The 61,301-nt window shown below is 48.0% G+C and overlaps 1 protein-coding gene across 1 annotated transcript; it reads left to right on the forward strand.

The window, feature by feature from the left end:
* Nucleotides 1–25,187: 25,187 nt before the first annotated feature.
* Nucleotides 25,188–60,299, forward strand: dlgap3 (discs, large (Drosophila) homolog-associated protein 3). The gene is made up of 11 exons (XM_029248065.1): nt 25,188–25,271; nt 49,056–50,182; nt 53,625–53,851; nt 54,218–54,320; nt 54,936–55,152; nt 56,481–56,980; nt 57,080–57,174; nt 57,918–58,354; nt 58,760–58,851; nt 59,159–59,305; nt 59,842–60,299. The coding sequence occupies exons 2-11, from the start codon at nt 49,127–49,129 to the stop codon at nt 60,124–60,126; spliced, it is 3,159 nt and encodes a 1,052-aa protein (XP_029103898.1). The 5' UTR covers nt 25,188–25,271; nt 49,056–49,126; the 3' UTR covers nt 60,127–60,299.
* Nucleotides 60,300–61,301: the final 1,002 nt, after the last annotated feature.

Raw genomic sequence — 61,301 nt, forward strand, 5'->3', positions numbered from 1 at the left:
ATATTTATGGAAAAAAGGGCGAAAAATAGGAAAACGAGATTTGTGGTCGTTGTGTATGTGTGTGTGTGCGACTGCTGTGAGCTGAGGGCAGTACTGAACAGGCTGGGGCAGGGCTGAGTTGATGGACAGCACCCCACTGCCTGCCCTTGCCTCTCCTTGAGGGCTTAACTAGGACCAGTTGCTACCAGCTAAGGGGAATCAGGAGGGTTATGAAAGCAGCTGGTCTGAGGACTTTGGAGAAGACTGTTTGCAGAATGTGTCTTGGGTTTTTTTGTTCTTTTCGTTTGAAATGCAGCTTGTTTTGTGGAAAACCCGTTGTCCTGCACTTGAACCCTGCCCGAAAGGCCAGGTCCACCTCACGCCCGATGATACCACATTGGTGACCATTGGTCTTGCTACTTGGGGCTTCGGGGCTTTTTTTTTTTTTTTTTTTGCGAGGGTAGGTGTTTCTGTTTCCCAACGGTATGTATTTGTGTGACAATTAAGATGTTTATAGAAGAGGTCAGTAGCTGCAAGAGGTATGAGATGAATTAGTATCTCACTGCCCGTGCTCATTAGAAGTGGGGAGAGCTCACAGTAATACTCAGGTATAATCAGTGTTTTGACCCTACCCAGCTCTTCATAGTGCAGATTTGTTGATCATACACACAAACACACGCGTACAACACTCACAGCCCTGCCTGCAATCCACATACTGGCCACATAAAAACTCACTGCAGCTCACAGATTGATCCTATGTAACCCTCATCACAGACTGCTGAAATGAAGCTCAAGACTAGTCTCTGAGCCCACATGTGAGGCATAGACATTGATTTTGCGGAGAACTCTCATTCTGAGCTCACGCGGAGCACCGGCTCACATGCAAAGATCGAAAGGAAACGTAAGAAGCGCCACTGTCAGATATACACTTAGAGAGGCACACAAAGAGGTCTTTTCCACACAGCTCTTACCTAGAGCTCATAGAAAACTTCAGACTCGTTCAGCTGACGGAAAACAGGTGTCTCCAGGGCCTCTGGAGGGTCCATTCAGCAGGTAGCACGCTAGTCATAGCTTCTTCTATTGGATTTACATATTGTCATTCAGCTGATGCCACCTCTTGCTGAAGTATACTTGAACAAGGTCCTATCCTTGAATTGCTCCAGTAAAAATGACCCAGCTGTAGAAAGGGGTAAATAACTGTAGGTAGCTTAACGCTGTAAGTCGCTTTTTGGAAAAAAGTATCAGCTAAATTAATTAAAGTAAGTTTAATGTGAAGCCTGCGTCACAAGACTCCTGGATATGGAGAGTCAGCAGGGATACCCCATGCCTGTTGGCATTCTCACTAAGGTGACAGCACCCTTCCATTGTGTCCTCTTTGAGAAGGAGACACTTTGTTTAGGTCCAAACAGTTCTGTCCAGTTGTCCTCCATCTTGCCCCTCCATGGTGCCCCCATCATTTTGGAGATAAGCGAACAGGGTAAATGGCGTAGCACCAGTCCTGTCACCCTGGCAACAGAGAGAGATGGACTGAGGTGTGACTATCGCTCACTAAACACGCGCATTGATGTGGTACGTGCCAAAAAGATACAGGCCCACACACAAAAAGCAGTCACGTGTGTCCATGCGTATAAAATAACAAAAAAACAAAAACACATCACACAAACAGATAAGGTTTATGAGTCGAACGCAACCGTACTCATGACTGCGGCAGCAGGGCTGTTCTAGTAAATATGGCTGGAGTCGGGTTCGTCCCATGGCCGCAGCTGTTAGGTATGTACATGTCTTTGGATGTAGGAGCTGTATTTGTGGGAACAGTGCCCCTGTGGGAAATCTGAGAGGATGACAGCCGCCAGCATCCTTGCTCTGATCTGACCACGCCGGTGCGCTCTGCTGCTCTCCGAGCCGATGCCAAGCTAAGGCCTGCAGAAAGGCACTGCTGCAAATAGCCCCGGTCCACTGGCCATCACCACCGTCACAGATTTAAATCCCTTTACAGATCCTTCTATCCTGCAGTGCCTTGAAGCAGCAAGTGTCGGGGCGCTTATAAATCTCCAGTTGTCGTGCCTCTTTTTCTTGCTTGTCAAATATGGCAGGAAGTATATGTACCTGCCTCTCTTAGAGAGTTTGGGGAAAAGAGACATACAGATATAGCTGCTGTATTTATGTATGAATTTTAAATATTCAGCAAACAGAGGAGCATTGCTATTTTACACAAGATAAGAGTGGGAACCTTTCTCTTTCACAAACTTTGGTTGAATGATTGGCCCAAACTAACATTAATCTCCGTAAATCTGTATCCTGGTGCAGAAAGCTAACATCTCCAACGACGGCACTTGAAGATAATACAGAAAAAAAAATTGCTAAGTGCTTGGCATGGCCCAGCTATCAATCTTCCTGTCCTGTTATTTGTTCTGAGTTTCTTCTCTTTCATTCAGTAATTGAATTTATACAGCTCACAAGCTTCTCCGCTTGCATGCACGATGGAATTACACCCTAGTCACGTCTGTCTAAGACTTATTAAATGTACAGTGGGTTTATTGAATTACTGGGGCTCATTTTGGAGTGTATTGTCTTGGAGATATTTGGCTTTTGAATCAGAGCTTATGGTTCCTTTTTCCTTTTTCTTTTTTGAACAGGTGATTGTTGCAAGTCAGAGACTGACTGTATTTCTCAATGAAAGGCTCAACTTGGTGCTTTGGTTTCATACTGGAAGCTCAGGAGCTTTTGGGTGTCTGTGTTGCTGGCAGCTGGTTCAGTTATACACTATGTGCAGACTGTCTTCAACGCACTTCAAGACCTCCTTCTTTGGGGGTTCTTGAGGTGTGTTAGACCTGCATTTCAATTCAAACCAAAAACAGCATGAACCTGTGTCAGACATCGATTTACCTCATGAAGCAATCAGTCCAATTAGTTGCCTAAACACTAAGAAAGACATGTATTCTACTTGGGTGGTCAAAGAACCTGGATGAATGCATGAATCATAGCTATACTGTGAATCAGTTTTGGTAGAGCTACTTTGTGGAAGTTCACATTTATTTATTTCACAGATCTTTTCTCCAAAGCAACTTCCAATGAACACTATGTAGTGTTATCAGCCCACACACCTTATTCACCAAGGATGACTTACACTGCTAGATGCACTACTTACAATGGGTCACTCCTCCATACATCAGTGGAACACACTCTCTCGGTCACTCACACACACTATGGGTGAACCTGAACAGCATGTCTTCGGACTGTGGGAGGAAACCCACACAGATACAGGGAGAACATGCAGAATCCACACAGGCTGAGTGGGGATCAAACCCACATTCTCTCATACCACCCCAACACTATGAGACAGCAGCACTACTCACTGTGCCACCATGCCGCCCGCATGAGGATGAAGGCCATACATTGCTAATGGACATCTGAAAACCAAAGCAAAAGTCAAGTAAGACAAGACCTTCGGCCTTCGGTTTCCCAAAACTTGACTTATCTACAAAGTTATAATGTCATCCATTGTGATTTGCTGCGAAGCAGACATGGGTGCATACATCTTTGGTCTTTTCTTACTCTCTTGAGCAAATGTGCCCTCGAAGGCATGATGATGGCATTAGCAGAAATGGTTGCTATGCCAGCATTTGAGTTTTGGGACCATATCATGTCAAAGCCCTACAAGAGGTCCTGAGGCTGCCTGTAGGAGATACCAGAAACAAGAGCATCATCCCAGGACTTGGGCAATCTGGGCACGAGCCCTTCAGGTGTCGACATTTTCCACTGCATTTACTTAATATTCCAGAATGAAAGTGAAAGATTGTGGAAATGCACCCGTACTGGTGGAGAAGGGCAGAAGAACTTGGAAGATTATTGTAGTACTGTAATTAAAGCCACAAACTTCACAATTGTTCATTTCGCTGACACTTTTCACCAAAGTAACTTACAATCATTACAAGATTACAGTTATTTACACAGCTGGGTAATTTAGGGTAAGTATCTTGCTCAAGGGTACTATAGCCAGAGGTGGGGATCAAACCTGTAATCTTTGGATCCAGAGGCAGCACCTCTAACTACTACACTACCAACCACTCCCTTAACACTTTTCCTTGTCTATGGAATTTGCTGGATTATCACAGAACATAATTTTGTACTCTTTGTTGTTGTGTCCTTGTATGTTTGTCTTTGTGGTTCCCTTTTCCATGTAAAATCGTACATTTTGGTTATTGTGGCCTTGAGAACACCCACAGGGGATCTTTGCAGGGCATAAGGAGAGAACAAGGTCTACTTTGGCAGTGGGACAGGTGACCCTGCATGTCTTAATGGTCTTGCTGCACCTGACAAGCTGATCAGATTGAGTCCCTTCCAGTGTTAGCGCACTGCGCCAAAGAAGACAAACATAAATAACGAACATGACCCCCGGCCTCAATTTGGCATACGGGGCAGGAGCAGCTGACGTTCTGTCTGAGACAAAAGAATAAGAGCCGTGCACTAACTGGCAAGTTAACAGACTGTGCAAACCAGATGGTTTCACTCCTATTGCCCAAAGCACACTGTTCTCAGAAAAAAAGAACAAAAAAGTCGGGAGCAAAAAACAACACTTTCAATCACTTTGGAAAAGCTGATAGGCAACCGTGAATACAACTGTGGCAGCTTGTCCTGCTAAGAGGAAAAGACATGTCTAAGAAATTCGGGAAAAGCATGGTTTCAGCTGGCTACCAGGCCTCACCTGGACTGCAGTGCTCATTTTTCTACTGCTCAAAGAGCAGATTCGATCTTCACTCCAGTGGTGAAAGTGCATTGCCAGTAGTAAGGAATTTAATCAAAGCAAGGGATTTCCCATAGTTCCCATTTAGGCTCTATGTAGGCTTATTACAAAGCGTGCCTCTCATTTACCAAGCTGAGATGCTTTGTCTTTGGAATGACTCAGTACTGTGGTAGGAAGCATTGGCCAGGGTACCGTCAAACATGGAAGATAAGTGACTCTGGCAGAGTTCATTGTGCGGTGGGTGAACTTCTGAAGTTTTTTGCATACATCCTCTGGCAGCTTCATTAGCTTTGCTTGAATACCATGCATACGTTTGTCTGGAACTGTGCATCCTTAATTATTCATTTGGTTAGGAGACAAGTTTGTCCAAAGCATTTTATATAACCTATTAGCTGATGTAGCTGGATGTTTTTGCTGAATACGTTTATTTTAAGTTCCCTTTTGAATGGTGCAGCACTTGTCCTCTTGGGAGTGCAAAGCCATTTAGTCACAGTCCAGTTCCTTAATCGGTTTGTTGCCTGCTCTCCTTCCTGCCGCCACCACCAACACTAGGCTCCTCGAGACCACCATTCATGAAGCAAAGGTTCTTTAAGTGTCCGAGGGGTTCCTCAGAACACTGGAGAAAGTGGTTCAAGTACCACTTTGAGGAAACTTGGGAGGTCCTCCAGAGGATCCAGCTCTGCTTCAAGTCATTTGGGAAGATATAAGAATCTCTTTCTGCCAAAGGCCTTGCTCTGAGCAGCCACTCAGGATGCACTGTCTACCTTCCAGTTCCAGGGAACAGTCTAGTTTATCCTCCCCTTAGTCCATCCTTCAGAGTGTAAAGTCAAGCTTGTTTCCTCCTGTGCATCCAATTGGATTGCAGTGGCCATTCATCCCTCCTGGAAGTTTACAGCCCTCTCTTCACATAGCCTCAGTGCCACTCTGTAACCTCCAGTGTAATTACAGCTAGTTCCAAAATGTGTACGCAGGAAAAAGGGACCACAGAACTGGTTGATTGTGAAGCAGACGTATCAAAGGAGGCATAGACCCCCCCCCCCCCCGACACCCCCACCCCACCTTCACCCAAAAGCAAACCACAATGCATCTAGCTCATTTGTTCTGATGGACCTGGTGATGCAGAGCCAATGTTGCAGAACTCTTTGAAAGGCAGTTTCCATTTATTATTTCTCTGCATCCCCAGCCAACAAAAAATCAGCCCAGGGCAATGTCCAGAGATTGTGTGTTCAGGGCAGCAGCAACCATGGATGCAGGTTTGATCAATTAATGTGCTCAACTGAGCGATGTCCCTCTCAGGCACGGTCCTGGCTTTGTCCCTTTCGGTCAAATCAGGTGGAATACTGTAGTAGTTCAGAAGTGGCTGCAGAAGTATCGGTGAGGTGACGTCACTCGCCAGCAACTCTGCTTGTATAATATGTCATCAAAGATGTTGAGTGAAGTTTATCTTCTGAGCGGAATTGTGTTTTGCTGTTGGACGGATTCCACTGGTGTGCAGTGCCAAAACAATGAAGGATTTTCTTCTTTATTGCTTCCTGAGGACTCAGCGCTTCAGCCTGAAATCTGACCTATACAGAACTCCGGTTGCTATCTCTGTGCTCATGGGATAAGTACCAGGCTGTGGACTTGAGTCGATGCTGTTAGCCACTATTCAGATGTATTATTTGTATTTTGTTATCTCTTTGTGGGGTGTGGGGAAATGGCCATTAAGGGATCTTCTCTGTACACATTGGGCACTTTGGCACCACGATGGAGTGTGTTCTGGTGGGTTTTTACAGAACATCCCCTTTGCCACTGCATTGCAAGCATCCCGAATGAGGTCTGGTGCCCTGCATGACAATATTCGTTCACATTGTTGTTAATTCTGTTGTCCTCTTACTGAATTGCAGTGAGCAAATCAGTGTGTGACGAGAGTGAGGGTGTTTTTCGCAAATGAACAGAGCATAGGTGGCAGGGGAGGGGTAAAAAAGGATTTGAAGAGAGTGAGAGCTTTCCTGTAATGATCTTAGGGTTAGCACGGGGTCACGGCATCCTCCCAGCATCTGCCTGCTTTGTACTGCCGCGCTTTGTGCTACCGCATGAGGTGCAAGGTCCCCTGTGGTGGGAGAACACAGCAACGAAATCTCCACCCCCACCAGCTCACCGCCTGGCAATTAAAATGGATTCCTCAGCATTTGTAGCAGGACAGTAGAAGTGGTTTTAGCATAAACCTGTCAGAGTGAGTTGGATAGATGCCGAAGAAGACCACTGCTCCAAGGCCAACCCCTACCCTGACAAACCCTCAGTCATTTCAAAAAACCTTACTGGATCTGGCAGAGGAGCTCATGCTGACACTGGTGATCACAGAGACCCACCTGCAAGGTTTTCTGATTTGCTCTTCCAAGGTGTACCTACTTCAGCTGCACTTTGAGTTCGTCTGCAGTGTAACAGACACTTCTTTAGTTGTAGCTTTGCATCTGCATGAAATATTTCGACACAGTCAGTGTAGCAGTGAGAAAGGTAGAGGATGGGGTTGCAGAACACTTCTCATATCGGGATAGATATGATGATGTGGTAGAGGCTGATTCAGGGGTACTTTTGGGGTGCTTGTCTTGTACCTTGGAGGACTAAAATATCCCAGGATCCCGTGGATTTGACAGGCAAGTTGCCAGTTGCCCCTCATATTGTAGGATTCCCTGTGATTTTTTTTGGTCAATTGGTACAAGTGATGTGTGAAAAAAGACGAAAAAACCAAATCTGCATCTCGGTGCCGTGGGTCCTGTGGAAGTGCTGAGGCATGGCTGCTCTGTACATCTTGTTGTTATTATTATTATTTAAAATTTTGTTTTGTCTTGTTTTGCTTGGCTTGGCTTCGGCAAGTTTCTCAGACCTACACTGTTTTCATGATGAGTCACGTCTAAATAAGACACTGTTAAATGATTACCCGAAGCACAGAGCATCGAGCAATCAGCAATGTTTAGTCAACGAATTACTCCACAGAGAGCCTGCACAGAAAACCGTAGGCGTGTAAGATGTCCGTTCTTGAAGCACATTACATTAGTGACGTTTTGAGAGTGCTCGTTCTTCATGGACCGTGAAACGCTGCCGCAGAGAAGGGGTAAGTCTGGTCACTTAGACAGAACAGAAAACAGCTGGGCTCATGCCTCTTACTGTTAAATTCAGGGGTGTTTGCAGTTCAGTACATTTGTGTCTTATCTATATGTGTATAAGAGACACAGTGAGGCCAAGACGTCTAGTCTGCAGGAAAGAGGTTAAATAAAGGGCGGCTGTCATGCCCATCACAGGTGGCTTCGTTGTGAGCACCTGCACCAGATCACAATTGGCCCAAAACAGATTTACGGAACATCGGCACCAGCACCCCTTGCTGAAACCTCTAGAGGATTTACCCGCAAACCATTCTGTAAAGAGCCTTACATCAAATACCAATTACGTCGTATGTGAGTCCTACCCGTTCTTTATCGGGTGTTGGTCCAAGTTCCGTGTCTTTATGTTTCGTGTTTTCTCCATGACCTCACAGCTCACCGAATCACTGCATCTCCAGAGAACTTAACTCCACACCTGGGTTCACAGCAGCAATAATCTCGGAGTGGTCCATGGCAGTCACAGAATGAGGATGAGATAGTACCATCTCATGGTTTCTGCAATAATCTCCGTTTAGCTTCATGACAGCAAAGCGCCATAAAATAAAGTAAAACAATCCATCTACCTGCGAAATGTACCTCTCCACCTTGAGGCCTTTCGCAGCAGTCAGGGAAGAGAAATTGTATTGAAAACAATTTTCAGATCGTCCTGCCTGAAGGACGAGAAAAATAATAAGTGATCTTTCAAGTGGAGACGTCATACACATTTTTGTCCCCGGACAGTTTTGCAACACACTCTTGAGAAACGATATAAAGATAAAGTATCCGGGTGAATGGTGGCACACTGGGCAGCAGGCTTGTGTTTACTTCAGGTTCCTAGCTGCAGCATCTCTCAGGCAGCTAAGCGTGGTGGCACCTTGAATTGTTTGGACGAGAGCACGAGGAAGAGGAGAGTGGAGCTGGGGGCTCAACCATGACAGTTTGGCTCTGTTTCCTCAGCAATTCCTTCCTAATTACCAACACGAGAGAGAACCTCTGCTTCGGGGACCTTCTCTGATTCGCATTCTCTCCCTCCACGCTCACATACACAAGGACACAACTGCCACAACGCTTTGACTCAGTGCTCCTTCTGCTCTGCCAGCATCGATGTTTCACAATTTTATTCACACATCAGAAAGAGCAATTTTGATTTTTCACATTTATCTGACACTTTTCTCTAAAGCAATTTACAACATTAAGCTTCCTACAGTTATTCACCTGTTTATACAGCTGGGTGACTTCACTGGAGCAGTTTTTAGGGTCAGTACCTTGCTCTAAGGTACTACAGCTGGAGGTGGGATTCAGACCTGTAACCTTCTAGTCCAAAGGAAGCAGCACTAACCACTATCCCACCAGCTGTAGTCACAGCAGGTTTTTCCTATGTACATCTTTATTTTTCTTGATTTTTTGCACCCAAACTCTAAGACTAAGAAAATATCTTCTTGTGCAGGCAGGAATTAAAAAGGGAGAAAGGAAATGTTAAGATAAGTGTTTTCCAAGTTAATGGATTAGGATTTTCATGTTTTTTCTCCGCTGGCTCGCAAATATCTTTTTTTCATCATTGCAATAGGTAGTCGGAGTTGTAATGGTGATAGAAGACTCTATAGTAGAAGTTGTAGTAGTAGCAGCAGCACAAACTTGTCACTTTGTTGCATTTCTCTTGACTTGCAAACCCTTGTTTCCTCCTTTTGCCTAGAGAGGAGTCTTTAACAAAGCCGGTACCATAGAGTTACAAGAAGGCTTACGTGTGGAACTCTTAAGTCCACTAGTTGAGCATGTCTCGTTGAACACTCTTGTTGGTCGTTCCAGCTGGGGCGCATTAAGAGTCTGCTGATTCCTCTTCCTGAGAACACACGGACTAAGTCAGGCTAGGCATGTCTGCCCCAGTTAAAGCATTGGAGGGGTCATTCCGCCATTGTGGCCTGAGTGTGGCTTAACAGCATGAAGTGTGAACACAGAATGTCCTATGTGAGGCAAACCGTTGAGGAGTAAACTCCGGGAATCTCCCACAGCACTTGTGCAGAATGGCATGCAGCCATTCACTCCAAGTACATGGAGACAAGGTGTGGGAGAAGGGACCGGAGTGGTCCATTTGCACGTTTCGGATCTTGGGACCATGGTTCTGTCACCCTTCCTGCCTCCACCTGTCAAACTCCCTCTCAAACGGCCTACTGAAGTTTCTGTTCATTGCAAAGGGTGCTACGGTCTGAACATCCTCAGTGTGTGTGGCTTGTTGTCAGAGAAATACACGGGTTACAGTCATGTTTTCTTGCACTCTGTTCTGTCGATCAGTATCTCTCTGAACCTGGGAGGCTTTTTCCATTTCTGCAACATTCTTCTCCCAACAAGCAAAGGGTCTACTTTTTCTACTTATACATTCAGTTAAATACTTAATAAATTTGATGCACAATTATCTTCCTAAGATTTTCTCCAACACACTATCTCTCAGATTAAATAATATTTATACATTAAATACATACATAATGGATGGGTATTTGTTCATATTAAAAGTGGTTAAATCCCTTGCTCAAGGGGGCAATAGATAATTCTTCTAAATCTGAACCTGTGCCACGCTTCTTGTACATACTTTATGAATTATTGACTTTAATGGAAATCTTGTGCATATTTAAAAAGGCTTAATATGCAGAACATACATGTCAGCTGGCAACATACAGGCTTTTTTCCCCATCACTGATGATATGGCTGGAAGCTGCAAGCCCCTTGAGGACTGGTGATGTATCCCTTGATACCATCCCTGGAATCATGGTGTAAGTTGGGCCCTGGAGCAAATTGTGTAGAAACCCAACTTGAAGACCAAACATTTGGTTTGAAAGGTAATATATTCATTAGCAGGCCGCTCATGCCGAGCTGTTGTTCTGACCCAGTTCTGATCCAGTTGGTGTGGTGGTCACCAAAGACCTTGCAGGGGAGCTCCCTTGTTGATAGTGAGAGCACTTTGCTCACTTTCGCACCCACCCCAGGTCATCCAACCCTTAAAGAGCACCAAGAACACACATCTGAATCCCTCCAGTGAAATCCAGAGCAGAGAACAAGCAATAAAAACACTCCAGACAAGGGGGTTTGAGCCAGACAAGCTCTGACACAGCATCTGTGTGTGGCTAATGGACACACTCGAGTGTGAGACCTTGTTTGCAGGGCGGCTGTGCTCTAACGGGTCTAAAAAGCCGCGGTGAGAACATGCGCAGCCTGGTCAAATTACACTTAATTAAATAAGATGTTTCGAAGGGTAGCGCATTTTAGAACAGGTTCGATCAAAAACTATGAAACATCTGCCAAGGTGCTGTCCAGCCAGTGTCGCGGCTCATCTGGGAGTCAGCGAGAGCCGATTCTTGGCATGTTCTGCGACGTTATTCGGGCAAGTAAGGCGATTAAGTGTTAGCGTGGGTAAGATGCATTGTGGGTAGCAGGGTCCAAGGGGCTGCGCAGGTACCTGCGTCCAACAGTGAACACAAGCTGAATCTGGGTCGAGTTATGCTGGTAGCCTCCTCGTGCTGGAGGTCCACATGGGCAGAGGTTGCAGAGACCACTGCCAGGAGCTAAGAAGAAAGGGGGAAAGGGCTTAGTCACACTCTCGATTGACCCTGGAGAGTGCAGGGAGGAACACTCAGGTGGAGTGTGACAGACTGGGTCACTTGGTGTGTGTGATGACTGTGTGTGTGTTTGTAGTACAAAGATAGAAAAAGAAGGAAGAACGTTAACCTACGAGAACATTTTGCAACCCTTTCCCAGTTCAGAGCCCCACAGGTTGCAGTGCCAGATGAAACACGGTGCAGCATCTCCCTCGAAGCCAAGTGCCATCCCACCGACAATCTCTCCCCACCTCCCAATCTGTGTAATTCATCAGGTCGTCCATCGGAAATGCGCGACCGTGTACATAATCATTCAACAGCAGTCGGCGCGAGCAGCTTGTCGCTTTTTCCGAGGCTTGTCGTTGCGCCATCGAGGAGAAAATAAGACCAGAACAGCTCCCCCGCCCTCCCCGACAGCGCCACCCAGAACAATCAGTTATTCGCTTGTGTCACTGAAGAGTGCGAAAGTGTGAAGGCCGTGCCGAAGTGTTGATTGCGGTGCAGGAGGGCGTTGTCACACATCCAGGCAGCAGGTGGCGTGCTGATTAGGGGGCTGTGGGCAACGCATAGTCACTTGTAATGTCAGCAGCAAGCTGCTGTTCGACCTTCAGAGGAGCCGCATAGTCCCGTGGGTATTTGAACGTGAATAATCGATACTGTAGCCCATCCTGTCAGTCAGTTGTGTTCGTGCCTCTCCAGTCCCTCCTTAGTTACTTAGTTCTACAGACACACACACACACACACACACACACACACACACACACACACAGACACGTACGCATCCTTCCTCTTCTGCTTCGCCTCGCCCCATGTTTTGTCACCGTCGTCTTTCTCTCTTCTGCCAGCTGTTCCTCACACCCTCCCAGCTGACACATCACCCTTCTTGCATTCATCCTCATGTCTGTTGCACACCTCCTCGCTGAGAAACGTTACAGGCCCCTCCCTGCTGCCCCCGGGGACCCCGTCACACTGGCACGGCTCCTTCTCTTAAAAACCTGCCCACCTCTCGCTCACCATTCACGTGCGGATTAGCATATGATGTGTGCTGCTCTCAGACCCGTTTATTATGACTTCGCGCCTCTGCGGTTCGCTGTTTCTCAAGTCAATTCGGGCACAAAAAAAAAAAAAAAAAGAGCCGTGATTCAAAAAACGGAATGTGAGGCACGGGGAAAAATGGAAACAGAGTTCAGAGCTTAGATCATAGAAACATAGGAACACGTGTTTGTCATTTGCGGAATTGAAAGAAGAACATTTGCGACAGGCTCATGAAATATGCATGCCATTTGCGCAGCGAATGCTTTTAGCATTTTTAAGTAAACCCGCGGCAAACGGAAACGTGCGCCGAAGCTCCCCTTTTTTTTCCTTCAAATGATCATATTGTGGTACGCCGTGACCACCAAGACTTCGACTTTAAAGTTCACCAACTTGTCTTGGTTCCTGATAGGTGTCTCGCTGGTAGGTCTGACACTTAGTGCTTTTCTCGGTACCCTTTGGTGGGCCATCAGCTACTCGAGATACTTCCTTGCTTGCGTAACGCTACGGCTTAACATCACACACAAGAAGAGCAGCCGAAGCAAAATGCATAATGCAAGGAGCTAAAAACACGGCGGCCTCATTCTAGTCTATGACAAGTCAACGAGAAGCGCAGATTGCCATGCTCACACTACATGTTTAATCGCTCAAAGCATTGCATGTGTACATGGAGGGTTCGACAGGGTGATCGTTGGTTTATTCGAACGCTGACACTGAACAGAGACGGATAATACTTTAAATAGGTTTATTAAGAAAAAACAAGGGTGGCGCAGTGGCGCAGTGGGTTGAACCACAGTCCTGCTTTCCAGTGGGTCTGGGGTTTGAGTCCCGCTTGGGGTGCCTTGCGACGGACTGGCGTCCCGTCCTGGGTGTGTCCCCTCCCTCTCCGGCCTTACGCCCTGTGTTACCGGGTAGGCTCCGGTTCCCCGTGACCCCGTATGGGACAAGTGGTTCTAAAAATGTGTGAAATGAAAGAAAAAACAATGGCACACACACTTCTAGGAAAAAGGACACCCCCCAAAAAAAAAAATTATATTTCATCCTTCCTCCGAGTGCTGTCATTAACCAGCCACGGCCATCTTTAAATCTCAACCACGAAATCTATATCATACTCTAAATACCAGATTATATCATTTAACCGCTGAACTGCAGAATGTATAACTCTATAATTTTAGAAATAAGACATATTTATTTACAAGGCATAAATATATTAATATTAACTCAGTTAAGTCAAAACAACTTTTAAAACACAAGCACCAAAACTCATTATGAAGCAGAGAAGATGAGTTCAGACGCTGGATAGGCCTGTCATAGGCAGTCAGATGTCTGCAATGGTGGGAACGTAGTTAGATCTTGTGAATATCAGCGATCGATCAGTAGGAGTTAATCCTTTGTCCATGAGTAGTTACAGATTAGGACATTCATAATTAATATGCAGCGTTATTATTGCGATGCGGTATAAAAAGCGAATCTGCACCAGGAGACTGGCTGTTAGCAACTCATTGATCAATCACTGCTAATGAGATAAGAGTCAGAAATTACAAAGAGAGAGGAAAATGGACCAGATTAGAGCTGGGGGAGCAGGATGATATTGGCTTTCTTTCCCTCCTCTTTTTAATTACCAGTGACAAGAATTACCCATGTTTGAAAAGGAGATAATGGGAAGAGCGAAGAGCAGTGCGAGCAAGGAGAGCCAGCACAGCACGATCTGCTGACACGTACACTGCCTCGCACACGGTGCCTCGTGAGGTGCGCACGGTGAGTCACACGCTGCCTCAATGACGCGGACATAATGCCTCACGCACGGCCTCAATGGCGCGAACACGCCAGCACATGTCTGCGAACTCGCATCGCTGCTTCACACACGCCGACTCGCTGACACACGCACGCTGCTTTGCAATACTACTTTGCTGACACACACACCTCTTCATTAACACTGCCTTGTTGGCACATACACCAACTCGCACATGCTGATATCTACCACACATCAACTCTCCACCTTCGATCACGTGCATAGACCACACTTTTCGAACTCTCACAAGAATCAGGATTAAGTGCCCCCCCAGGCAGGCTTCTCTCAGCCCTATACACTCCATCGTTCTGAGTATCAAGGTGAACACAACTCTATAACAGTCCTGGACCAGTGTGACCCAAAGAGCGGTCAGGCAATAGGTCAGTACAGAACTTTCATTACATCTACAGCCTTTGATAAATGCAAACAACACTTTGAATGAACTAAAGAAAAAAAATGGCCTATCTGTGCAAAACAGGGGACAGATAATGCTTTAATGGCCAATTATATTTGCGCGTACAAGGAATTTGAAATGTCGGATGCTTGTTCGTACACAGAAAAGAACAACATCAAAGTAAGACAGGGTTAGCAGGTCTGAAAGAAAAGAACAATTCTATACACAGAACAATTATAGGGGTACATTTGAGCATATCTAAATAATGCGAGCACAGAGGCAGAAATAACAAAGATAAACTATAAAGATGTGTAGATGGTGACAGTTTCATAGAGATATTACTGTATATAGACTACGTTACCAGGGTCCCAGTTGCATTCTGATAGTTTAAGCGCTGGATGTCAAAATTTGAATCTTAATGTCCATTCAAGAGTTGGGTGTGGTGGCGCAGTGGCGCAGTGGGTTGGACCAGGTCCTGCTCTCCGGTGGGTCTGGGGTTTGAGTCCTGCTGGGGGTGCCTTGCGACAGATTGGCGTCTCGTCCTGGGTGTGTCCCCTCCCCCTCCGGCCTTGCGCCCTGTGTTACCGGGTAGGCTCCGGTTCCCCGCAACCCTGTATGGGCCAAGCAGTTCTGAAAATGTGTGTGTGTGTGTGTGTGTGTGTGTGTGTGTGTGTGTGTCCATTCAAGTGTGGCTATGGATTGCGATGTGCACTTCAGAGGTTGATAAGGAACACTGCTTTAGGGGGAAAGCTATTTTTAGCCTTGAACTTGTGAGCTCTGGTTGCCCTTTATTGCTTCCCAAAAGGGAAGAGTCAGAAGATGTAATGTTGGTATGGATCTGCAATGATCTTGCCAGCATGTTTTCTGGCTGTTGGTAAGTGCTACCAGGTGACGCAAACCACGAAAGCCAACAAATATTATCAAAAGAACCACAACAAGCAATCATTTGGTTCAAAAGCCTCTGTTGTGTCATCCCAAAACTGTCGTTTTAAGGGAAGGTTTCCATAAGGGTTAGTAGGCTCCACCTGCTCCTTTCATCCTTACAAATCCTCCCTGGGGTCTTACGCCAGTCCAGAAGTGAGGCAAGGCCTAGCCTACTGCTTGTCACACCAAAAGGGAACACAGTGGTAATTCCAAAGATCTTACCAAAGTTAAACCTCTAAAAACATGGCTGTGTGGGTGAAGATAAGGCTGTGTCCGCCCCTTCTGGAATCAGCTAATCTCAGCAATGTTAAAGCACGTTTCATCTATTGGACAGGCATTCTGAACAGTTTCTCAGAGCTTGAGGACGAGTGCAGTTGCTGGACAGATCCAAACGTCAAGGACTACACTCTCATTAGGAAGGCAGCTATGGCTGATTTTCATGAAGAGCTCAATATGCACTCTAAAGGAGAATCTTTCAATGAGTAGTTCGTGACCTCATGTTCTCATCTAGAATATTCAGTGTATGTGGCGTGTTGCACACCGAACCTCGTGATCACAACTTCAGTTGGTCTTCGTTTAGTCTAATCACTGTCCTGTCCATTGCATAATCAACAACTTTGGCTCATCTATGGCCACTCTGCCGTATGTACGCGTCACGATTCCTCTCTCATGTGCTCCGTCATGACGACAGCTCTCCGCAGTGACAGACTCCCCCACGACACCTCGATTTTACTCGCAGTTTCTCATGAGGGTGAAGAGGTGTAAATAGCAGGCAACCAAGGTTAGCCAATGAGAGACGTCGGCTTGTCGAGAGAGTCAGCAACAACGTTTACTGAAGTGCCATCGTGAAGGGAACAGATGCTGCCTTGACAGACGTCTCAGCCCACAAATGAGACCCACAGGGGTGGGAATGCCAGCCAATAACTGAGCGGCTCCTCAACGACTGCCCACTGGCGGAACCTCCAGTGAGGTCCCCTGTGTGGGTAACTTCACAAGGCCCACTGGTACCTCTGTGCCACTTGGCTTCCCTCGTACAAGAAGCATGGGGATAAGACGGAGTTCAGGAGACTACCGCATCGAGAAAAACAGGGAGCGTTAACGATTTCCATCTCGTCTGAAGCGCCTGCCGCCTGCTAAGCTTGCACCCATTAGCAACAATGATCACACCAAGCCAGGCGCACACACTAGCTAATTAATGAGAACTAGCAGCGTGCCCTGTGCCACCGCATTCTCCACACGAACATCAGCACTGAAGTCTCCTTTCTCTTGTCTAATTAGCATCCCCCCCATCCGTCCATCCATCTTCTTCCTTCTCCCTTCTCCCTTCTCCTCCACTGACCTCCATCCAGTTGGATCAGATCACTCAGACCGGGTTCCTCTCAGCTATCTCCCACTTTGCAAGTTTCTCGCTTGCATTACGTTTCTGAGCAAATCACCATGAGATCAAAGTTTAAATCCCAGGGAACATGCTGCTGTCATACCTTTGGGGAAGCAAATTCGAGACGCTTTCATTTTAAAAATTCCACTTTGAAAATGGGCCCAAATTAACAAAAACAGGAAAGTCATTGATTCTCTGAACTGTGGTCAGATTCTCATGTCCTGTCGCGTCTCACGTGTGACCAAACTGCCTCCTCAGTACTCCAAGGAATCCAACCAATTACAGCAGTCCTCCTTATAGCTGGGATAAAGAAGATAGATCCCATCAGTCCCGCTGAACCCTAAGATCTAGAACCTACAGGGACCATGTCTCATCTTTCTCTCTCGTTTCACTGTATTTTTTTCTTTTTTTCACTCCTGCACACCAGGGTCCCAGTTAGGTGCTGTCTGTCTTTGTACCTCACCGTACTGTCCCTGGCCTTCCCAGCACGTCCGGTGGCAGTGGCCAGAGCCGGGGCCTTTAAAACCTGACCGGCAAATGTATCGCACCCGGCACCCTTTAATCTGCGCGCTCCGGGGTCCAAGCACAGGCACGGCATCAGACCAAAGAAAGGGCAAGAGTAGCGTGGCCCTCAAACAGAGCCGAGATCAAACATTGAGCCATTAATCATGACTTGAGGCGGCGATGGTTTTGGCAAAGGTTTGACATTCAAAAGGAAGAGAAGATGCATTTCTTTCAACATATTCCTTAATAAGGCCAAGCACAAAACAGTGCCCCAACACTATTTTCTCCCTCAATTCATAACCCTTAGCGAGCAGGGTAGATCCGCCTTTAGAGTTTTATTTGCGTGCCTCGTTGAGGCTTAATGATAATTCGCATCAAATGAAGGCCTTGATTAATGTTAAGTGGCTGTAAAATTGGAAGCGTGCAAACCTAAAACGGCGCGAGGAAACCCTTTTCTTCCATGTGATTTAGTGCACTTTTGCAACACGAGCGACAGCACGCACACACGCGCGCACGCGTACACGCGCGTGGGATTACGGCTGGAACTGAGCAACTCGGAAGTATTAAATCAAGCAATCCATTCGGAAGCCGCTTAATCTGCAATTAGGCGCACAAACATATGCAAATGGGTAAACAGTGGCCTCAAACGCTCGGCCAGCGCCTGAAGGATTTTCCCCACGCAGATGGATGCGGGTGAAGGGCCGGGCTGCGTTTTTTGAGATAAATAAACTCCTCGATCGCAGCCGCTAACCGTTTGCTGAAAGCGCGTCTTTCGGTCGGCGAGTAGGAAGTGACACTAGGACGTTCGGAGAGAGAACGGCAAGCCGACGTCTCTCCGGAGCGAGCTAAGCTGCGCTGAGAAGTGGCCCGCCATCTTCAGCACTCTTTTCCCTCCCATTAGACAGCAGAGAAAGTGCTTTCCCGTAGGATATGCATATTTCACGTCTTTCGTTCTCAGATACCCCTTTGGTAATCCGCTGAGAAAGGTCACACCCATAAAGCTCAGAGAAGCAAGCGGTGCATACGGGCGAGCTACGGAAGTTACTCGAGGCAAAACATCTGCCAAACAATAATAACACACACTGGAGAAATAACAGTTTAGCACTGGAATGGGGTAGCATGTGGATAATGGATAATACGAGCACGCATTGGACCCTGGAGGTGTCATTACATAACATAATTTTTTGTTAAAAATCGATCGATGTTAGATGAACGTCTGGGGGTCCATCACGCTCTCAGCTGACTCTCACGTACATAGACGCATAGTGCCACGGTAGGCCCAGAAAACCAGCATGCATCATTCTCCCGAAACTGACGTTTTTATTAATTGCCTGATCTGTCACATTTCCCCAAATAGCACTTAGTCACAGAGATATGGGTTCTGACGTGGTGAAAAAGCGCAAGCAGATTAGCGCAAACAGGTCTGAAGCCACATTAGCCATCTGTATTTGCATCACACGGAAAACTGAACGGGCAAAAGGCTGCACACATTTCAAAGTCTATTTCTTTCTGAACACCCGGGGCCACGTTGCGTGCGGAAGGGAAAACAAACCTAATAAATTGGAGTTTTGTTTTTTTTTTTTTTAAGTGCTTTTCTTATGGCTGTCGAGCAACGGGAAGCAATCCGGAGGCGAGGAAAATGGGCTCCGTGAATTTATTTAGCCTTGTTCTTTGCCCAGCCTAAGATCTTGCAGCGTACAGCCGGAAAGTGTTCAAGTTATGCCGCTAGGACAGCGGTGTTTTCACTCCGCCACCCCCTACTGCTCTGCTGCTGCCGTACGTGAGAAGCCGTGAAGGCGAAGTGCAAAGGGATGCAGTGCTTTTTGGAGACGAGCAACACAGGTAGGGGATGATCCGCAGCAGGAGAGTGTGGACTCAAAGGCGTCTGGGCTTGTCGAGTTCTAATGGACCGGCCACTGGAACGAGCAGCGGCGGTCTCCTGGTATCGAGAAGGCTGAGCCAGCCAAATAGCTGAGCGATACCAATCGCAGTCATCATTAGCCAGGATGATCCCATTCATCATCGGTTCTCTTCCAGCAGGTAAGAGCACAGTTCAGACCTTTGGCCCAGTTTCTTTCAAGCTTGCATTAAAATCCCATGCGGGATACTTCTGTTGATGCCTTTAAGTAAGCTCTTTCGAGGATATTGCTCCCATTGGGCCCTGCTGTGGAAAAAGGTTTTGATGAATATACGTTTGGTGAAATGTGAGCATTTTCGCCCTGGATGAGCGCATCTGCTTTGAAAAGGAATGAAAAGCGATCGCCGTTGCAGGTGCGGAGATGGAGATGAGTGGCTGTCTGGCTCTGGTGAAGGTTGTTTCTGCTCCCTGAAGTGCCTGTTGATTTGACTGGCTGAGGCAGAGACTGTGTGTGTGTGTGTGTGTGTGTGTGTGTGTGTGTGTGTACTTTCTATCCATTCAAGAAGCGCAGACTTTTGAAGATGTTTTATTTGATTCCCGGTTTCTCCTCACTTTTTGGTTTGTGTGCTGATGATGGGTTGAGGGTTGGCTGGGGTGGGTTGGCATTCTGCATGTAAGGGATGAGTGTACCGTGAGCTCACAGGAGGCTGGGATTATAAGTGCAGGGTTTTTAAAGATGGTGGGGGCATCAGCAGAGGCAGAATGTTGGAGAAGGTCACATGGGCAGAAAACTTTGGCAACGTGTACTTGTGGACTGCAAAGGTGGAAGTTCTCATTGGAGGTTCTGGAGTTACGAGCCAACCGAACAGAACAAGATTCAACATCATCTGAGAAACGACGGCGGTTTGGAGTGCCGTAGAAACACCCCACACCCCCATTTCTGCGTGTTATTGAAGGGAGGCTTAATGAGAGCCCTGAGACCAGCTGGTTTGTGCTGGGCTGAACCAGGGATGGATGTGTACAGCAAAGAAGGGAGTCGTAGCAAGAGGCGTTCACAAATGCCCGGTTATGAAATATTCATGAAATATTAATGCCTTTTGAATTTGTTCTCAAGCTCAGGAATCCATACAGGCTGCTATGTTTCTCCAAGTTCATCACATGGAGGAAACACGGCAGGGAGACTGTAGGTAATACGCTGGACTGGGTGCTGGGACTTTCGGTGGGTGTGTGTGTGTTTGTTGAGGCAAAACACGGTGGTCATTGAAGCATACAAGAGCTCTCGCTGTTCTTCGCTGGGCTTTGCCTCGGTTATACGACACACACCCACACACAGCAAACATAGCCATATAAATACATGCACGGTACGGATGCCTGGCTCTTGTGTACCCACACACAGAAACGTTCATTCATTGCACACATGCCCAGGCATTCCTTTCTGCCACAATATTAAACTCCAAACAACTGTGCTGTAAGGGTCGTAGATTAAACAAACATTAATTACTTTTTACAGTGTTTTGCTGGTTCCGGAGCCCATGTACCCATATGAGAGCAGAATGCAGGGTGAAGCCCAGCGAGGTGGCATTCAGAGGCTGCCAGCGACAGAGCATGAAGCCAAGTCTGCAGTGAAGGAGAAAAATGGCCTTATTAAATATTCAAGTACAGTTTGACAAGCAGGGTCTAAACACAGAGCCGGGGGGATGGGATGCTGCTGATGGAGGCTGAAGCGGGGCTGTGGGACAGGGGCACTGGGACAACGAAAGCCTGGAAATGATGAGGTCAAATTCGGGAGGGGGGCACTGTCAGCTAGGATAGCAAACATCACAAATGATGGTCCAAGGATGAGACCATCCATCATGACTGCAGTCTAGTCCACCCAGTACTTCCTTCCTCTCCTTCTGAGTCTAGTAAGGTATTTACTCGTAAAAATATATATATGTATCCTTTCCGTCTCCAGAATGAGACATTAATTTGGTACTCCGTAAGAGTTTTTCCAACAGTATGAGAACACCGAATCTCTTCCAAATGGGTTTTTGTTCATTCGGTTAAAGTAGTTGACGTTTGCAGTGATTACAGCGACCCTTACTGGTATTTTTATCACTCTGAGAGGTTGACTTGAATGGTAATGGTAATGTAACATAAGCAGGAAGCTCTTGTTAGGGTGGTGGATTATAGGGGGTCGGGGGGGGCCACTGAATCTCTCATGGCCCTTGTAACTGAATACCACTAATGAGGACACTGGCTTGAAGAGCCAGCGAGAGCATGAAGGTTTGCTACTAGCTGCTGTCAAGGCTTCACTTACCCTTAACTCCAGACCAGGGGCTTTCTTAAATTTGTGGTTGTGGATCTCAAAGGGAAATGGGAGTTTATTGAAAGTTACTGCATTCAAACAAACTTTGAACAACATTCTTTCAAATTTATAGCTGCATGAGTTCATTATATTATATTGTATAAAAACAGATGTGCAGCAGTATTAGTTTATGTTGAGACCTTAGTCATCTTTGTTTTGGTCATTGTATCAGCAGCTTCTTTATATGTACTGTCAATGTAATTGATATGAGTTTGGGGACAAAAAGGCTTCCATGACCTTTTGACACCAAGGAGTTCGGTCAAACAGTCAATAAGATAGTCACATTCATTAAAGAACTTGGAAAAGCCCAAGGAAACGGATAACACTGCTGAAAACAGTCCTTTGCTGATGTGAGGCAGATTTGCAATTCTATTTTTTTGTGGATGACCACACATTGGACAAACATTACATGGCTGTAGCTCTTCAGGCCTACAAGCTCTCCTGTTGAAGACAAGCTGGTCAGTCATTATGGTATTCTGGAGAAGAAAGGCCCCTCTAGCAGTGCCCATTGATTAAAGCCCGGCAAAGACTCATAAGCACAGATCGCCCACTACAAAAATTTATTGATTGCATTGGAGTAAAAATCCACTGCGACTTAGAGCAGGTCCTGGACCTCACTTACAGAAAGCCCCTTGAGTGTACTGCGTAAGGAGACTCAAGTCTTTGCAGCAGGAGACACCTCCCACCACACTCACATGGGCACATGTGCATATGAACATACAGATAATGCAGCAAACATGTTTAAGCAAAGCAGTAACTAGTTAATACACTCCATGGGGTGACTGTCACCTTGCAGCAGTAGGGACCTGATAGACAGGCTGAAACTTTCTAGAACAGTGGAAATTCCACTAGGTTTTGAACAGTTTGGAATTTCATTAAGTACCAGAAAATTATTGTTATCCAATTATCGTTATTCTGATGCAAGGTTTTTTGAATTGCAGAATAGTTCGTTTGAGAAACATGGTACATCCAGGCAAATTTTAGACTCGTAAACTTGGATAAGTGTGCTGACCGCAGAAAGTTCTGCAGTTGAGGAGAACCTTCTGTTCTGTCAAGGTGGTCAAGGTCAATCCTTACCCCAGGGAACGTCCTCGGCCAACGTCCTCCATCGTATCTAATCAGACTTTGAGGAGCCCTCTGCGGTTGTGGCAGAGAGCACTTCCAACCTGGTCATGGCATGCCTCCCAGTGACGCCATGCACTCCATACAGACTAGGGGGGTGCTGCCCTTTGTGGGACAATGATTCAGACTGACAACAGACGACAGAGCATGAACCCTAAAGATGTGGAAAAAAGAATAGCTTGTTGGGTGGGATGCATCATCTTTAAACTCCTAACGACTGCTCTCCTGTCTGGGTTTTGTATTGTTAAAAATCCTAAATGACACACTACTTTGTTCCAGATCTTTGGTTGGTTTTCCCGAGCAACTCAAGATACATTTTCTATTGCTCTAAATTGTGCTGAATTAATCTGAGAGAGTTGGGATTTTCAGAAAGTACACAGCACAATGATTGTGAAGATGTTGTCCATTAGCAATATTGTTTCATTCAGGTTTTGATGCATAAATGCCAGAAAGTAACTTATAATGAAGATATAACTGAAGTACATAAACGGAAAGTGAGCTTTAAAGTTATTCCTTCATAAACATGCAAAAAATGTTTACTCCACTCCAGGAATGGTCCTTCGGGGGTATTGGGGTGGAGGTCAGTGATTCTCTGCTTGTATTTACATTGTATGTGACCCCAGCCTTTCTTCTACCTTTGTGATTAAAGCCTTAAAAACAGATTTTTGCCATGTGCTGAGTTGCTAATTATGTTAAAAAAAAAAAAAGCTCTTACATTTGTTCTGCAACAGAAAGGATATAACAGGAATGCGAACAGTGTAGTTTAGAGCAGGGTGGAGTAATGGGTTTTTAGAGACTGTCACTTCCTTGAATAGACTAATGAGGAGGCCAGGGTGTCATGATCTGCGTGAGAGAACAGGTTCCAATTCATACACTTGCTCTCACTAAGACACAAAAATGTCATGAAAGATCTCACACGCGGGAAAATCTCCATCCCACGCTCTTAATGTACACAGACTAGGGCCTTGGGTGCAGTTATTCAGTAGAGTATAGTAGGGGACAGCTGGTAGTGTAGTGGCTGGAGCAGCTGCCTTTATATCTACAGATCATGGGTTTGATCCCCACCTCTGGCTGTATTACCCTTGAGCAAGGTACTTACTCTAAATTGCACCAGTAAAATTACTCAGCTGTATAAATGGGTGGATAATTATAAGTTGCTTTGGAGAAAAACATCAGTTAAATGTCAAGTATGTCTGGGTGAGAAACAAATAAACCAAACGCTCAGTGACCATTTAACAAGTCTTTGCGTTGATTCCTTTGAGTTATTTTTTGTTTCATTTCATTTTTATGGTCACTTTTGCACCATTTCACTTGAGCACCAGAATGACTTCCTTGAAAAGAGACGAATAAGTTGCCCGACTGTCACACTGAAAATTGCGAACGTATTCCTTTCATAGCTGTGCTTAAGCTTCTCCAAGTCAGATGGCCTGGAGTAGCAGCACAAATATCACCCCAAAAAACCTATTTTCTCTCTGAAGTCCGTGCGTTAACAAAATACAAGGCAAGATATTTGTCTCTCGGCGATGGGATCCCCGTGTTCTCAGCGGCACATGCTGAAGAGGCTTTGCCAACGCTGAGCGCTAATTGTCATGCCTGTTGTTGACCACAGTGTTTTCTTGTAGCACGTCTGTCAGGGTTTTTCCCCTGGTTTGTGTCTTTAGAAAGCCAAGATAAATCTCTCCCCCGGGGCCTGTTGAAGGGCTGTTTGTTTGGATCCGAGACGAACACGTCAGCAGGATTTAAAGCTGCTCTTGAGTTCGAGTTGCACTTACCAATTAAATGGGCTGTGCTAAATGATGCCTTTCCAAGATGAGTTTTAAGGATCTCCCACCTCCATCTTAACTCAGGGAAGCTGTGCATCAAGCGTAAATGATCAGTGATTTGGAGAAACAATTTCAAGCAAAAAATAAAATGCATGTAAATGTATTCCAGACCGTTGGCTTTGTTACGACAGGCTTATCGCTGCAGACTCCCTGACGCTATATTCAAATCACTCTTCTTCGACTTTTCGGCAGTAACAAAAATAACATGACCTGGATTCGAGTAAACACAGTACCTTTTTTTTGTACAAAATTTCACAGACTCACCCAGTCCCAGTCCTCCAGAGCCCAGGTAGCCTAGATGATTTTGCGCATTTTGAAATCTTTTGGAGGGTAAGTGAAAACGGTGTGCACTCAATTTTCCTTGTTAGCTACTCAGTCCCCTGGAGGCTGTCCAGAGGTGTGACCTTCTCGCATGCAGAGGCAGATCTGTACTGCTACTGTGAGTGTGTTGACTCTACTGTAACAGCACACTGCCTCTCTTCCTAGATGGTGGGGGGGCGAGGGGGTTGACAGGTCCTGAAGTGAACTGTTCGTGACGTCACCTTGCCCCTCAATCCCAGGTTCCACCCGGAGGGCCTCTGACTGCCTACCGACTGCTGACAAGCCTGCGCCTCTAGCGAAGACCTTCACACCGACGACATGGAGGACATTTTCCAGATGGCAAGGCAGTGAGTACCCCCGACAGTCCTCTGACAGTCATCTTTAATCCCATAAATGTCGTTTGCATCTTAGGAGCAGGACAGCTTTGTGTGGAGAGCTCTTCTCTAATAAGACCCCTCTAGTTTCCGCACAGGATTATTCCACGCAAACTTACTCCCTTCCCAAAAAGCTCAAAGCATTGCTTTATTTCTTTGAAGATTTTTTTCTTCTTTCTCCTGACTCTCTCTCCGTTTTCATTTGATCTCTAAATCATCAGTCGATATTGCGGCCAGATACAGCTTTTAGAAAATACGTGGACTAGCTGCTGAATTTTTTAGTTTTTCACATCTGGGGGAAAAAAAAGTCATGCAAATGTGTTAATTGACTTGAATGCGCTGGGATGCTGCATTTGTGACGGTATTAATTTCACACTCTGGGAGCAGTTTGTTTCAGACTGTAGCCCTTGTTGTGAATGGTAATTGTATTTTAGTCGCCGGTGCAGCACTGAAACCAATTCTCCAAATACCCATGAGAACGATTTGTTAACCTTGCTTGTCCTTCTGCGGAATCGCACAGCTGATGATGACAGTAATAGGACTATAATTGCCATTGCTCTGCTAACCCAGTGCTTCTGAACATGTCATTTAGGGAACAATAGGGGGTGCAGGACACCTCGCTGTGGGTTTGAGGGTCACCGGGAAGGCACACGTACATCGTAGCCAGAATCCCTTCCACCCGCCATCCACAGCCATTCACCTCCCTCTTCTCAAAGCCAAGATCAACCCATGGCACACGTTTGCACACAGAGGCCTGTTTGTTTTCCAAGCTCTATATCAACCCTGAACGCACCACCTCCTTGAGAGACTCTGCCCCTCATTTTTAATAAGCAAAGCAGAAGAGATCCTCATCGGGTTAGAGCTGAACTCGAGATTTGTTTCACTACCAGAACAGCAGGATACCTTTAGCTCGGACACAAATCGAAACGGTTGCGTTCTCAGTAGGCACCGTGAGGGTTGCTTACGGCTGATCTGACGTCAAAGCTGAGCACCGAGAAGTCATTATCTGGAGTCTCTCTGTGAAAGTATCTAATCGGTTTAATTCATTATGCCTGTTTTACAGACTCGCAAACAGGGGCTATTGATGGATAATGAGGAGAAGAGTCATAAAGGTCCATTTGGCTTAACAGCAGGTGGTTCCAAGTGTTTAACTGGTCTCTGATTTTTGTATTTTACAACTACGTCTGATGAGACTCAGCATCATTTTGGTTTGGTCATGAAGAGAAGGCAATAGATGTATCGTCATTCTGTTTGCCTTGACAGTGCCCATGGTGAAATATGACTCAAAGTCACACCGCTAGCGCCCAAAGCATGAAAGACTAATGACTCACACAGTGCTGTGTTGGTGACACACTCTAATGGCTCTCCATCATGGACAAGGAGCTCATTGTGGTGGGATCCCCACATGATTGAGCTCATTTAGCAAATCTTATGACACTGTTGTTGGCCCTGCCTGGTTTTCACACAGCAGATGCATCTTTTCAGAGCTCTTTAAGTGCCCAAGTGAACTTTAAGTTACGTGTCCAAAACAAACATGCTTCCTGGACATCATTGTGTTTTTTTTTTACATTTACATGTTTGTTCTTACTTATATGGTCATTGCTGAATACAAAATAGGCCTTTCTTCTTACGTGGTTGCTTACACCTCATCTCCAAATTTGAACTTACAACCTTTTGGTGACAAGTCAAGTGTGTCAGGGTCTAGATGAGGCAGGTTTCACTGTCGGATTAGTCCCACTGAGGGTTAGGTGTCCCTCTTGGATTGGCTTGACTCTCTAGGATTGGCTTGGGTGTCTTTGCTGGTACTTGGAAGTGTCTCTCAGTCTAAGTTCTAAACATGTCTGCATGAAGGGCTTCTCTGGTGGAGATGTTTTATCTTCTCAAGTCTGCTGTAACAACAGGCTATGGACATACCACAGGCACTTATGGCCACTGCCATCCACAATCTGACTCAGTGGTCTGTGGGCTATGCTCTGTAGACCCTGACGCAGCAGTGGCTATAGCTATGTACACAAAATTTTTGCAGCCACCCAGAACTTAGATGACAGAGCCATGCTACCCCACGGATACACACATTACAGAACTCCTCAGTCACACTCTTCCAAAAAAAAAACCCTACCGTGGTGACAGGGCATGTTCTGCTGGAGGCTTGAGATCTTCACCGTTCCCCAGATATGTGCAGTCATAGAAGTGCACTGTGGCTAATTTGGGCCCCGATGGAAGTCAGTTCACTTAACTGTGGCCCTGCACCCCACTTACTCTTAATTTTCCCAGTAACCTAATTTACCAGGATCACCGCCTGCATACTTGACAAGACAAGAGGCAGATGTGTGTTTTTTTCTCCTGAGCTCATGTGAACCCGCAGGCCTTTCCAATGACTTCTGCTGCTTGGGGATCAAAGAGCGAGACGGCGCTGCTGATCAGAGGAGCTTGACAGTGAAATCAAAAAGGGGTTTTCACAGGGATGCGAAAGAGAAAGAGTTATTAGAATGAGTTATTGTTACTGTTATTATTGCCTTTTATTGTTAGTTGTTATCATTAGTGCATATGTATGAAGAATAATTGTTAATATTCCTCTTACTCATTAGTACAATGCGTTTTGTGAGGCAAATAATCTCTTTCTTTATTAAGGCTGTTGTTTAATGTTGTTCATTATAGCCTCCGCGCTGGCAGCCCAGAGTCAAGCCAATAAAGCACCTTAAAATTAAAAATAAAAAAGTAGTAAGAGACACAGACACAGGTGGGGGAGCAAGGAGAGCGAGAATGTAAGTATTGTACACAAGCAGATTGCAAGTGACTGTTCTCCGCAAACACACACACACACGCCACAGCTGCGTTGAGTAAAAGTCATTGTGGAGAGCTAGCACCTCCTGATGGGATTAAAGAAGACCAGGAGAAGGGAAGGTGTCGTCCGTCTTGCGCAAAGTGACGTTTACGAAGGTGAAGGGGTCGCATGAAGTTGAAGCGGTTCACTGCCAATAATCTGAAGGTTTTCTTAAAGGAAATGTCTGGAAGGAAGGATGAAGAGCTCACCTGGCAGGTCAGGAGGCTTGGCCCAGCTACTTGGGATAGGGTTACACTGAGGACTCTCGTTCAATTTAGGGTCAACACCAGGGAAACTGCCAAGACCTCAGCGTCCGCTTCAGTGCCACGGCGCTCTAGTAACAGGAACTGGATGTGGCAGAAAGAGGGACGGTCCTTGTAACATCTAGGCTTGTGCCCTTTGCGTCGCTGCAGCAGTACTGGGGTAAAAATGGATCGAGATGTAGCGGAGAATGCTGTGGCATCATGGGAGAACCAGCACAGCGCTTCGGTCACTGAGAACACGGTCCCAATGGTGGCGCCCCATCGTTCTCCAGGACCACCTGCTATTTGCAGGATCCCATCAGCTGCTCGGCCGCATTTGAAGGTTAACGCTTATCACGTCGCTCCCTTTCTGTTTCATTTAATCGGTCCTTTACCTGGCGACGCCGACATGCTCCACACACAGTGACCCGTCATCTCCACTCCTCCTGCTTAACTGCGGAGGCGTGCGGTTCACGTTTGGTCCATTACATTTGTCGTCGCTGGTGGAAACACGACGGCAAGTGTCAGTTTCAAAAGTGCCACTCTGGGATGTGCGCGCAACGCGGATTATGAACCCACCGCCCAGTGCCCCTCCCCCCATCTCCGCCAGCTCTAATGCTAAATGAACGTATTAGTATTCTAAGCGTCGTGCTGCAGATGCGAGCTCTACTAACGGGCTTTAATGTCTTCGCTGTATTCAATCTGGCTAACTGTCTGGGGACGTGTCCGTACATGTCAGTGCGAAGCACGCGTGTGTGCACGCGCACAGGATCGCGAGCACGCTGTCGAGCTCCTGCCCCTCGGCTATCGCATTGCACAACTGCAAGAGGACGGCTTCTGTGCGCGTGTGTGTGTGTGTGTGGAGGGGGATGTCAGATGCCTCTGTGCGTCTCATAGACCACATTAACAAGTTCATTGAAGGCCTCAAATGGAGCGAATGATGGGCCGTCAGTTTGTCGGGCGCGCTGCGAATGAAGCTGTAGCCGCGAGGAGATCGCGGCGGGCTGGGTGGGGGCAGGAGGCAGTTCTCTCTAAATACCCGAGATGACATTAAAGGAGCAAAGGGGTTTCGTATCGATCGTGCTCTGGGATCCTCCGAATGCGGCAATGCTCATCTGTGACACGAGCGCGGGGGGCTGAGTGCGGCAGGGCGACCTTCGGACAGCTTCCTCCCTCGAACCCGCTCACGTAAGGAAGCCTCGCGAGCACAAAGCTCTTTATGAACAACGACGTTTCATAATCGATGCGCGCTTTTTTTGGCGGAGCATCCCGAAACGGTGGTAGAGCAAGGGAGGGGGCTACGTGGAGAAAGGATCTACCTGGAGACGGGTCACGGTGTAGCGTTGCACACGCAGCGTTCCATCGGCGCTCACGATGCGGCAGTACGTGGAGGACGTGGCAGGATGATACGCAAATCCCGACACATCAAAGCACATTAACAGAATAAGTGAGCAGGCCAAAGGTAACACAGGAGTGTCCTACCAGGGAGAGCAGCTGTGAGTGCTGCAGGTCTCTCTCAGGATATCCGGAACCATGATTCCTATAAAAATGTCACTTCTTCTCGATCTTGTATATTACATTTGCTATCAAGAAGTCTTTTTAACACATCAATCGTAAAGCAAGAAGCACTGGAAGCTTTTCACAGATTTTGACAAGGCTTTGTTAACTCTAGGCAAGTATTGTTCCCGCTGCGCTGGGTTCATACAACCTGGCTGCTTTCAGCACCAACAATGCAGTTTATCACACACACACACACACACACACACACACACACACACACACACACACACTCTGAATGTCATACCATGGCAAATGTTTCTCCGGGTCTGCGTCAGTCTTCCAGGTTTGACCCTCAGCAGTCCTGAGGAAGCCTGTGTCACAGGGTCTTGTTAATTAAAGTGAGCTTTAATTACCCCCCCCCCCGGCTCTCCTGTCGCCTCTCTTTCTGTCAAGGTTGATTTATTCCTGTCTAACGGAGGATGAGCACTCTTCCCCTCTGCCCCATCCATCTTACAGGCTCTGCTCATTTGATTCAGCTGGGTGTGTGTGTGTGTGTGTGTGTGTGTGTTAGCGTGTTTTGTGTGTCTGTTTGGGGCTTTGCCGGCATGTGCTTGCATCTGTGCGTGTGTGTGTGTGTGTGGGGGGGGGGGGGGGGGGGGGTGCCATTCCATCCTCCTCTTGGTTAGCGGAAGTCCTTAGCCGCAGTCAGACTGGAATTTGACGTTGAGATGAACTCATCCAGCATAGCCAGGCAATTAGATAGTCTTGTTTTGGGACTGGGGGTTTCTTCTGGAGCCTGGAACATCACAGTGATACCACAGGGACATGAGTTGGTCCAAAAACATGTAGAGTGGTGTTTGAAAGTGGCCTGTGTGGTCTCTCTTCCACATTTGTTCATCTGGGTGAACCAGTCTATATCTTTGGATGTTCTGGTCCATCAGCTGGTTGTGGAACCTCAACAGAGTGCAGTACTTGAGAGATGCTGATATCCTGGACTAGTGCAGTTCTTTGCTGTCTGGCCTTCCAGTCTCCTTCATTAAACATCTCCAGCTGCTGCTCGAGTTGTGTTTGACCTACCAAAGCGTTCCCACGTATCACCCCTCCTCGTCTCTCTCCTGTAGCTGCCCGCATCAAGTTCATCACTCTGCTTGTGTCCTACAAGGCCTTCAGTGGATCTGCTCCCCAATACCTATAACACCTGATCGCTCTCTATTCCCCAACCACACTTCTACACTCCTCTGCCTCTGGCTGCTTGATGGTCCCACACTCAAGAGGTCCAAAATCAAAAGCCTGAAGGTTTTCATGCATGGCTCCGATGTGGTGGAATCACCTCCATTGCTCACTCAGAGGCAGGGGGTGCGGTGGCGCAGTGGGTTGGACCGCAGTCCTGCTCTTCGGTGGGTCTGGGGTTCAAGTCCCGCTTGGGGTGCCTTGCGGCGGACTGGCGTCCCGTCCTGGGTGTGTCCCCTTCCCCCTCCGGCCTTACGCCCTGTGTTGCCGGGTAGGCTCCGGTTCCCCGTGACCCCGTATGGGACAAGCGGTTCTGAAAATGTGTGTGTGTGTGTGCTCACTCAGAAGTGTTAAATCCCTCTCAACATTCAGGAAGGGTCTCAAAACACTTCTCATTCAGACTCACTTCTCCCCTCATCTTCTATGAAATCCATAAATGCATCTCTTTAAAAAAACACTGTATATGCAAGTAGACGGGTAATGTATACTGGTTTATACACTGGTAAGAGACAAATTGACTGTAGTCTAGAATCACGACACCTAAATCTTTCCATCTGTTGGCGTTATGTTGTATTGTTTTTCCAGATGTATGTCACTTCAGAGAAAAGAATCTGCTAAATGAATAAATGTACATGTAAATGTTATTTAGGCTCCTCATCAGATCTGCTTCATGTTCCTGTCACTTTCCATCCTCATCTTCATTTGTTCTTTTCCATGTCCTAACCAAGGGATCGAGGACTTTGTCCTAAAGAGTCAGAGATTTCCTTCCAGTCACCAAGGCAACATCAGCACATTTTCACGAAGAAACCTCAAAGTAGGGAATCTCAAACACGCATTAGCATTTTGTGGAAAGCTACACTTTGTGAATGTGTCGCTACAAGGTGGGGTTACTCCTGATCCAAGATAGAAGACGGAGAGTATAAAATGTGTCATGGCAGCGTATCACACTCTCCCACGCCAAGAAGGTGAGATAAAGCCACTGAAGTGTTTTATTTGCTGATTGTGTCCATTTAGCAGTCTGCCTTCCACTGTTTTCAGCTCTTTGAATGAATCAAGGACTTGTTCCAGAGACGAGGGACATGATCGAAAGACTTGGGAACGTGTGACCTTTGACCTGGAAGTAAAATGTAATGCGTTTTGCTGGTCAACGTGCGTGGTGATCGGGGCTGCTGGACTCTGGAAAGAGTGGTTATTTTCCTACAGCGATGAAACGAGGAGAATATGAAAGACATTTCAGGAGTACTGAATGTAACTAATCTCTCGCTAAGCTTGTGTTCGTTCAGGAAGCGGCGGCCTTTTGCGGATGTTCATTATGATCCTCTCGAAACATCAATGTGGTAATTTTGAGTGTGTTCCTCTCTGATCAGCAGGTGCAGGAGGGCTTCTGGTTGCCAACAGAGGTCACCGCCTGCCCTCTCGGACCGCCGCGCGCTCAGCGTTTCCCTCTCAGCGAACTCATTATGCAGCTCATTGTGTGTTGGCACCAATAACACTGGGATGGCTCTCTAGAGCAGTCATCTTATTCTGTCTTTCACTTAACCTTTCACTGTTTTATAATGTTGTTTTTGCATTAAGTGTGAGGCTTGTGCCCTAGACTGCACTGTGTGTGTGTGGGTGTGTGTATGTGTGTGGGTGTACACAGTGACCCAGAGGAATCGCAGATACAGGATAGACTCCAGCCGGTCTGCTGACAGCCCCTCCGTGTACACACACACACACACACACACACACACACACACACACACACACGCATGCACGCACGCACATGGACGCACACCCTCACATATAAATCACACAGCGTGCTCATGCAGAAATGGACAAACATGTCCGCATAAATACACAGATTCACACATAGAGCCGTTTTTGTTTACCCTCCGCTGGGTCTGGTTTGCCTGCACTGAGCCTAAACGCATAACAAGGTTTGTCGTAAATTATTTGCATAATTTCTCAAGTCTGGAGAATATTCAGCGATAAGCAGGCAAGCACCTCCCCTGGTGGGAAAATGGCCTGAGGTCTGACTGTCGTGTAAAATTCATCACAGTTTAATTGTGCACGCTGCCTGTAGCCAACACATTGGGAGGTGGGTTGGGGGGGTTGGGGGGGTTGGCAGGGGTGGGTGGAGGGGGCGTTTTCAGTGTCTAGCAAGGGGTGTGGCCACTACACGAGTGCCCTCGTTTGCACGTTGCAGGGCACGGCACGCTGGTTTCCCATTTACTGCAGGCAAATTGACCACGTCCACTTGATGCGACTTCCTACCATGAAAACACACACGCACACACACACACACACACACACCCACTTACACCAGTGCAGCTAGCCTATTAATGCTGACCATAACCTGTCCTGGAGGTTCCCGGGCACTTAGATCCAGGTCCAGGTAATGGGAGTCAGCACTGGGAACCCTTGCGGGTGGTTATACCGTAAGAATTAGGAGGGCGAGGGGCACTTAACCACATTTCATTCACTCTGCCTTGATTAAAGCTCAGTTCTTTACCATATTTCATTAGCATGTCCGCCCCATTCTGCATCCCTTTGTTCTCATTTCTACACCTGCTGCCAAATGAGTTTGGAGGGTCTCCCATACCTTTTGTACCACGCGATCCCAGGGTTGGCACACAGAGGCAAACCTGAGAACCTAAGGTGACACCTTTCTCTTCTGCAAATTAATTATGCTCAAAAGTAATGTACGATAACTTTTCTCACTCACTCCAAATGTTGCTAACATACAAACATTCTGGCGCTGACGCCGAGCTCTTCTCTCTCTGTCTCTGCTTGTCTGTCTGCCTATCGACTCCCTCCATTATTCTCGTTTTCTCCCTCTGTCCGCCTTCTCCCTGTGCTGCCGCAACACGAGTTCCCCTTTCCTCATTAAGCCCTATTATGAAGCTGGGAATGACATTAATTAGTTTCAAAATATGAGACAATGGATACAAGGATTATCCGTGGCTCTTATCCCTCCAGTGGGTACCAGCATTTGAGATCCTTTTCTTCTCTCACACTTATTCTATCTTTTCCCTCCATCTTTCTCTCTCTCTCTCCCTCTCTGTCTCAGTCTCACTCCCTGTGCCGTCATGCTGCTTTTCCAAGTTCACCCACCAACAGCCTCTGAGAAGTGTGACATTTGATCCTCTGAATTCATCATTCTGTTCCTGTCAAAGCAGCATCTCAGCATTACAATGCCACCCCCCTCCCCCACCATCACCCCCTACCCCATCCCGGACCCCTCTCTGCCAGATCTGAGAAATATTAGCACGTTTCACCAAGTGTGGGCATCGTGGGAGTGGGTGGTTGGCTGCAGGTTCAGTTACACTGTGATTCAGGGGCCCAGAGGAGCTACTTCCAGAGGAATCCTGGGATTGGGAGCCATATTAGCTCAGGTTTAATTAAATTAGTACGATTTCCGTGGGGTCATTCTGGGTGCGTGGTGCTGGTTATTAAGATGGCTGAGGGCGATGTGAGAAGCCAAGCCAGCAAGCAAAACATCTTTATGCTTGCTGGAGAATCCTGGAATATGTCACGGTGCAGACTCCCGAGTCCGTATGTTGGGTTCCTGAACTACTCTTGTCTACAGTAGTCAGCATTAGGCTGACATTTTTTTCTGCTTGTAGGTTCCTCACCAATCCTCTGGGATCCTAATGAGGTATCCGCTTGATTTTCTTTGTCACGGAGTCAAGAACTTGTTGCCGTTTCTTAGCTCGGCTTCCACTGTCACGTCTGGCAACGAGAGACCCGACCAAGGTAACTAGCGGCTGGCCAAGCATTGTGGAGCTAGCATGCTTGCTGCTGATTTGTTCTGGAAATCCCCCGGGCTGTGCCAGACCCATCTTTCCATTTCCTCCCTCCAATTTGAGGCAGGAGTTTGAGTTAGGAAAATGGGCCCAGAATAATTTCTGGGGATGCTGCACAGAAGGAAAGGGGAATAGAATCGGAAAGTGCTGAACACTGCGAAAGGTCCATGAATTATGTACATATCCCATATGTCTTTCCTCGTAAACTAGATCACCAACTGCGAGCATCAAATCATGTGACGCTCAGGGCTGCCCCAGGGCCTTGTGGGGCCTGGCTTCCAATAGCGCCCTGATATGGGGCCTCCTGTTTTCCCCAAGGCCACTCGGGGAGACGAGGCACGTGTATGAGCGCACACGTGCGTGTAGCTACGGTAGCAAAGGTAGAAAACTAGCGTTTTTCATGGTGTGTGTATGTGTGCCAGGGGTTGCATCAAGGTGTATGAACGGCGTAACGTGTGTGTAAAATACCTTTTTAGGTGCACGATTGCTGGCATGACAAATCATAGACCTGTACCGGTGCTGTGACTGAGTCTACAGTCCCACTCAAATATGACCCATGTGCACCCCCCCGTGACACGTGTCGACTCAGTTGTTGGTGTCGACCGCCTTTTTCCCCACACGCTTTTCATACGCAGACTATCTCCTTTCCGCTGTATTCATGAAATTTTAATTTCCTGTGGATTTCGCTTCGTTTTCATCAAATTTGAATTCTAGCCGGCTGCTGGGAGGAAAAAGTAGTTCAGATTTCTCATCGTTGGAAGAGAGCAGCGAGTGAAATAACCTTGCCCAGGCCATCCCAGGAGGAACAACACCTCGTGTCAGCAGTTTCTGAGCTTCTGGGTTTCTGTTTGAAAATGCTCATCGACGAGACGTGCTTTGTGCAATTGCTTTGTCATCTATGCTGCGACAGACACGTTGACCCACAATCGTCTCCGCCCGGTACGGAGAAGCCCGAAATACTTCCCAACTCACAGATCTAAATTTAGCAGGCAGAGGATCCTAGTGAAACCTCATTCCTGCGAGAGTAGCCAACTCCATTAGTTTTGAACAGATTTTCCCCATCATGACACCAAAGTAAAATTAAGACTGCAGACCAGCCAGGACATGAAATAGAAGAACTTGACGTAGAATTTTTTTACAGGCAAAGATGCATGTACACACAGACAGGCTTACACACTGAGGATAGTGCTTTACCTTGCTGTTAGCTTAATACAAGGCTTCTGAGTCTCAAATAAACAACCTTCAGGTTACAAGTCCATGCCTCCAGCCAGAACATCATGTGCTGGAGCAGAAGGATGACAGAAGCCCCAAGCAGAGACGCAGCCTGGTCTGTCGGATCTCAGCTCTCTAAGGAGCCAGAGAAGACAACGAGAGAAACATTCGTCTCGCACCTTGGTTTTACTCATCTTCCATCCGATAGGAGAGAAGGTTAGTGCAACGTGTCACAGGAAGGAATTCGATACCTTTTCCAGGACTTTAAGGGCGATCATCAATGATCAGAATTCCCTTCTGACGTCTTCAGCTTATGATACAAGCCCATGTTTTGTACGTCCAGTGTTACTGTCCAGTTTCCAGTATGCCTGCATCCTCATCAATAAGGCAGACAGACCGGTGTCACAGCGAGCCAAGTCCTGTCATTGAGGAGACATTGCCGATATCATCTCTCTGCTTTAAGGACTGTTAAGAACCTTTAAGGTTTTAAATGCCTTTAAGTGTATTAGCTCGGTGAGGATAATGAATCACTGTCAAACCGCAACACATTCAGACTAGAGGAATGCAGCTGTTGGCATCCACGGCGTACCTTGTTCCTAGGGGAATTATATTTTGGTGCTGTATTGCAGGAGCTAATTAACGGTGCAGAGCCTTTTATTGCTTCATGTATTCGGGAGAACGGAGGCATGGAAGCAAACGTTTGAAGGAGATTTCAGACCTGAGGTCCTCATACAGCACCGATGCACTGCGGTGCAGCTCGACACAAGACAAAGACACAGTTGAAGGATAGCCTGGGCCCTTTGTGTTGGAGAGGAACAGTTATTATGGAAGATGAGGCATCTCATAAGGTGGAAGAATGGAGAAATTCTGCTCTTTCATTTGGAGCAGAACAGAGGTATTTCTGCAAAGGACAGCTTCTGATTACGCCATTTCAATTAAAAGTTGGGCTCAACGACAAACCCAGTACTCAGCTCATTCCGATCCCTTGCCATAGCTTTTTCCTGCTTCGTTCTTCCTGTTTCCGAGTGAATTGGAGTGGCGATTGTGTGTGGCAGTGTGCCATTTGTACATCTTTTGTACGGTCTTGTGAACTGGCTGCTCCGAGACAATGAATCACATTTGACAACACGTGGCGTCACCGTTAGACGTGTCAAGCGTCCCCTTTCTCGGTCACTCCGGTTGGTCATTTTGACACATGTCAAACCTCTGCCTTCCTGTTGACTGACTTAACTTTGGTGGGATGAAAGTGGCAGTTGGCTGCGTGGGAAAAAAAATAAGAGGTCCGGGGAGGTGATGCTTTGAGAAGTGCTCAAGCCCACATTAATCAGAGCGTGGCTCAGTTCAGTCAAAAACTGTAATGAGGCTTGGTCACAAGGCGAGTCCTTGTCACTTGACAGATGATGATGGACCAGGGAGCAAACAGCCATGAATCACCGGGAAAAAATGTGAATCGTGTTTGACATGGCATCAGAATCATTTTTCTGGAATGTTCCCCACAGCGGAGAATCCGCTGCCATTTGTAATGGAATCCCGGTGGGTCCGTTGCGCTCAGCCCAAGGGAAACAGGAACAGCAGCTGCAGCGGCCATGTGAGAATGGCATGGCGGGGTGGAACCGTGCTGCTTTCATTGCTTCATACAGGTAAAACGGATCTTGCTCTAAGATGCATTCTGGGGTCTAGAGGGGAGGCTCAGCTTGTCCTCCGTCAGGAAAAGCGCAATAGATGCGGCTGACAGCAGGCCAACACGTCCAGGAAGTGTTTACGCCAATGCAATCAATGGGAGCTAAGCTCATTTCATTATTATTGTGATTGCGATTAATTAGATTATTCTGAGCGCGCACCCTGACAAGCCGTTCCGCCTGATTAGAGAGCACCTCTCCATGAGCCGTTCCTCCGTAATTCAGAATGGGGCCCCCCGACTACACACTCGCCCCCGCCAGCCTGGTTTTACACTCTTGGAAAGACTGCCGGTATTGTCCGGACCACTGGCAGTCCACTGTGGAGGAGCACTGTTGAAGATAAGGATGTTGGAGTTGCTGTCACAGCTGTTTTGGGCTGGAGGCAATATCTGAGTCCCTTTCCACCCCCACCCCCTGTCTTCAGCCCATTCCTTGCTCCTCCGTACACTCCATACCTGTGTCTTTTTTCCAGTTTGAGCCTAGACGAGATTCCATGATTTTGTGCATCCAGTGCCATATTTATTCATCTTCAAAGGTTATTGTCATAAATAAAACAGAACGGCGTTGAAAGAGAAAAATTCCCTGCTTAGGAATAGATGCACGCTGTATGTTTTGCTTCGATGAAATGGCCAAGTTGCAATACATCTCCATACTGACAGATGATGGCTAAATCAGTCGCTGCTGAGCTTCCTGGTTGTGGAGCCTTTTTATATTCCTCTCTAATTTATGCTTTTTTTCTCTTCCTTTCGAAGCACCAGTGTTTCATTTTCTGCACTTTACTCAGGCAAGCAAAACGTTATTAGTCACCGTTCTCAGAACATTTTCTTTAAACGTAATTAGATTTTGAGCAAAGATATTGATTAGGTCAACAGCCAAGGTTTCATCTTGTCAATAAGTCAAGATCCGACCGAATCCTCACGCATCGGTCCTTGCGCAGTTGATGGGAATGTGATATATTGGACACATTTCAAAATGAGGACGCTGAAATTGTGGAAGTGAAAGCAAAACACCCTTTAAACATAATTAGCTTTAGAAGAAAGAAAAAAGTGTCGCATTAACATAAAGGGGAAGATGAAGATGAAGTGCAGCCTAAAGAAAAGAACAGCAGGTTTTGAGTTTGTGGTGCACAGTAGGTGAAATTGTTTTCACTGCAAAAACGAGCTGCCCTTGGGTCCAGGTCTCAGCCTTGGAAAGCGTCATTCGAACGCAGCCTTTGTTTCCTTCTCCTTCTCTCAATGTAATGCATAAATTGTACTTTTGCTGAGATGTACGTCGCTTTGGACAAAAGCGTCTGCTAAATGAATAAACGTAAACGTAAATGTAAATGGAGGCACAGAACCGCTCGTTCCTTTCTCCCTGGTCTCTCTCGCCAAGCCGTCCTTTTTTTTCTTCCCCCACAAACACCAAAAGAAGAGCATCACCAACGCTGGCTTTAACTGTAGCGCCGTGACGGCTGGCCGCAGTCCATGACTTTTCGAGATCACATGTTCTCTTTTCATCCTCTGGAGAAGACATGTACTCCTGCTATTATTGATGTTTTTATTGCTCACAAGCAAACAAACTTTGCTGTGCAATTAAGATGAAGTGTCCCTGTGTACCTAAGAGTAGGCGTTGGTTGGTTGGTTTCTGATTCCGGGGACGCTAGCTGGCCGGAAGCAGCTTGCCGTTGGCGCTGGTGGGAGTCTCGGGGTTAATGAGCTTCTGGGCCAGTGGGCTGAGGGGATGGCTTTCTGCCCAGCGTTTGGCATTTTAGCCAGCCAGCCATGCTCCTGTCCATCATCCGTTTACCTACTCTGCCACTCTCTCTCCTGCATGTTGGTATGCCTTTGTTCAGCCAAATGTGTCTATAACGATAGTGACTGACAGCATACCCCGCTAGAGCACACTGATCAATATGGCGGGTGGAGTGTTTGCAGAAGGGGATTTAGTGGCATTAAACACAGATGGGCCCTGCAGCTTGGCGAGACAGGGCTGTCCGTCAGGTGTCCCCGTGCAGACAATACAAAGCCTTACATTCAGCTCTGATCTTGCAAGGACGGAGATGAATCTGGATTTTTTGTGAACTCAAACTCAAAATCAGGTCAAATCAGAAAAATGTGCCATAAGAGAACATGAAGTCCACGCAGCCCATCGATTCCATGTTGATGCCAATATATGCACGATCAGAGGATGAGGTGCCTTGTGAATTTTACAGCTGTGGGGGGGTGTGTTGTCAGGAATAATCCCAGACCCCCGAGAGAGACAACTTTAATGCTCCTTTGCAGGAGTTTGTTTTTCATCAGAGGCTTCATTAGATGCCTCCACGCCCACCCCATAATTACGCAGGGAGAGAGAAAATGGACTTTGCATGATGTATTTCAGGTTTGCGTTTTAACAGAGGACGTCCAACAATGGTCGCGCAATCAATCGCCCGCTCTTCATGAATATTCCATTCTTACTCCCCGTCAGTCCTGATTAATGCTTTGACAGCTTCCATTCAGGCCTTTCCAGTGAAAGGAGGAGAATGGTCCCTGACAGTGCTGACAAGCCACCCCCTGCCCGTGCCACCACATTCAGTACCTGTTGTTCCTCTCCTGCCGGCTGATGTGTTCCGGATGTCTGCCAGATGATATCTTCATTTAAAAAGGAGCTGGATCTCCATTGGGTGCCAGCCCTTCCACGGGAAGATCAAGAGGAGCAGGCAACCGGAAATGGGAGGAGGTGGAGTGTTGGGTCCTGGTGTTTATTGGAAAAGCAGGCGGAGAAGAGGTGACCTACTTCTGCCAAGAAGGGAAGCGACAAAAGCATGTCTGTGGGTTATCCTGGGCCGCCGCAGCAGGCAGCATGCCGGAGGGAGAGCATGCTGGGAGATCATGCTGGGAAAGCATATTGGTGCTCTTGTGCAACTCTAGGCCTGCTGGGGGAAGGTCCTCCACGGATGGAGGGGAAGAGGAGCAGGTGGGAGCTACGTAGCTACCCAACTTTCGGCAGCCTAAGGGACATCAGCTTTGAGGGATTAGCCATATCGTTTTGTTTTCTCCTTCATCATCCTTTCCTAGACGATACACCGAGGTTTTGCTGCAAGTCCCTGTGTTTATTGGGGTTTGTTTTCTCTAATTTTTTTTATGCCTCATCAGATTGTGACATGTGGTTTGTTAATTATAAGCGGGGCTCATTCTTAATGTGTACAACTGTAAAATGAACGTGGCCCATTACTAATAATGGTTTTTTATAGCCTGTGCCCAGCTTTGCTGGAACTGACACGGTTTATCAGCACAGCGTCCAGTCAATCACTCGGCGTGATGATTGTTTATTATTGCCTCACTTTTTTCCCTGCGACTGTAATTTCTCCTCTAATTTGCTTCCACTGTCCTCGGCTGCCAAAGGCACAGCAAGGAGTTTTTTGATATTTACCGACCAAAGAAAGCACAGCAAAGCATGCTGAAATATAACTTACTGAAAGTTGGAAGGTAGACCTTGTGTTCAGGCTTGGTCAAGGGGGAGACCGACCCTTTGTTGAGTGCCCACTTTTCCTTTGAAATGACTGTTTTTCAACACCTTTACACTGGCCAACGTCATACTTTTCTTCTCAAACGAAAATGGCACCTAAATCACTTTCCCTCCATTTTCACAGCATTGTCAGTAATACTACCCTATTACTCCCTCCCCCCCCCCCCTTTGGAGACACAGCAAAGCAGCAAAAAGAATTTTGTTTCATAATATCGTGTCTGCAGCGTTGTACCAGACTGCATGGTGAATTTTAAGCCAAGTCACTGAGCAAACTGCAGTCCACCGCCGGCAGGAGAGGCTTAGCCGTGCTGTTTAATTTAGTGTTCTTCAGATGTAACACGGAACAAGGATGCCCCAGCGTGTGCTCCGTTTCCCATGTATGCATGTCCCCATCGGTTATTTTATGAGTCAGCCCACAAATGCCTGTTTTGTTTCCCTACACAGAAAAACTGCCAGGAAGTTTAGATGTTTCTGGGAAAGTTTAATAAAGATTGTGGATTCACAAGTCCAAAGCAGTCCTCATGCAACTTGTTGGAAATGCCTTTGTTGGGACTGTGTAGCTATAACTGTCCAATCACAGACCCTGCCCATTCCAGGTTGATCTCTCTGTTGGATTTGTTCATTTATTCATTGAAGCTCTGATATATTTGATCTAAATCACTAGCCCTGGTTTAATTATTCTGAATCTGGAGTTTAATCACAGCACTGGTTTAATTCATCTGAATCTTGGTCTTAATTCCGGTCCTGGTTTAATTAGTCTGAATCTGGAGTTTCATTTTTGCTTTAGTTAAATTGTTCTGTACCTGGGATTTAGTTGTTGCTCAGGCTGCAGTCCAGATCGGTAAAGGCAGCATCTGCAATAAAGCAAAGCTGGGGAGAGTTCTCTCCTACAGGAGGGTTCATAAAGGTTGCCATGCCGACCAGCCTCCTTGGGGGGTGTATCGTGCAGCTACTCCTGCATCCAGAGGACTGCAACCCCCCTTTTTGGAAACTGTGGACCGCTGTTGTGTGGTTTTCATAGATCATAAGAGCGATGAGCACGGGTGACTTACTTTTACACTGGGTGCACAGGCAGAGCAGTGTGAGCACGCTCCCCCACCTCACAGACCACGTCAGCATCCACACACACAGACACACACATATACGGTCTTAAACACATACTTACACACTTGCACACATACAAACTCTCATACGCTCAGCCCTTGTGTAACAAATTTTAACACAGAGTTACAACACGTTTGCCCCAGAGCAGGAGAAGTGGAGAAATCCACCACAGTGCTGGTGATTTGGAACCTGGAGCCGTTCACCCCAGCAGTCTCCAGCCCTGCCATTTTCGGTGATATTCTAAGCCGGGTCGCTTCTACTCTGGAAATCAACGCAATGAGAAAAATTCATCAAGTGAAATTAGCTCCTGATTAGGTCATTAACCCCCCACCCCAGTACCCACCCCCATACCCATACACCGTGTTCTCCAACACACCTAAAAACAAGCAGGAAACAGTGACGAGCCACAGGAAGTCAATCAGTGTGAGGTGCCTTCACTTCCTCTTGGAGATGGCGTTCCAGATGAGCAGAAGAGTTCATTCTATTTTATTTACATGTATTACTTTCGCAGATACTTTTTCTCAAACGCGAGTGAGTGAAAGTGCATTCTTTTGCAGATGAAGAGGTTTGGATACAGACACTCAAGCATGGAAGTACAGCTTGTTTGTCTAACACCGTATTTACCGGCACACACTGTACAAGTAGCTGCCTGTGGCATTGAGTCTCATAGGAAATACAAAGACGATGACAGATATGATGCAATTTTATGTAGCCTTTAAGTGATCTGAACTGAAAGAGATGCTTTTTGAGAGGGAGGCATTCAGCAGCTCGGAGAAACAGAAGGAGCTCATTCCACCGCATCAGGTCCAAAACTGAGAGTGGACTTCCAGTTTTGGAAGCCACGCAAGTGGCATTACCAAACGGCCAAAGGAGAAGCACAGCACTTTCACTGGGGTCCAGGGAATGATTGAGTCTTCTAGGTCCTCTTTCCTTCTTCTTTTCATTTAGCAAAATGAAAACTGCTTCAATTTTTAATTTTTCCTCTTGAGAAACTACAGTGATGAGAAAAGTTGAAAATCTGAGGTTCCCATTGAACCTTTGACTGGGTATCCACAGCTGCTTGTTTGATTTCAACGTTATGTCTCATCTCCTTTCAACACATCTTTGTTATTCGTTGTTGCATCTGTTCTGTCTCTTGCTGGTGTTCATCCGTAACTTTGTTATGCGTAGTGTTGTAAAGTGTTCATTTTCGGGGACGATGCCAGGATCTATGAGGACAGAGAGTTGGACCATCGTTCATGTTTGAGTTTTAAATGTGAGTGGAAAGTGTAAAACTACATTCAGCAAAATGGAAAAGGTATAAAAACCAGCTGATAAACATATACTTCAAATTTTTATATCCTCTGAAAGGTCGCCCTCAACACAGAAGTCTGATATCGAGGTGCAGACTTCAAGCAATGTTTGCAACAGGGCTTTGTGGTTCAATATACTTGAAGACAAAAGTGTATTTTCTGTGAGATGTACATTGCTATGGAGAAAAGCATCTGCTAAGTGAATAAATGTAAATGTAAGGGTCTTGGCGACATGAGAATTATAGAGAGGTCATAGACCATTATTTTTTTGGCACTAACAAGGAAAGTTTCACGTATCTCTATATGATGTCCTAGAAGATGCATGGACAGCTGGTAGCATGGTGGTCACAGCTGTAGCCTTTGAACCCAAAGGCTACCAGTTTGAATCCCACCACTAGCTATAGTATCCTTGAGAAAGGTACTTACCCTAAATTGCTCCAGTAAAATTACCCAGCAATATAAATGGGTAAATATTTGTAGATAACTTAACATTGTAAGTCAGTTGGGAGAAAAGTGCCAGCTAAATAAATTAATGTAGAGGATGCTGTTCAGCTGAAAATATGTGTACTATAAGGGGTCAGATGGTGGTGCCTGGACTCCTCTGGATGGAGTGAGGTATTCCTACAAGTGGTAATGAAGTATTACCTTTATATTACCAAACCAACATCCTACTTCCTCTCCAGCATAACCACTTAACACATTCAGCTAAGACACACCCAAGTCAGAACTGAAATAAATACAGAAATAAATTTAAATTCACAATTAAATTATAAAGATGCTTTCTAAATTGACAGAAAACACATGTGTTTAAATAAGGCAGCTACAGTACAAACTTGTTAGAACTGTGGACTTTAAAAGTTTGTATCTTTATGTTACTGGGGTCTTGCACTGGTGGTCACTGGGTTTGCTGCTAGTGCTCGGTCGCTGAACGAATGGTCAGGGCGAAGTGAATAGGGCTCTAGATGCCTTTAAAAGCTTTGGGTCTTTGATCTGACATGGACACCCCAGGAAAAGCATGAATACTCCCATCTTCAGCAGTAAAATAAGTCACCATTATCGGGAGTCAACACTGCAAGCAAATATGCTTGTTCTCCTACATTTGTCTTTATTTTTATTTTACTATACTGGTGAGTCGAAATGGAAGCGCTTATAATTCATATAGCGGTGCAGCCGTTTCTGCGTAACCTAGCAACGCCGATGAAAGCTGTGTGCATCTATCATGGCCTCCCGCTGCTTTGGGTTCTGCTGTGGCAAGTGCCGTCTGGGACGGATAACTGCGTTTCTCCAGAAAGACACAACCTTGTGTGTGTGTGTGTGTGTATCTGTACACATCCTATAGCAGTACATTGGATGTTTTTACTGTCCACAAAAAAAAAAAAAGGAAAATCCATTCCAAAGGGCGTGACCTTCTGAGTTAAAAGTGAGGGAAGCCTGCTCAACTGGTGGAGCATCACCAGGGCTTCATGCTCTGTGGGTGAATCTTGAAGTGGTGGCTGTAGAGTGACTGCCCCCTATCAGAAATATGATCCCTTATTCTCCCAGCCAGGTAGCGGTGAAGTACATCAAAGAGCGAAGCTCAAGGTAGAGAGGAAGCTTTCTTCAAACACACAAGTGCTCACTCTCTTTTTTGTCAGCCAAATCTTGGCGAAAACACGTGTTCGGGAAAAGAGCCACTCTGTCTTCCAAGCATTTTAAAGGACTGCCACAGCATAACTGTTCACAGTCGTCTCTTCCCTTTCTTCTCTCTGTTGGCGGGTTTAAACTGATTGGGCAGTTGGCTTCCTGTCGGACAGTTGTTGTTTTTATCACCATGCTTTCTGAATTTCTTTCAGTATCTGTGGTGACTGCACTTCTAAAGTTGACAATTTCTCACCTGAGATGCACTTCGGTGGGGAGGTACGATTAAGACAGGCCCGTCCGCAGGAAACTGCTCAGCTGATACGACATCATCCCTCATTTGTGATTCTGACTGCACCCGTGTCTGTCTCTGTCTCTATCTCTGTCTCTATCTCTCATCCTCCCCAGCTCCCTCTATCCATCCTTAGCGTATCGGATTCATGTTCCGATTCTTCCTCTTTCCCTCTCTTCTTTTAGCCGTACTTCTGTCTCTTAGCCTTTGTAAGAGTTTTATCGCTGCTAAGGAGTGTAAAACGCTGAGCCAGTCCTTCCCATCCAGAGGGGCGTGCCGGTGCCAGTGGACGACCTCTTTGTTTCTGTTGACCAATGAGACACTCTTGTAGAAAAGTTATTTTGCTCCCTGGCAGGATTATTTGTGATGAATCACCTTCCCCCAGTCTATTTCACACAGGGTTGAAGGGGATCAGTTGGGCTACTGACCACTTGACTTTGAGCTCAAAGTTCAAAGCGGGACCCACTGCAGCAGCTCGCTCTGTGACGGTGTAGCTGGATACAGTAATGTGCTCAATGCTCGCTTCCTTTGCCTAATTCTCGGTCCCTTGATTCCCCTCGCTGAAATTGCTGAACAATTCGCGTACATTGCGAGAACTCTCGGCGGATGGGAGCCCTCACACAGCAGGGTGGAGCCATACCCACTGGGCCTTCTTTGAACAGAAGCTGTGATGAGCTCGAGGCGAGCAGGTGGAGCAGACCCCGGGAGTGTCGGCTTCTCGATCGCCCCGCCTGAATTTCTCTTTCGACTGTAATCACTGTGTGCTTCCGTAGCGTGGTTGTTCATTTTCCGAGCACGCTGGCTATATCCACCACAATTGTTCATTTCCTCAAAAGCCTCAGCTTTAGCTTAATGCTCTCCGAGACCACTTTATCCGCTGGACCCAGCAAACTTGGCACTGAAGCTCAAATAATTAGCTCGTTTGGAAACTAAACATGTCACTATATATCCAACCTGCATTGCACGCTCAACGGGCGCCTTCGGTAAATCACGTTCGTGCAAGATGAATGCGGATGAGTCCCTACAGCTTCTGCACCGAAAGGAAAGCAACTTTTGCTCACATCTTTCGTGCCCCGTTTTCATTGATCAATTCCAAGGGGGAGTACAGTTAGTTCTCTAACTGGCCTACGTTCTGACAGCTCAGCAGCGGCCAGCTGACAGCCAATTAAAACTGCTAGGCCTGTCTCCCTCCACAGTTTGAACCCAGCACCTGTGTTGATGCCCGTTTTTGCTGGCAGTGACAGCACATCCTCACCTCCTCCTCCCTTTCTTATACTTATATTTAGTCATTTAGCTGATGCTTTTCTTCAAAGTGACTTACAATGTTATGTTCCCTGCAATTATTTACCCATTTATAAAGCTGGGTAATTTTGCTGTCGCAATACAGGCTATGTGCTTTGCTCAAGGGTGCTACAGCAGTAAGCAAGAAAAAAAGGCAACCTTTGGATCCAAAGGTAGTAGTTCCAACCACTACGCTATCTGCTGTCCCTATATGTGCTCCAGCTTTTGCTATTTGTCTCACATAGCTAACAGGCAATAGAATGGGCAAAAGTTGTCCACATTTATTCTGGCAAAGTATTGAAGAAATTTCACTGTCAAACCCTGGAATTTAGAAGAATGAGGAACAGAGAATTGGGATTTACCTCGGTATTACGCTGACAGATTGGGAGTTTACTGCAGCTTCCTCCGCACTGTCATTTTGTGAAGACACAATGCTAATGGGATGTGTTTAGAGGAGTAATCATATAACCACACATTTCCTGTTTACTTGTTTTTTCTGGACATTCTTCTGAATAGTGCAATTATTTGTGGGACAAAATACAGAAGGTCATGCGGAGCTGTGATAACATTTTCGCATTTCCAAGGTGGGCTGTATCGTCTTATTGTGTTTTGTGTTGGATTCTTCCAGGCTGTCCTATCCACACAATGCCTCCTGACCTCCATTTGTCCAATGTGCACTTTGCGCATTTGCACCCTCTCTCCCTGGAGACATCAACCGCCGTTATATTGTCTGCAAGCAAGAAATCTTAATTTTGTGTCAGCCCGAGGACTTCAAGTCTCACGCAACAGCTGCAGGGGTCTTCTTTGCTCATTTTGATTATGCTTTCAGTTCTGCTGAATGCCCTCCACCCCCACCCCACCTGCCAGGGCATCCTCTTGCCGCTCTCGTCTGGCACGACAACTGCTTGTCAGTCAACGTGGAGTTAGGGTGGAAGACTTCAGTTCTTACTTTTAACATATTCTTCCCATTTTTCCACGATTGCAGACAAAGCTGGCTATAGTGATCCACATGACACTAGGGTCTAGGCAGGAGAAGACAGCAGTGGGGCACTTCAGGACAGTCTACGGTGGTGACAGTGTCATGGGCGGGGAGTTCAGAGGTTGCTTGGCACTTCACTTTGTTTTCTGTCACGATGACACACGCATGATAGGTGCCGCTGGCTTGAGGAAGAGAGTGGGTGATGGGAGTGTTGACAATTGCACCCTTTAATCTCCTCCACGCACACCACCACTCTTGCACTCACTGTTCAATTTCGTCGCCCATTTCCTCCTTATTGAGGTCAGTCAACCATGAGATAAGAACAGGAAACTGATTGACAGTGACTGGCATGAGGAGAAGACAGTCAGAAACAGGGGAAGATGATCTTGGTCTTTCTTGTGCTCGCTCTCTCACTCTGTCTCCCTTCTTATCCATCATTCTATTGTATTGTTCTCCAGCTGTAGCTCAAGTCCCATCACAGTAATTCTCTTCACAGAGTCACATTTAATTTGCGAAGTTTTGACAGGGAGAGTGATTATTGGGACAAGGTTCATTCCCTGTGATCATCTAAGGATTTTAAAAAATTCGTTTACTTTCAGAAAATGACCATTCCGAGGTCTTTCAGCACATTTTCAACGGAGTCTGTGAGGTGAACTTGCAGATGAGGTCAGTTTGTGGAGCGCTCACAGAGGATCAGCCATATCCTTCTCCTCGTACCACCCGTGCTCCAAGTGCTATTAATCACTGACTTGAAGGTGACCCACATAACAGGCTTTAGTGGAAATGTTAAATGTTTTACTTATCTCTTCTCTCATTGATAAATCAGGTGAAATTAAACCCAAAGGCATTTCGATTTTGTTAAAAGATCAATTTTAGGGTACCAGGGAGGGTTAGTCTGGACAGCTGGTAGCATAGTAGTTATAGCTGTTGCCCTTGAACTCAAAGTTTCCAGGTTCAAATCCCACTTCCAGGTGTAGTACCCTTGAGTAAGGTACTTGCCCTCAATTGCTCCAGTAAAATTTCCCAGCTGTATACTGTAAAAGAGTCAGCTGAATGTATAGCTCTAATTTGTCAAATGTTTTCAGTACGTGTGTATGATCGAATGTGAAGCGTGTCTGCTACTTACACATAACAGGCACCAGTTACCTTAAAATGTTCCTGTAAGAACAGAAATAGTTGCAAAAGGAATTAATGTTTGCCCTTCTCCTTGTGTGCCTTTCTTGCCCAGGTGACTCCGGCTAAGCCCTGTCGCGTCCACAGCGCCCCCTGTCGGCCAGGGCGGCTCACCATGCCCCGGCCATGAAGGGATACCATGTGAGCCGCAGCCTATCCCAGCATTCTGCGGGGCCATGCCACTGCATGGCCGAGGACTGCGAGCTGCCCCACGACTACATGCCCCACCCTCAGGACCCACGCAGTGCTGTGGACCACTATCAGGGGCACAATGACCACCCTTATTTTCCCCCTGGTGGGCCCCCTGAGCCACTGCCACTGCCCCACTCAGGCGGAGGCACCTTCCCTCGCTCATACCCGAGCCAGCAGCCCTATGACTCCTGTGACGAGTGCCTGGGGAGCCATGGGCACATGGGAAAGAAGAACCGCATCCCACCTAATCTGCTAGACCAGTTTGAGAGGCAGCTTCCCTTCCATCCAGATGGCTTCCACACACTGCAGTACCAGCGGGCAGCCAGCGGGGGGCAACGCAGTGAGAGCCCCGGGCGCATTCGCCACCTGGTGCACTCGGTACAGAGGCTCTTTGCTAAGTCACACTCACTGGAGGCGCCACCCAAGAGGGAACATGACGGGCCGAGGGCCGAGGCCCGGGAGCGGGGAGGTGGTGGGAGCCATCGTAGCGGCGGCGAGGAGGCTGGAGTGCCACGCGGTACTCACCATCAGTCCCGCTCGGCCCGCCGCAGCAAGAGCCGGGAGCGGAGCAAGAGCGGCGACTCAAGACACGGGCGGCACCGCGAGCACAGGCATCGGAGCCGCACCGCTGGCTGGTGGAGTTCTGACGATAACCTGGACAGCGACAGCAGCTTCCTGGCTGCAGCAGCAGGAATGGGCAGCCGTGGTGGACGGGTTTTAGGGCCGCCAGGCCCGGAGGCCCTGGATGGAGCCATCCAGGATCTGACACTCAAGGCACTGAAGGCCAAGACGCCTCCAGGGGAGTGCGTGGCCTGCACAACCATGGCCCTGGCAGGGGACAGTGGAACCTCCCTCAAGAGGAGCACCTGGTCTACTATGACGGTCAACCAGGCCCGTGAGGTGTACCCAATGCCCCGTGGAGGAGGGTACGACAAGGCCCTGGTGCCCTTCGAGTCCAAACTGAAGGAGCGCAGCCACCACTACTTGCAGGTGAGCCACGTACGCAGGGAGCTCCAAAGCACCAGCGAAACAGCAGCTGTATAAATAGCAAAAAGTCTGTATTGAAAGTCTGAAAGCACAGCCACTGCAGGCCAGTGGTTTGCAGAGCACCTGCTATCACTGAAAAAAGGGAACAAGACATAAGGCTATTAATTAAATTAGCGAGTGTGACTATTTATTTATTTTTCCAGATGCACATTACAGTCACCCAGCATGCAGCAGGCAATATGGTAAAGAGAATTTTGGATGAATGGTTTTGCTGGCAACTGGATCTGCCAGGGGACGTGTAAGTTTAATTAAGGAGCTGCTAAATCAGGGTTACATCATTCGTGGAGAGGGGCTCTGCAGCCTTGTGTACGTCCCGGGACGTGTGCGAATGGGACAGTCCCTGCACCAGCGGCCTTTATTTGAGGGGGGCAGAATCTGGTCGCTGAGGGGGGTAACACTAAAGGCGGGAAGAGCCAGACAATGGAGAGCGCAGGAGAGAATGGGGAGAGGTCGTCGTTCACCGCCAGAATTACCCCCAGCCGTAAAGCTCCTCAATTCCACGCTGCTTTTACCCTGTGCTGCCACTGACTAGGTGCACCGTCGCCGTTACCACGGTAACAGCAGGTAATCGCCAGTACGTGTGCTCTTTTTGAAGTTTGTCAACGCCGCCCAGCTGTCAATGGTCCCCGCGGACGCAGTCCTGACAGCGAGCGAGTCCGTCCGTGTGTGAAATAGAGAGGAAAGGAGATGTGGGGAGAGCGAGGGACCGACTTGTTGTGTTTGCCTGGCTGTGCATGCGTGTGTGAGGTGATGGTGGAGGTGTGTTTGCGCGATCATTAAAAGTCCTTCTGACACTTCCTCGCAATGTTAAATTGCCTCATCGTTACTTCCACGCTATCATACGCGCTGTTTCGTGCGGAGAGGGACAACTCGGTCCCGGCGCTGGGAAACTCAATGTGGCAGCAGCAGCCGGAAACATACCCCACGCGGAGTCCACAGCGGTGAGCAGCTGTCCCACAGTGCGGCGTCAGTTTTTGCGGGCTGATCAAACAAAACGTTGGCTTCCTCAGGAAGTGGCCCCCGCGGACTGCGGTGGGTGGGGTTGTCGCTGTCTTCCTAGAGCGGCGAATGCTTTGTTGTTTGGGCTGCCAGGAAGCGAGATGGTTCCTCCTCGGCACCGCAGTCTCTTTGGGAAACTGGCTAACACCTTCTCAGCCAGGCTATGAGCAGGAGAGATGAGCTAGAGAGCGGAGAGGAACCTCCGGGGTGGGAGACGAAACCTGGGCGGTCTGAACACACCTTGCTCTACCGAGGTCTGTCCTGTTGGAGATCAGGGATGGTGATGGATCTCTCCACATCTGTCAGTGGGACTTCCATGTGCTTCACCTGCTTGGAGTTTCCAGCTCACCGGACCTTCGCCAAATTGACACCCCACCCTGGTCGCAGGGACAAGTAGGATAAGGCTGGAAGGCAGCTCAAAGTCAAGTCAAAGTCAACTTCATTGTCATTCCATCTCTAGGTGAGTTACACATACAAGAGAACGAAACAAGATACAAGAAAATGAAATTCTGTTTCTCTTTGGACCTCCATACCACATAGAACATACAGTGTATGCAGTGTTTTTCAAACAGACGATTGCGAATGCAGGACAGTGCGGTACACGGGCCAGAGTCTGGTGGCAATATACACAATATATAATATACCGAGTCAATATACACAATGCTAAAAAAGATTTACATTTAATACAGATACAAAAAAGAAGGCTATGCAGGACATGTAATTTACACTGTAACTTGAGACAGTTAAACATTAAGCACTAGAGACCAGACTAGACACTAGAGACACTAGACAATAGCTATGGGAGCAGCAGTAAATTAAATAACTTTGAGTAGATTTGTTATTTGTTTAAAGTGACATGTTTCTTGGACAAAGAGGCATGTGCTTTGTTCGAGTGACTAGTGCAGACTTTTCTTTTGTATGCGGAAAAAAAGAGCGAACTCTATCAGGGGATGGGTGTGCGCCTGGTCCGGGGGTTCGTGCTGTTGACGATTCTCACAGCCTGACGGAAGAAGCTGTTGCACGGTCTGGAGGAGGCGGTGCGGATACTTTGGTATCTTCTTTCGGACGGCAGGATGACGAAGAGGCTGTGGGAGGGGTGGATGGGGTGAGACGCTGAGGGCTTTGCGGGTGCTTCGTATGTGGTACATATCCTGTATGAAGGGGAGAGGGGCACCGATGATCCTTCCTGCAATGTTCACTGTCTGTTGTAGGGACCTGCGATCAGAGACCTTGCATGTCTCATCCAGGGCAGTGATGCAGCTGGGGTTCAGTCAGCCAGTCTCAGGTGTATGCTGGCAGCAGTGACCCCGCATCCTCACCCACCCGAATGGCCCAGCTACACCCTGCGACAACAAGAACGCTGCCACGACAAGCACGTTGCCATAGCGACAGACGTACGCGCTGCAATAGCGACAAAAACGTGCGGCAAGAACAACTGACTCGGGGTGTTAACAGCAACCCGTTGCGAAAAAGACAAATGTTCAGCAGTAGCTGCTGTTGTATCACAGCTGTCAGTCACCCGCTTTGCTCTTGTTGTGCCCTTCTTGCTGACTGGTCAACGCTACCGTTAGAACATGGCACCAGCACCGTGGATGGGAATGGGTGTGGTAACGCTGTGAAGACAGACCATTCTTCTCAGGTCCAGGCCCTCATCGCAGACCTCTGGCACACATCTCTTCGCATGTCACACAGCTGCTATGTTCCCATCTGGAACGTGCGTGCGGGTGTCCCTGCATCATTAGCGTACCGCCGGTGTGCTCGGGTCTTCTCGATCACCCCAGAGAGGGTGTGGAGTGGTGCTTTGAGCCCTGCCAGTCCATTCTCCTAAGAGCAGGTCTCCATTACCAGCACAGTGCTCCAGCGCGCCGGGATTAGGGAGGACAGCCGACCTCCTGAGGACTGCAGTTTTTCTCGGCGAGCCCCGTGTCTGGTTCACCCCGGCTGCCTAATAGCTGTCCTGAGTGCCCGCCTGGAGTACTGCATTCACTAAAGCCCCTGTCTCCCCGAGCCCCAATCTCTACGTTCATGATACCGGGATTTTTTCCACACAAGATAATGGCTTCGGTGTGATCTGCTCAGCTGAGGCCAGGAGTAAATGGACTGCTGTTTATATCTTTGTTCTTCACTTTATTGTACCTTCTCATCATCTTCCGGGGCCAACCTAAAAGGGTGCTCGCTTGCCTTATTGTAGGAGGCCTCACAGAGGCAGGTCTCATCGAGCTGTCTGTTGACCTCGGTGGGGGTCTTGGATCAGACGTCCTAGAAGCTCAAAGTTATTCCTCCATTTGGCTGTAACTGCACGGAGACCTTGGTCTATTAGTGCTTCGGATCATTATTGGCCCCTCGGGTTCTCAGCTGTAGCCCCCCGCCCCTCTGTGTCCGCCAGGTGCCATCGGAGGACTGGGGAGGAGGCTATGCCGGAGGGAGCCAGGATGGCGAGGGCGAGATCCCGTGCCGCAGGATGCGCAGCGGCAGCTATATCAAGGCCATGGGGGACGACGACAGCGGCGAGTCGGAGCCGAGCCCCCGCGCCTCGCCCAAGACCGCCCTCATCGCCCAGAGAGAGGCCTTCCGGCGTTCCGTCAGCATGGATCACCGCTCCTCCGGCGCCAAGTAGGGCTCTGTCATCATCATCATCATCATCATCATCATCTTCACTGTCATCGCCGTCATCCGCTGAAACTAAAAAAAAAGCTTTTTTTCCATATAAGCACAGTGAATATTGTCAAAGGGCATGTTTTCATATCTGTATAATCAGAACATAGACGGGGTGAAAAAAGATGCAACCAGTACTTAAGTAATAACTGTTGAAAACTGACAATGGTACAAATTATTTGACTTTGGTAAATGAGCTCCTCGAGGGTTATTCCAGAAAGCAGTGAGCTCTACGTGCCAAATTAAGTGAACTTCAGCGGCGTCTCCTCTCGCTGACGTTTAGAACTTGACTGCAGCAACCGTTGTTTTTATCCCTTGTTGCAGGTACTCCTGTAAGGAATGCACGGACGCCTACACCGGCAGCAGAGCCATACCCAAGGGACACACCCGCTCCCGCAGCTACACTCGCTCCCTCACCAGCGCGCAGGTGAGCAGCACCCCGGTCCAGCCAGTCATGGACACTAGGGGGCGATCGGCGCTTCGTCGCACCGACCCTGAGAAGTGACACAATGCCGGCTGGTAACTGTCCGATTCAACACAGTACCACGTATGGTAAATTAACTCAGAAATCTAGTTTCACAAAGAGAGGGACAAATAGAAATAGATAGAAATCACATACACACACACACAGTCTGAGGCCGCTTGTCCCGAGCGGGGTCGCGGCGAGCCAGAGCCTAACCCGGCAACACAGGGTGTAAGGCTGGAGGGGGGAGGGGACACACCCAGGACAGGATGCCAGTAGTCGCAAGGCACCCCAAGCAGGACTCGAACCCCAGACCTGCCAGAGAGCAGGACTTGGCCAAGCCTGCTGCACCACCGCACCCCCCAAGAAATAGAAATCAGTAGAGTAAAACAAACACAGTCTCTGGGGGACCGAGGGTGCGTTGAACGCCTCCCCAGGGCCTGTGAAACATACATCCCTGTTTGGTCAAGACAAGAGCGATGTTGCTCACTTGGGCCTGAGATGTGAGAAAAGGCCAGATCTGCCACCCAGGAGCAGAAGGTGCAGTTGGCACGTGACCACAGTCTCTTTCTCTTCCAGCTGGGGGACGCACTGAGCCGGCAGTTTGAGTCCGTGTGCGAGTCCGTGTTCGGAGAAGTGGAGTCCCAGGCCGTCGAGGCACTGGACCTGCCGGGCTGCTTCCGAACCCGCAGCCACAGCTACGTCCGTGCCATCCAGGCCGGCTGCTCGCAGGATGACGACTGTCTGTCGGTCTTCTCCATGTCCAGTCCCAAGGGGGCACCAAAAGGGGGCATCGGTGAGTCTTGGCCTCCCTCCCGTTTTGTATCTCTCTCTCTCTCTCTCTCTCTCTCTCTCTCACTCTGACATTGTTTCCATTTCCCTCAATTTTGATCATCATTACAGTCACCATTATGCAAACAGCTTCTCATACCGGTCTGTTCAGTTTAATTAAATCTGATTCCACTTAAGCCTCAAAGGCTTCCCGAAGATGCACACGTGTCACTAGAGCAAATAAATAAGGAAAGATGGAGTTATAGTGGTGTTATAGTACTCAGTGAAACTTTGAGCACTTAAATTTTTTAAAGCCACGGTGGAGAAGCAGGCCAGAGAAAAGTGTTTCAGAAGACGACGCGGTGGGATGGGAGGAGCCCTCGTGTTTGAGGAGGGATGAAATGTGGACGTGAGCCCATCCCTGCTGCGGAATGCTTGTCCAAGTCCTACTGAGGCGCCTCGTTCACTGTGCCGAACGCCCCCCCAACCCCTCGCAGATGGTCCATGCCAAGGACTCATCTGTCCGCATTGCTCATCCATCCCATCGGCGACGAGAGGACGGGTTGTCTAGTGAGGAATAAAGGTCTGAAAGCCAGCGTGTCCTCGTCTCCTCTCGCGGAACTGGGAGGGGGGGCACGCTAATTTTATTTGCCTGTTATCGGTCTCTTTCTCATGCCTCGTATCAGTATGGTTATGAGTTCTGTCTCCTAGGGTCATACTTATGAAAAGCACAGGACAACTAACGTTGTTTCGAGCACGATGTGGACCTGGAGCCGAAGCACTGATAGGTTTTTTGTGTGTCTGCCTGGTTTGCTAATCTTGTGGGGAAATATTTGGAGAATATATCACATCGTCATAAACCATAAAAAAGTGATGCATTTTTCGGAAAGCTACCCTTTTAAAGTAGAAGTTAAAAAAATCTTATCGGTGTCGTGAGTAAGGGTGTCTGTGAAGTGACCGTGCGTGAGGAGACTCCCAGTGGTTTTATGTTTATTTATTTAATTTTTTTTTGAGTTGCCCAAACATAAGACCAGCCATGTACACAAAAACAGTATCTGCCTTTTGCCTCAAGTGCTGGCATTTAAAATAGGTCTCTGAATCCCAGGAAACCAAAATAAACTTTAAGAAACTTTAGAAATCCAGCACCTTGCGAGGCCCGAACCACCTCCTCCTCTCAGCACCCTCTTTAAGTCGTTCACTTGGCCGCACCTGGTGCTCATTTCTGTAAGATAACATCCCCACAGGTGCGACTGTCAATTGAGGGGGGCATGGCCTGGACTCCCACTCACGACATTAAAGTGGAAATCTCTATGGCGATAGGTAAACAAATATATGTGTGCGTCCCTCTTTCAGTGTTCCCGTACAGAAAGATGCCACCCCCTCTGCCTCCGCGCATCGCCAAACCCCTCATCGCAGTGACAGCACAGAGCAGCACCGAGTCCACTCAGGACTCGTACTTCTTAAGCACAGGTCAGCCCTCACCGCGGCCGAAACCCCACAGCAGCTCCCTGGATGGCCTGGAGGCAGGTAGCGGGCGCTCCTCTCGGACCGGTTATTATCCTGGGATGGGCGGTCCGCGAGCTAAGCCACACAGTGCCTCTACCGAGAGCCTGGACGGGAGTCGGGGGATCCTTGGGGTGCTCGGGGGCCCCGCTCCAGCAGCCAGGGCCAAGCACAGCAGCTCCGCTGACAGCCTCCTAGAAGTGTCAGGTCGGGGGCTCCGGGATGGAGTCGCGCCCGTGTTGGGGAAGTCCACATCCCTCCCTCAAAGCGGCGCTGGCCAGGGTGCGACTGGCCCAGGAAGCGAGGCAGAGGGCCGCAGGGGAAAATGGAGACCATCCATTGCTGTGCAGGTGAGCCGGACGACCGGTGGTCCTGGCCACATTGGACTGCCGCCCTTGGACTTTGGTCCAGCTCAATAACAGTCATGTGTCCATCCAAATGTCCCACAGGTAGACAGCTCGGAGACCATCTCAGACTCAGACACGGAAAGCAAGGCCTTGAGGGAGGTGCAGTCCATTGGAGTCCAGGTGGAGGAAGACAAAAGGTAAAAGAAACAAAAAAGAAAAAACCCGCTAAACCTCACACCCCAACTTGCTCACAGAAGGAAGGAGAGATCTAAGCAACGGTTTCAATCTCAGTCATGATGATCACATACCTAGTGGTAGGGAATAGCGATGTAACCTCCTGGGGGGTTCCGCCAATTGCTGGCAGTTCTTTCCTCTACCTGGAAAGAAAATGAAGGAGAACTCTGGGTCACCCTGTGTAGCATTTCAGGGTAGACATGAAAGGATCCTGAGCCAGTTGTTAATGGTAGAAAGTAGTAGGCGACTGAATCACCCCCACCCATCCCATCCATCCAGTTTATATGCCTTTTACAAGTGACTAATCAATGAACCCACTGAACCAGATGCGACTGGTTTTCCTTCCTGGGCTATTTTCCATGCGCCATCATTACTCTTTCTTCTATGTCTCCATATTGGTTTTCTCTCCGTCATTAACTATGGCGCCCTTCCGGCTGAGCTGGGCTGGGCTGGGCTCCTTAATTTCCCCACATTTGGACAGCAGTGAAACAAACCACACGTAAGGATCTTCGAGTCGGGCGATATCGCAGTTAGTCTATCCGGACAGGGTAAGGGAAGAATAATAGTTAAGAGGCAGCGTTGTCAAGTCTCCTGCGGTATCCGTTGTGGCACAGAGGGACCGAGCGTGTGAACCGCACTTACCTCGCCAGGCCACGGTTGGTGTTGTTTCCCACGCGAGTGCGTCTCCTTACATCACCCTCTGCAGGCGAGCTCGTTTCAAGCGCTCCAACAGCGTGACGGCAAGCGTCCAGGCGGACCTGGAGATGGAGGGCTTCCCCGGCCAGGGCGTGCCCACGCAGGACAAGGGCCTGCAGTTCGGCTGCTCCTTCCAGCGCCATTCTTCAGAGCCCGAATCCGCGGGACCCTATGGGGAGTACCGCACGGTGCACACGCAGGGCCAGTGGGCCTACCGCGAGGAACCCCAAGCCCCCGAGCCAGCGGGGCGTGTGACCTCGCCTCGACCCCCCAGCCGTGGAGGCTGGCACGAGGGGCCCCGCAGCCTGCCCGACTCCGGACGCGCCTCGCCCTGTCTCCGCGACGGCGAGTTCTTCCTGCGCTTGCTGCAGACCGAGGTGGAGCGCATGGAGGGATGGTGCCAAAACATGGAGAGGGAGGCTGAGGAGAACGACTTGCCGGAGCAGGGTGAGGACACGAGTGGGCGGGGCCGAGTGGCGCGCCTCCCCCCAGCTCTTTCATTTTTAATATTAGCCCTCAGATAACTTGTTACTCCAAAGCATGCACGTGATGTCATCTCACTTGGGGAACGTCTGTGCTTTTGGACTCAAGATGCTTCACTAGTGCCAGAGGCGAGCAGGAGAGCACCAGCTCATTACAGTGCGCTGTGTGAATAAGAGATCAGACCCAGGAGACCTGGGTTCGAGGCTGTTTAAATGAAACAGGACTTAGCAAGTTTCTTCTAGACCCATCATGCATCATCACAGAGAAGCTGAAACAGTGCCGCCCTTCCATTTCCACCCCCGGGGTAGTTTAGCGGTGCCACTACCTCTCTTACTCTCTTAACTCAAGGCTTGTTCCCGTCTCCGGCAGCTCTGGAGCTGATCCGCGGTGCCGTGGGCAGCGCCCAGTTGCTGATGTCCCAGAAGGTGCAGCAGTTCTTCCGCATGTGCCAGCAGAGTGTGGTGGGTGTCTCTCGAAGGTCACCTTTCGGTGGGTAGGGTCACTGCGTGGCAAGAGTCACGGTTGAACCCGCACAACTCGGGGGAACTCCAGATGTTCTGCTTTGGTTGATCTGAATGCTCTTGATCCTTTTCGGGCTTTATAACAGCCATGACTAGTATTTTCTGTAGCACGTGGTCTTTGAGACTCTGGCTGAAACACAAAGCAGTTAGCATGTAAAGATGTACTTTTGGAACTCCTGTCTGCTAGGTAGTCCACTGTGATCAAGACGATACTTGTGTAGAAACAATGTCCGTCCGACATTCACAGGATCCCACGGCGTACCCTCAGCCAACCTCACAGGACCTGGCAGGGTTCTGGGACCTGCTGCAGCTAGCCATAGAGGACGTGCGGGTTAAGTTCCAGGACCTGCAGCGGCTCAAGGACTCGGGCTGGAGGTTTCCTCCTGACAAGAAGGTGAGAGGGGTCCGGCCGGGCCAACCTGGAGCATACTGTCAGTCCTCCCGCGGAGCCAACATGGCCGTGCGTGCAGGAGTCACGCAGAGGCGGTGTCCTTGTGACGTCGCACGGTCTGGAAGACTTCATGGCAGCCAGAGCAGCTTCGCAACCAAAACTCAAAGCCAGAATGGCTGCCTGTAGAGGTGTTGCACTGGCGAACAGCCTGAGCGCTGGAAACTCTTCCAACCGCAATGACCTTTGCACCACAGCACATGTTCCAAGAGTGCCATCTGTACTAACTGCTGTTTCCTCTTCTGGCTGTCTGCTGACCTCCCCCTCGTACTGCTGTCCGTCTACCTTGTGTCGTTCTTCACACATCGATATTTCATCTTCTTTATTTCACGCCTCGCCATTCTGTACTCCTCTTTCACCTTGTCCTGCCCTCCTCTCGTTGCTCTTCTCTGTCAACACGGTCCCACATTGTCTTCTGCTCATCCAACACATGTGCCCGATCACATCACCCCTGCCTGTCGGCCTGGCCCGCCCCTTCCCAGGAGGAGAAGAAGCCTCCGGCGCTCTTACCAAAGAAGCCGAGCGTGAGCGGCGCCGCAGGGGAGGGCGCAGGCGGGGGTGGGACCGCCGGGATCCTGGTGATGACCCGCAATGGGCGCGCCATGCCCTTCCGGGAAAAGTCGCTGGAGCCGGGGGAGAGCCAGCGGCCGGAGACACGGGGGCGGCTACTCCAGGCCAAGCGAGCCGCCTCCTTCCGACAGAACTCGGCCACCGAGAGCGCAGACAGCATCGAGATCTACATACCTGAGGCGCAGACCCGGCTGTGAGCCGTAGCTCCGCCCCATGCCCCACCCACATCTGTTTTTTCCAAAGTCTCCAAGCCCCACCCACTTGCCCCACTTGACCATTAGCCCAGCTTGTTAGGCCTTGACATCCATGCTGCCCCGTCTGTTCCTTGGAGACACCACGAAGAGATAAAGAGATGCTCACATACGTACACCACCGCATCCATCTCAGTCAGGATCACAGAGGAAGGTATTGTGGAAATTCAAGGCAAAACAGGGTATTTCTCCTACTGGGCTTTGATCTAATAACGTACACACTATATTTTCAATATAAACATGATGTACTATAAAATCTCCCTATCGGAAAATACTAGCTGTACTCTCAGAACCTTGTATCTGAGTACGAGGTTGTTTGAGGATGAGGATGGGTAATATTTTCCGGTAATAATGCGGTGAGTGTACCTGCACTTGTTCAAAAGGAGGTAGAATATGTATAACATAAGTTACCGAAAACCTTGCGAGAGAAGAGCGACGTTTCGTATTATGTGGACTTACACTGAATTTGGGCTTCAGATTGTGCCCTAACTTGTTGTAACCAGGTCCCTTTCACTGTGAAACAAAAGTGCCCCCTGTAGGCCAAACCCTGACATGACAAGTACATGTCTCCCCTCAGACTTGGCTTACCTGGGAGTGTGTGACCGCCCTCTTGTTGACTAGCACAACACACACACACATTGTTGGCATTGTTTTAACATGGGGGGTGTTTTACCCTCTTTGTCGAGATAGGAGTTTAAAATCCACTGGGGTAGAAAACAAAGGTATTCCTAGGAAACAGTGAGACCCGTGCTGTTCATTTCAAGAGTGTGGAGCAACGTCTCCAGGTTTATTAGTAGCCAGTGAGGGTGTGTGTGAAGGTAACATGTTGGAGGAAGGGATGTTATTACAGAAATATAAGCAGCCTTGTCTCCCCATCCGGTGACTTGCGAGTTCCACTTCGATGAGCGAAAAGATTTCTCCATAAAGATGTTCCTCCTTGGCGCTTTCTCACTCTAAAGTTCTCTTTCAGAGCCTATGATTTATGTGTTGCAGGACTACTACTGGAACGCTGTAATGTTTAAAGTATTTATGATTCCGTCTGCAGAAAATTCCCCATTTTACCCCGGCCTTGTTCTTTAAAGCCAGGTGAAGCGATTCTATGCTTATCAGTGTTCATACAG

Source organism: Scleropages formosus, chromosome 23, assembly GCF_900964775.1.
Source record: "Scleropages formosus chromosome 23, fSclFor1.1, whole genome shotgun sequence".
NCBI lineage: Eukaryota > Metazoa > Chordata > Actinopteri > Osteoglossiformes > Osteoglossidae > Scleropages > Scleropages formosus.

What these genes read in the sequence shown, in the direction of transcription:
- dlgap3 (XM_029248065.1), top strand. Translation starts at nt 49,127, where the DNA reads ATGAAGGGATACCATGTGAGCCGCAGCCTATCCCAGCATTCTGCGGGG. An exon ending in CACCGCTCCTCCGGCGCCAA is followed by an intron (nt 53,852 to 54,217) that starts GTAGGGCTCTGT and finishes CCCTTGTTGCAG; the next exon opens with GTACTCCTGTAAGGAATGCA. An exon ending in GAACGACTTGCCGGAGCAGG is followed by an intron (nt 58,355 to 58,759) that starts GTGAGGACACGA and finishes CGTCTCCGGCAG; the next exon opens with CTCTGGAGCTGATCCGCGGT.